At 38.7% G+C, this 71,645-nt stretch overlaps 6 protein-coding genes and 2 long non-coding RNA genes across 9 annotated transcripts; 6 read left to right on the forward strand and 2 right to left on the reverse strand.

Moving 5' to 3' along the window:
• Positions 1 to 32,556: 32,556 nt before the first annotated feature.
• On the reverse strand, positions 32,557 to 35,112 carry LOC149663482 (uncharacterized). The gene is made up of 2 exons (XM_089841857.1): positions 35,079 to 35,112; positions 32,557 to 34,991 (listed from the first exon to the last, which is right to left on the reverse strand). Exons 1-2 carry the CDS (start codon positions 35,110 to 35,112, stop codon positions 32,557 to 32,559), a joined length of 2,469 nt encoding a protein of 822 aa, XP_089697983.1.
• Positions 35,113 to 35,780: 668 nt separating this feature from the next.
• On the reverse strand, positions 35,781 to 37,553 carry LOC149663483 (uncharacterized). Its single transcript, XM_089841858.1, has one exon. It carries the CDS (start codon positions 37,551 to 37,553, stop codon positions 35,781 to 35,783), a length of 1,773 nt encoding a protein of 590 aa, XP_089697984.1.
• Positions 37,554 to 44,652: 7,099 nt separating this feature from the next.
• On the forward strand, positions 44,653 to 46,670 carry LOC149663484 (uncharacterized). The gene is made up of 4 exons (XM_089841859.1): positions 44,653 to 45,293; positions 45,338 to 45,539; positions 45,790 to 46,067; positions 46,178 to 46,670. Exons 1-4 carry the CDS (start codon positions 44,653 to 44,655, stop codon positions 46,668 to 46,670), a joined length of 1,614 nt encoding a protein of 537 aa, XP_089697985.1.
• A 320-nt stretch (positions 46,671 to 46,990) lies between these two features.
• Positions 46,991 to 48,118, forward strand: LOC149663485 (uncharacterized). Its single transcript, XM_089841860.1, has one exon. The coding sequence runs from the start codon at positions 46,991 to 46,993 to the stop codon at positions 48,116 to 48,118; it is 1,128 nt and encodes a 375-aa protein (XP_089697986.1).
• A 1,167-nt stretch (positions 48,119 to 49,285) lies between these two features.
• On the forward strand, positions 49,286 to 51,614 carry LOC149663486 (uncharacterized). The gene is made up of 4 exons (XM_089841861.1): positions 49,286 to 49,901; positions 49,952 to 50,716; positions 50,792 to 51,000; positions 51,048 to 51,614. Exons 1-4 carry the CDS (start codon positions 49,286 to 49,288, stop codon positions 51,612 to 51,614), a joined length of 2,157 nt encoding a protein of 718 aa, XP_089697987.1.
• Positions 51,615 to 51,692: 78 nt separating this feature from the next.
• Positions 51,693 to 54,023, forward strand: LOC149663487 (uncharacterized). The gene has a single exon (XM_089841863.1). The coding sequence runs from the start codon at positions 51,693 to 51,695 to the stop codon at positions 54,021 to 54,023; it is 2,331 nt and encodes a 776-aa protein (XP_089697989.1).
• Positions 54,024 to 55,522: 1,499 nt separating this feature from the next.
• Positions 55,523 to 56,899, forward strand: LOC149663488 (uncharacterized). Of its 2 annotated transcripts, none has more exons than XR_016368324.1 (3): positions 55,523 to 56,339; positions 56,405 to 56,643; positions 56,800 to 56,899. It is a non-coding gene; the product is annotated as an uncharacterized LOC149663488 (long non-coding RNA). The 2 variants fall into 2 exon arrangements; XR_016368323.1 differs by lacking the exon at positions 56,800 to 56,899 and adding an exon at positions 56,722 to 56,749.
• Positions 56,900 to 58,678: 1,779 nt separating this feature from the next.
• Positions 58,679 to 59,710, forward strand: LOC149663489 (uncharacterized). Its single transcript, XR_016368325.1, has 2 exons — positions 58,679 to 58,821; positions 58,905 to 59,710. It is a non-coding gene; the product is annotated as an uncharacterized LOC149663489 (long non-coding RNA).
• The last annotated feature ends 11,935 nt before the right edge of the window (positions 59,711 to 71,645 follow it).

A 71,645-nucleotide genomic window follows, 5' to 3' on the forward strand; every position in this document is an offset into this window, starting at 1 on the left:
CAGTTTTCCTCGCATTATATTTCCGTCCTTTTATCAGAAATGAAGGTTTCCGTAAGCTTAAAAAATTCCATAGCTATAACTCCGGCGCGAGTACGTCAATTTTTTACAGTCGCTCCCGGCTTATTTTGCGAGATTGAGTGCAGAATGCGTTAAGCGGATAGCGACTTCAATGGCGGTAAGTGCATGGATTTTAAAATTTTCCAAAATTTTTTTCACCAACTTGCGGCTGCCAAATAATTTTTTAACTATTTTTTTCGGACTCCTCAGGGTCCAATTAATTAGAAACCATTGTTAGTTGGGTGGGTCACGTAAAGTGCAATCCTACCTAGTTTTCCATCCCGGTTAAAACAGCTTTCTTGGATCGTTTATTTTTTAAATTAGATGGCTTAATTCTTTTGCAATTTTTTCTCGGTGGTCCTTCTGAAGCTTCATCTTAATTATTTACATTTTACAAGAAGTTAACAGAACATAGGAAAGGTAAATGAAATACTTTCAGAACTAAGGCTTAGAGCAATATTTGGATCTAAATTATTTAATTTAGAAAACGACTAACCAGGAGACATATCTTCATACATAATTTCGTTAGTACTTAAACACGAAAACAACTTATATCAGAATTAATTCCTTCCGGGATCATAAAAATATTTTCATGTAAACATATCTTAAAACTCCTTCCTTCAGTCAAACGTTGTTTGAGTACAGTCGCGATCAAACGTTTCCGGCCGATTTCATTCGGTCGCCATTTTTCTTCTATAATAGCTAGAGCGACGAGTAAGACGTTTTTGGAAAAGCTGAACCCTTGAAAACCCGATGCCATCGTAATTAATAGAAAATCTTGAAAGAAGCACGAGCAACACATGAATGTGTAAATTATCGCAAAATGACGTCACGAAATATTTCTTCAAATTTGTTGTGGTAGATTTCATTTTATGCATAACGTTACACAGAAACCAAATCTGTTTTCAAAATTAAAATCGGATTTGAACTTCAAAGGTTATTAAGGAAATAGTGACGCAAAAAAACCCTTTTTCATTAATTATAATTAACTTAGAGTCAACCCGACTGTGCTTAAGCTAAAGCTGGGAAAAACAAGTTGGGCCACGCCGTATTAAATCAAGCTTCACCCTAGAACGTAAAGTTATACAATTGTAATGGAAATGTTCACTAGTTGTCTAAATCGCGGATATTTGTTTACACATGTGAAGGTGGAAGGGTAGACTAATGGGAGACGTCTGGAAACTTGAATTTCGTTTCGGTGGCGCTTATTCACGTTTTCGACATTAAAGTCTCAAAGAGTCATGTTGGTAGGTGATTCGCAAATTTGAGAATCATCCACGCTTTGGATAACTGAAGGAGAATTGAGTGCTTACCGATTCATGATCGACAGTGTTTCATATTGGCTGGATGCTGGTCGGGGTTTCTAGACAGCCGGACAGAATCTGTTGATTCAACAAGAAAAGTCGAAAGCACTCACTCACTGTAATTGAAACGCGTAAGAGAATTTAGAAATAAGAGAGAAGCAACGGTTTTAGGTTTTTACCGGCTCTACGTGTTTTTCTCTTCGCATTGAGTTCCGATTTTAATTTTTTTGCCTTAGACAATATAAGGAAGGAATAGCAGATAGACCAATTTTTTAAAGGTTTACTGTTAATTTCAACCTCTCACGGCTTATACAACTCTGCTGCTGGAAAACGACTCTTATACTACTTACGAAACTCTGTTTCACTTCTATTCGGCCAACCTTATTATCACCGTTTCTTCTACCACGAAAACACCCTACTGATAAACATAGAAAGGCGGGTCAAAACGAGCCGCAACTGACTTGTAAGAAGAGATCCGTTTTGAAAGCGGAATACTACACCAGAGGAAACTCAATCCTACAACTCTGCAACCGCATGCGAACCTTCTTTTGAAATTAATCTATATCCTTAATTCAAGTAGCTTTGACAACAGACTAGTTGTTGCCTAACAATTGAAAATTTAGTAGGCAAATAGTAAAGATTAACGAGAAAAAATCGGGCTTCGAAAAGGAAATCTACCACATCTAGAGGCGATTCAACACTATACTCTTTCAAACAGATTCGCACTGTTTCTGAAAGGTCAAACTATAAAAACATGAAATAGGCCTATAATCTTTCAAGGTAATTTGTTTGAGAGCGACTAAGCCGCCCTGCACGATTCGGACAGCTGCCCACTGGTAAAAACGTGAAACACAGTTTCTTAAGTAGTATAAGAGTCGTTTTCCAACAGCAGAGTTGTATAAGCCGTGAGAGGTTGAAATTAACAGTAAACCTTTAAAAAATTGGTGTTCGTGAACTAATGATTAACTTTCATACGTGATGGATAAAACAAACGAACTGTGATTTATGAACATAAAAAACAATACAGAAAAATAAAGTTGGTACAAGAGAAACTGCGTTCTGGTTGTGTTGAAGTACGACAAGAGAGTGCGGGGCTTTTTTCTCTCGAGAGTTTTTGTTCTTTCGTTAGAGTAGGGATTTTATTACCCTAAAAGTGGTTGATCCGATAGGCCCGGGGGCTTTGAGTTTTATTGCTACATTTTTAGTGGATGCTATGCATCTGTGTGCCCTTGAAAATATATGGAGTTAAGGGGATAAGTTGGTTAAACAAAAAATATGAGTTTAAACATGAAAATAAAAATATTTGACTCTTGGCTAAACAATTGGTCTATCTGCTATTCCTTCCTTATATTTTCTAAGGCAAAAAGAAATTAAAATCGGAACTCAATGCGAAGAAAAAAACACGTAGAGCCGGTAAAAACCTAAAAACCGTTGCTTCTCTCTTATTTCTAAATTCTCTTACGCGTTACTAACACAGTGAGTGAGTGCTTTCGACTTTTCTTGTTGATATGGCAAGTAAACTTGAACGCGCGGGTATACAAATTTTGCCCTATCTTTGCGCAACAACATTCTAGGCGCTCCAAAAACAAATGGCGGTTGTCCAAATGCAACAGACATTGTCTGCTTAAATAATATCACGTGCCACACGTGTCCTACCTTGTAGTTTTTCCCTGGCAAAAAAGTTGGCAATGAGGTTTCAACGTTGCCGTGTGCATATTTTCAATATCAGCCACAACTCCACATTCCCTGCCCAACCCCGACATTAAACGTCCTTCGTCAATTACACCATTCTATAAAAATTCGCCCTGTCCAGTTCTATCACTGTTATTGAACAGTAGTCACCCAAACAAAATCATTCAGATTCTGTCCGGCTGTCTAGAAACCCCGACCAGCAACCAGCCATTATGAAACAATGTCGATCATGAATCGGTAAGAACTCAATTCCCCTTCAGTCATCCAAAGCGTGGATGATTCTCAAATTTGCGTATCACCTACCAACATGACTTCTGAATTTGTATCTTTGGGGTCGGATACTTCTGAACTTGTATCCTTGGGGTCGGATACTTCTGAATTTGTATCTTTGGGGTCGGATATTTCTGAATTTGTATCTTTGGGGTCGGATATTTCTGAATTTGTATCTTTGGGGTCGGATACTTCTGAATTTGTATCTTTGGGGTCGGATACTTCTGAACTTGTATCCTTGGGGTCGGATACTTCTGAATTTGTATCTTTGGGGTCGGATATTTCTGAATTTGTATCTTTGGGGTCGGATATTTCTGAATTTGTATCTTTGGGGTCGGATACTTCTGAATTTGTATCTTTGGGGTCGGATACTTCTGAACTTGTATCCTTGGGGTCGGATACTTCTGAATTTGTATCTTGGGGTCGGATATTTCTGAATCTGTATCTTTGGGGTCGGATATTTCTGAACTTGTATCTTTGGGGTCGGATATTTCTGAATCTGTATCTTTGGGGTCGGATATTTCTGAATCTGTATCTTTGGGGTCGGATACTTCTGAATTTGTATCCTTGGGGTCGGATACTTCTGAATTTGTATCTTTGGGGTCGGATACTTCTGAATTTGTATCTTTGGGGTCGGATAATAATAATAATAATAATAATAAAAAGCTTTTATTAGGATATACCTTTAAGTCTAAACTTATTTACAAAGGTGTCCTATAGTTTAAATTATTTTACACTTTAAAATTTTTAAAATTAATTATCTTTAAATCATATTTTGTTTTATATATTGGTTAAGCCTGTTTTTAAAAACATTTATAGACTTTTCTGTTTTGATGTCCATCGGTAAATCATTCCACAGTTTGATTCCCATATGTTTGGCACTCTTGTTGCGCAGTCTCGTCGGAAATGCTTCTATATAAAAGTTATTTTTAGTGCCCCTTGTATTGTTTATACCTGTGTTCAGCGGGAACCATTGTTGGACAAATCCGGGGTAGTCATTAGTTTTGATTTTGTACATAAATGTTAATGTATCAAGTAGGTAATTTGGTGCACAGTGCCTATATCTGCTACTAATTTGGCGTCAGTAAGAGACGCATATTTTCGAGTCTTTGCAACAAATTTTATGCATAGTTTATATACGCTTTCTAGCTTTGCCAGATTTGTTTTTGAACTGTTTTGATAAAATATACCGCCATATTGCAGCACTGATTTTATGCATGCTTGAAATATTATTCGTATGGTGTCAACTTCTAAGAAGTTTTGAATGGGTTTAATCATCCATATTCGAGTTTGCACTTTCTTAATGACATAGTTCACGTGTTCTGACCACGTCAGTAAGTCGTCAATCCAGAGGCCCAAGTACTTGTAGCTGGAGACCCGTTTTATTGTATTATTGTGCAAGGTTAGGACATTTGTTGCCATCTGTCTCATTTTTCGATCGGGTGAGAATAGCATAAATTTGGTTTTTTCCACGTTTAAGATTAAACCTTTAGATTTCAGTTTATCCTTAATTCTTTGTAAATCTCCCTCTGTGTCTGTAATCAATTGTTGCAAGTTTTTACCCCCAGCAATAATTGCAGTATCATCTGCGTATTCATTTGCGACAGACTTTGAAAGTGCTTCATGCATTCTAGAGGTGTAGATATTAAACATCAACGGCCCCAAGACACTCCCCTGAGGTACTCCATGATACTTCTGAACTTGTATCTTTGGGGTCGGATACTTCTGAATTTTTATCTTTGGGGTCGGATATTTCTGAATCTGTATCTTTGGGGTCGGATACTTCTGAACTTGTATCTTTGGGGTCGGATATTTCTGAATCTGTATCTTTGGGGTCGGATATTTCTGAATCTGTGTCTTTGGGGTCGGATATTTCTGAATCTGTATCTTTGAGGTCGGATATTTTTGAATCTGTATCTTTGGGGTCGGATACTTCTGAATTTGTATCTTTGGGGTCGGATACTTCTGAACTTGTATCCTTGGGGTCGGATACTTCTGAACTTGTATCTCTGGGGTCGGATATTTCTAAATTTGTATCTTTGGGGTCGGATACTTCTGAACTTGTATCCTTGGGGTCGGATACTTCTGAACTTGTATCTTTGGGGTCGGATATTTCTGAATCTGTGTCTTTGGGGTCAGATATTTCTGAATCTGTATCTTTGAGGTCGGATATTTCTGAATCTGTATCTTTGGGGTGGGATACTTCTGAATTTGTATCTTTGGGGTCGGATACTTCTGAATTTGTATCCTTGGGGTCGGATATTTCTGAACTTGTATCTTTGGGGTCGGATACTTCTGAACTTGTATCCTTGGGGTCGGATACTTCTGAACTTGTATCTTTGGGGTCGGATATTTCTGAATCTGTGTCTTTGGGGTCGGATATTTCTGAATCTGTATCTTTGAGGTCGGATATTTCTGAATCTGTATCTTTGGGGTGGGATACTTCTGAATCTGTATCTTTGGGGTGGGATACTTCTGAATTTGTATCTTTGGGGTCGGATACTTCTGAATCTGTATCTTTGTTGTCGGATACTTCTGAATTTGTATCCTTGGGGTCGGATATTTCTGAATTTGTATATTTGGGGTCGTATACTTCTGAACTTGTATCCTTGGGGTCGGATACTTCTGAACTTGTATCTTTGGGGTCGGATACTTCTGAATTTGTATCTTTGGGGTCGGATACTTCTGAACTTGTATCTTTGGGGTCGGATATTTCTGAATCTGTATCTTTGGGGTCGGATATTTCTGAATCTGTGTCTTTGGGGTCGGATATTTCTGAATCTGTATCTTTGGGGTCGGATACTTCTGAACTTGTATCTTTGGGGTCGGATATTTCTGAATTTGTATCTTTTGGGGTCGGATACTTCTGAATCTGTATCTTTGGGGTCGGATACTTCTGAATTTGTATCCTTGGGGTCGGATATTTCTGAATTTGTATCTTTGGGGTCGCATACTTCTGAACTTGTATCCTTGGGGTCGGATACTTCTGAACTTGTATCTTTGGGGTCGGATACTTCTGAATTTTTATCTTTGGGGTCGGATATTTCTGAATCTGTATCTTTGGGGTCGGATACTTCTGAACTTGTATCTTTGGGGTCGGATATTTCTGAATCTGTATCTTTGGGGTCGGATATTTCTGAATCTGTGTCTTTGGGGTCGGATATTTCTGAATCTGTATCTTTGAGGTCGGATATTTTTGAATCTGTATCTTTGGGGTCGGATACTTCTGAATTTGTATCTTTGGGGTCGGATACTTCTGAACTTGTATCCTTGGGGTCGGATACTTCTGAACTTGTATCTCTGGGGTCGGATATTTCTAAATTTGTATCTTTGGGGTCGGATACTTCTGAACTTGTATCCTTGGGGTCGGATACTTCTGAACTTGTATCTTTGGGGTCGGATATTTCTGAATCTGTGTCTTTGGGGTCGGATATTTCTGAATCTGTATCTTTGAGGTCGGATATTTCTGAATCTGTATCTTTGGGGTGGGATACTTCTGAATTTGTATCTTTGGGGTCGGATACTTCTGAATCTGTATCTTTGGGGTCGGATACTTCTGAATTTGTATCCTTGGGGTCGGATATTTCTGAATTTGTATATTTGGGGTCGTATACTTCTGAACTTGTATCCTTGGGGTCGGATACTTCTGAACTTGTATCTTTGGGGTCGGATACTTCTGAATTTGTATCTTTGGGGTCGGATACTTCTGAACTTGTATCTTTGGGGTCGGATATTTCTGAATCTGTATCTTTGGGGTCGGATATTTCTGAATCTGTGTCTTTGGGGTCGGATATTTCTGAATCTGTATCTTTGAGGTCGGATATTTTTGAATCTGTACCTTTGGGGTCGGATACTTCTGAATTTGTATCTTTGGGGTCGGATACTTCTGAATTTGTATCCTTGGGGTCGGATATTTCTGAACTTGTATCTTTGGGGTCGGATACTTCTGAACTTGTATCCTTGGGGTCGGATACTTCTGAACTTGTATCTTTGGGGTCGGATATTTCTGAATCTGTGTCTTTGGGGTCGGATATTTCTGAATCTGTATCTTTGAGGTCGGATATTTCTGAATCTGTATCTTTGGGGTGGGATACTTCTGAATCTGTATCTTTGGGGTGGGATACTTCTGAATTTGTATCTTTGGGGTCGGATACTTCTGAATCTGTATCTTTGTTGTCGGATACTTCTGAATTTGTATCCTTGGGGTCGGATATTTCTGAATTTGTATATTTGGGGTCGTATACTTCTGAACTTGTATCCTTGGGGTCGGATACTTCTGAACTTGTATCTTTGGGGTCGGATACTTCTGAATTTGTATCTTTGGGGTCGGATACTTCTGAACTTGTATCTTTGGGGTCGGATATTTCTGAATCTGTATCTTTGGGGTCGGATATTTCTGAATCTGTGTCTTTGGGGTCGGATATTTCTGAATCTGTATCTTTGGGGTCGGATACTTCTAAACTTGTATCTTTGGGGTCGGATATTTCTGAATTTGTATCTTTTGGGGTCGGATACTTCTGAATCTGTATCTTTGAGGTCGGATACTTCTGAATTTGTATCCTTGGGGTCGGATATTTCTGAATTTGTATCTTTGGGGTCGCATACTTCTGAACTTGTATCCTTGGGGTCGGATACTTCTGAACTTGTATCTTTGGGGTCGGATACTTCTGAATTTTTATCTTTGGGGTCGGATATTTCTGAATCTGTATCTTTGGGGTCGGATACTTCTGAACTTGTATCTTTGGGGTCGGATATTTCTGAATCTGTATCTTTGGGGTCGGATATTTCTGAATCTGTGTCTTTGGGGTCGGATATTTCTGAATCTGTATCTTTGAGGTCGGATATTTTTGAATCTGTATCTTTGGGGTCGGATACTTCTGAATTTGTATCTTTGGGGTCGGATACTTCTGAACTTGTATCCTTGGGGTCGGATACTTCTGAACTTGTATCTCTGGGGTCGGATATTTCTAAATTTGTATCTTTGGGGTCGGATACTTCTGAACTTGTATCCTTGGGGTCGGATACTTCTGAACTTGTATCTTTGGGGTCGGATATTTCTGAATCTGTGTCTTTGGGGTCGGATATTTCTGAATCTGTATCTTTGAGGTCGGATATTTCTGAATCTGTATCTTTGGGGTGGGATACTTCTGAATTTGTATCTTTGGGGTCGGATACTTCTGAATCTGTATCTTTGGGGTCGGATACTTCTGAATTTGTATCCTTGGGGTCGGATATTTCTGAATTTGTATATTTGGGGTCGTATACTTCTGAACTTGTATCCTTGGGGTCGGATACTTCTGAACTTGTATCTTTGGGGTCGGATACTTCTGAATTTGTATCTTTGGGGTCGGATACTTCTGAACTTGTATCTTTGGGGTCGGATATTTCTGAATCTGTATCTTTGGGGTCGGATATTTCTGAATCTGTGTCTTTGGGGTCGGATATTTCTGAATCTGTATCTTTGAGGTCGGATATTTTTGAATCTGTACCTTTGGGGTCGGATACTTCTGAATTTGTATCTTTGGGGTCGGATACTTCTGAATTTGTATCCTTGGGGTCGGATATTTCTGAACTTGTATCTTTGGGGTCGGATACTTCTGAACTTGTATCCTTGGGGTCGGATACTTCTGAACTTGTATCTTTGGGGTCGGATATTTCTGAATCTGTGTCTTTGGGGTCGGATATTTCTGAATCTGTATCTTTGAGGTCGGATATTTCTGAATCTGTATCTTTGGGGTGGGATACTTCTGAATCTGTATCTTTGGGGTGGGATACTTCTGAATTTGTATCTTTGGGGTCGGATACTTCTGAATCTGTATCTTTGTTGTCGGATACTTCTGAATTTGTATCCTTGGGGTCGGATATTTCTGAATTTGTATATTTGGGGTCGTATACTTCTGAACTTGTATCCTTGGGGTCGGATACTTCTGAACTTGTATCTTTGGGGTCGGATACTTCTGAATTTGTATCTTTGGGGTCGGATACTTCTGAACTTGTATCTTTGGGGTCGGATATTTCTGAATCTGTATCTTTGGGGTCGGATATTTCTGAATTTGTATCTTTTGGGGTCGGATACTTCTGAATCTGTATCTTTGGGGTCGGATACTTCTGAATTTGTATCCTTGGGGTCGGATATTTCTGAATTTGTATCTTTGGGGTCGCATACTTCTGAACTTGTATCCTTGGGGTCGGATACTTCTGAACTTGTATCTTTGGGGTCGGATACTTCTGAATTTTTATCTTTGGGGTCGGATATTTCTGAATCTGTATCTTTGGGGTCGGATACTTCTGAACTTGTATCTTTGGGGTCGGATATTTCTGAATCTGTATCTTTGGGGTCGGATATTTCTGAATCTGTGTCTTTGGGGTCGGATATTTCTGAATCTGTATCTTTGAGGTCGGATATTTTTGAATCTGTATCTTTGGGGTCGGATACTTCTGAATTTGTATCTTTGGGGTCGGATACTTCTGAACTTGTATCCTTGGGGTCGGATACTTCTGAACTTGTATCTCTGGGGTCGGATATTTCTAAATTTGTATCTTTGGGGTCGGATACTTCTGAACTTGTATCCTTGGGGTCGGATACTTCTGAACTTGTATCTTTGGGGTCGGATATTTCTGAATCTGTGCCTTTGGGGTCGGATATTTCTGAATCTGTATCTTTGAGGTCGGATATTTCTGAATCTGTATCTTTGGGGTGGGATACTTCTGAATTTGTATCTTTGGGGTCGGATACTTCTGAATCTGTATCTTTGGGGTCGGATACTTCTGAATTTGTATCCTTGGGGTCGGATATTTCTGAATTTGTATATTTGGGGTCGTATACTTCTGAACTTGTATCCTTGGGGTCGGATACTTCTGAACTTGTATCTTTGGGGTCGGATACTTCTGAATTTGTATCTTTGGGGTCGGATACTTCTGAACTTGTATCTTTGGGGTCGGATATTTCTGAATCTGTATCTTTGGGGTCGGATATTTCTGAATCTGTGTCTTTGAGGTCGGATATTTTTGAATCTGTACCTTTGGGGTCGGATACTTCTGAATTTGTATCTTTGGGGTCGGATACTTCTGAACTTGTATCCTTGGGGTCGGATACTTCTGAACTTGTATCTTTGGGGTCGGATATTTCTGAATCTGTGTCTTTGGGGTCGGATATTTCTGAATCTGTATCTTTGAGGTCGGATATTTTTGAATCTGTACCTTTGGGGTCGGATACTTCTGAATTTGTATCTTTGGGGTCGGATACTTCTGAATTTGTATCCTTGGGGTCGGATATTTCTGAACTTGTATCTTTGGGGTCGGATACTTCTGAACTTGTATCCTTGGGGTCGGATACTTCTGAACTTGTATCTTTGGGGTCGGATATTTCTGAATCTGTGTCTTTGGGGTCGGATATTTCTGAATCTGTATCTTTGAGGTCGGATATTTCTGAATCTGTATCTTTGGGGTGGGATACTTCTGAATCTGTATCTTTGGGGTGGGATACTTCTGAATTTGTATCTTTGGGGTCGGATACTTCTGAATCTGTATCTTTGTTGTCGGATACTTCTGAATTTGTATCCTTGGGGTCGGATATTTCTGAATTTGTATATTTGGGGTCGTATACTTCTGAACTTGTATCCTTGGGGTCGGATACTTCTGAACTTGTATCTTTGGGGTCGGATACTTCTGAATTTGTATCTTTGGGGTCGGATACTTCTGAACTTGTATCTTTGGGGTCGGATATTTCTGAATCTGTATCTTTGGGGTCGGATATTTCTGAATCTGTGTCTTTGGGGTCGGATATTTCTGAATCTGTATCTTTGGGGTCGGATACTTCTGAACTTGTATCTTTGGGGTCGGATATTTCTGAATTTGTATCTTTTGGGGTCGGATACTTCTGAATCTGTATCTTTGGGGTCGGATACTTCTGAATTTGTATCCTTGGGGTCGGATATTTCTGAATTTGTATCTTTGGGGTCGCATACTTCTGAACTTGTATCCTTGGGGTCGGATACTTCTGAACTTGTATCTTTGGGGTCGGATACTTCTGAATTTTTATCTTTGGGGTCGGATATTTCTGAATCTGTATCTTTGGGGTCGGATACTTCTGAACTTGTATCTTTGGGGTCGGATATTTCTGAATCTGTATCTTTGGGGTCGGATATTTCTGAATCTGTGTCTTTGGGGTCGGATATTTCTGAATCTGTATCTTTGAGGTCGGATATTTTTGAATCTGTATCTTTGGGGTCGGATACTTCTGAATTTGTATCTTTGGGGTCGGATACTTCTGAACTTGTATCCTTGGGGTCGGATACTTCTGAACTTGTATCTCTGGGGTCGGATATTTCTAAATTTGTATCTTTGGGGTCGGATACTTCTGAACTTGTATCCTTGGGGTCGGATACTTCTGAACTTGTATCTTTGGGGTCGGATATTTCTGAATCTGTGCCTTTGGGGTCGGATATTTCTGAATCTGTATCTTTGAGGTCGGATATTTCTGAATCTGTATCTTTGGGGTGGGATACTTCTGAATTTGTATCTTTGGGGTCGGATACTTCTGAATCTGTATCTTTGGGGTCGGATACTTCTGAATTTGTATCCTTGGGGTCGGATATTTCTGAATTTGTATATTTGGGGTCGTATACTTCTGAACTTGTATCCTTGGGGTCGGATACTTCTGAACTTGTATCTTTGGGGTCGGATACTTCTGAATTTGTATCTTTGGGGTCGGATACTTCTGAACTTGTATCTTTGGGGTCGGATATTTCTGAATCTGTATCTTTGGGGTCGGATATTTCTGAATCTGTGTCTTTGAGGTCGGATATTTTTGAATCTGTACCTTTGGGGTCGGATACTTCTGAATTTGTATCTTTGGGGTCGGATATTTCTGAACTTGTATCTTTGGGGTCGGATACTTCTGAACTTGTATCCTTGGGGTCGGATACTTCTGAACTTGTATCTTTGGGGTCGGATATTTCTGAATCTGTGTCTTTGGGGTCGGATATTTCTGAATCTGTATCTTTGAGGTCGGATATTTTTGAATCTGTACCTTTGGGGTCGGATACTTCTGAATTTGTATCTTTGGGGTCGGATACTTCTGAATTTGTATCCTTGGGGTCGGATATTTCTGAACTTGTATCTTTGGGGTCGGATACTTCTGAACTTGTATCCTTGGGGTCGGATACTTCTGAACTTGTATCTTTGGGGTCGGATATTTCTGAATCTGTGTCTTTGGGGTCGGATATTTCTGAATCTGTATCTTTGAGGTCGGATATTTCTGAATCTGTATCTTTGGGGTGGGATACTTCTGAATCTGTATCTTTGGGGTGGGATACTTCTGAATTTGTATCTTTGGGGTCGGATACTTCTGAATCTGTATCTTTGTTGTCGGATACTTCTGAATTTGTATCCTTGGGGTCGGATATTTCTGAATTTGTATATTTGGGGTCGTATACTTCTGAACTTGTATCCTTGGGGTCGGATACTTCTGAACTTGTATCTTTGGGGTCGGATACTTCTGAATTTGTATCTTTGGGGTCGGATACTTCTGAACTTGTATCTTTGGGGTCGGATATTTCTGAATCTGTATCTTTGGGGTCGGATATTTCTGAATCTGTGTCTTTGGGGTCGGATATTTCTGAATCTGTATCTTTGGGGTCGGATACTTCTGAACTTGTATCTTTGGGGTCGGATATTTCTGAATTTGTATCTTTTGGGGTCGGATACTTCTGAATCTGTATCTTTGGGGTCGGATACTTCTGAATTTGTATCCTTGGGGTCGGATATTTCTGAATTTGTATCTTTGGGGTCGCATACTTCTGAACTTGTATCCTTGGGGTCGGATACTTCTGAACTTGTATCTTTGGGGTCGGATACTTCTGAATTTTTATCTTTGGGGTCGGATATTTCTGAATCTGTATCTTTGGGGTCGGATACTTCTGAACTTGTATCTTTGGGGTCGGATATTTCTGAATCTGTATCTTTGGGGTCGGATATTTCTGAATCTGTGTCTTTGGGGTCGGATATTTCTGAATCTGTATCTTTGAGGTCGGATATTTTTGAATCTGTATCTTTGGGGTCGGATACTTCTGAATTTGTATCTTTGGGGTCGGATACTTCTGAACTTGTATCCTTGGGGTCGGATACTTCTGAACTTGTATCTCTGGGGTCGGATATTTCTAAATTTGTATCTTTGGGGTCGGATACTTCTGAACTTGTATCCTTGGGGTCGGATACTTCTGAACTTGTATCTTTGGGGTCGGATATTTCTGAATCTGTGTCTTTGGGGTCGGATATTTCTGAATCTGTATCTTTGAGGTCGGATATTTCTGAATCTGTATCTTTGGGGTGGGATACTTCTGAATTTGTATCTTTGGGGTCGGATACTTCTGAATCTGTATCTTTGGGGTCGGATACTTCTGAATTTGTATCCTTGGGGTCGGATATTTCTGAATTTGTATATTTGGTGTCGTATACTTCTGAACTTGTATCCTTGGGGTCGGATACTTCTGAACTTGTATCTTTGGGGTCGGATACTTCTGAATTTGTATCTTTGGGGTCGGATACTTCTGAACTTGTATCTTTGGGGTCGGATATTTCTGAATCTGTATCTTTGGGGTCGGATATTTCTGAATCTGTGTCTTTGGGGTCGGATATTTCTGAATCTGTATCTTTGAGGTCGGATATTTTTGAATCTGTACCTTTGGGGTCGGATACTTCTGAATTTGTATCTTTGGGGTCGGATACTTCTGAATTTGTATCCTTGGGGTCGGATATTTCTGAACTTGTATCTTTGGGGTCGGATACTTCTGAACTTGTATCCTTGGGGTCGGATACTTCTGAACTTGTATCTTTGGGGTCGGATATTTCTGAATCTGTGTCTTTGGGGTCGGATATTTCTGAATCTGTATCTTTGAGGTCGGATATTTCTGAATCTGTATCTTTGGGGTGGGATACTTCTGAATCTGTATCTTTGGGGTGGGATACTTCTGAATTTGTATCTTTGGGGTCGGATACTTCTGAATCTGTATCTTTGTTGTCGGATACTTCTGAATTTGTATCCTTGGGGTCGGATATTTCTGAATTTGTATATTTGGGGTCGTATACTTCTGAACTTGTATCCTTGGGGTCGGATACTTCTGAACTTGTATCTTTGGGGTCGGATACTTCTGAATTTGTATCTTTGGGGTCGGATACTTCTGAACTTGTATCTTTGGGGTCGGATATTTCTGAATCTGTATCTTTGGGGTCGGATATTTCTGAATCTGTGTCTTTGGGGTCGGATATTTCTGAATCTGTATCTTTGGGGTCGGATACTTCTGAACTTGTATCTTTGGGGTCGGATATTTCTGAATTTGTATCTTTTGGGGTCGGATACTTCTGAATCTGTATCTTTGGGGTCGGATACTTCTGAATTTGTATCCTTGGGGTCGGATATTTCTGAATTTGTATCTTTGGGGTCGCATACTTCTGAACTTGTATCCTTGGGGTCGGATACTTCTGAACTTGTATCTTTGGGGTCGGATACTTCTGAATTTTTATCTTTGGGGTCGGATATTTCTGAATCTGTATCTTTGGGGTCGGATACTTCTGAACTTGTATCTTTGGGGTCGGATATTTCTGAATCTGTATCTTTGGGGTCGGATATTTCTGAATCTGTGTCTTTGGGGTCGGATATTTCTGAATCTGTATCTTTGAGGTCGGATATTTTTGAATCTGTATCTTTGGGGTCGGATACTTCTGAATTTGTATCTTTGGGGTCGGATACTTCTGAACTTGTATCCTTGGGGTCGGATACTTCTGAACTTGTATCTCTGGGGTCGGATATTTCTAAATTTGTATCTTTGGGGTCGGATACTTCTGAACTTGTATCCTTGGGGTCGGATACTTCTGAACTTGTATCTTTGGGGTCGGATATTTCTGAATCTGTGCCTTTGGGGTCGGATATTTCTGAATCTGTATCTTTGAGGTCGGATATTTCTGAATCTGTATCTTTGGGGTGGGATACTTCTGAATTTGTATCTTTGGGGTCGGATACTTCTGAATCTGTATCTTTGGGGTCGGATACTTCTGAATTTGTATCCTTGGGGTCGGATATTTCTGAATTTGTATATTTGGGGTCGTATACTTCTGAACTTGTATCCTTGGGGTCGGATACTTCTGAACTTGTATCTTTGGGGTCGGATACTTCTGAATTTGTATCTTTGGGGTCGGATACTTCTGAACTTGCATCTTTGGGGTCGGATATTTCTGAATCTGTATCTTTGGGGTCGGATATTTCTGAATCTGTGTCTTTGAGGTCGGATATTTTTGAATCTGTACCTTTGGGGTCGGATACTTCTGAATTTGTATCTTTGGGGTCGGATACTTCTGAATTTGTATCCTTGGGGTCGGATATTTCTGAACTTGTATCTTTGGGGTCGGATACTTCTGAACTTGTATCCTTGGGGTCGGATACTTCTGAACTTGTATCTTTGGGGTCGGATATTTCTGAATCTGTGTCTTTGGGGTCGGATATTTCTGAATCTGTATCTTTGAGGTCGGATATTTCTGAATCTGTATCTTTGGGGTGGGATACTTCTGAATCTGTATCTTTGGGGTCGGATACTTCTGAATTTGTATCCTTGGGGTCGGATATTTCTGAATTTGTATATTTGGGGTCGTATACTTCTGAACTTGTATCCTTGGGGTCGGATACTTCTGAATTTGTATCTTTGGGGTCGGATACTTCTGAATTTGTATCTTTGGGGTCGGATACTTCTGAATCTGTATGTTTGGGGTCGGATATTTCTGAATCTGTATCTTTGGGGTCGGATATTTCTGAATCTGTGTCTTTGGGGTCGGATATTTCTGAATCTGTATCTTTGAGGTCGGATATTTTTGAATCTGTACCTTTGGGGTCGGATACTTCTGAATTTGTATCTTTGGGGTCGGATACTTCTGAACTTGTATCCTTGGGGTCGGATACTTCTGAACTTGTATCCTTGGGGTCGGATACTTCTGAACTTGTATCTCTGGGGTCGGATATTTCTAAATTTGTATCTTTGGGGTCGGATACTTCTGAATTTGTATCTTTGGGGTCGGATACTTCTGAATCTGTATCTTTGGGGTCGGATACTTCTGAATTTGTATCCTTGGGGTCGGATATTTCTGAATTTGTATATTTGGGGTCGGATACTTCTAAACTTGTATCCTTGGGGTCGGATACTTCTGAACTTGTATCTTTGGGGTCGGATACTTCTGAATCTGTATCTTTGGGGTCGGATACTTCTGAATTTGTATCTTTGGGGTCGGATATTTCTGAATCTGTATCTTTGGGGTCGGATACTTCTGAATTTGTATCTTTGGGGTCGGATACTTCTGAATTTGTATCTTTGGGGTCGGATACTTCTGAACTTGTATCCTTGGGGTCGGATACTTCTGAACTTGTATCTCTGGGGTCGGATATTTCTAAATTTGTATCTTTGGGGTCGGATACTTCTGAACTTGTATCCTTGGGGTCGGATACTTCTGAACTTGTATCTTTGGGGTCGGATATTTCTGAATCTGTGTCTTTGGGGTCGGATATTTCTGAATCTGTATCTTTGAGGTCGGATATTTCTGAATCTGTATCTTTGGGGTGGGATACTTCTGAATTTGTATCTTTGGGGTCGGATACTTCTGAATCTGTATCTTTGGGGTCGGATACTTCTGAATTTGTATCCTTGGGGTCGGATATTTCTGAATTTGTATATTTGGGGTCGTATACTTCTGAACTTGTATCCTTGGGGTCGGATACTTCTGAACTTGTATCTTTGGGGTCGGATACTTCTGAATTTGTATCTTTGGGGTCGGATACTTCTGAACTTGTATCTTTGGGGTCGGATATTTCTGAATCTGTATCTTTGGGGTCGGATATTTCTGAATCTGTGTCTTTGGGGTCGGATATTTCTGAATCTGTATCTTTGAGGTCGGATATTTTTGAATCTGTACCTTTGGGGTCGGATACTTCTGAATTTGTATCTTTGGGGTCGGATACTTCTGAACTTGTATCCTTGGGGTCGGATACTTCTGAACTTGTATCCTTGGGGTCGGATACTTCTGAACTTGTATCTCTGGGGTCGGATATTTCTAAATTTGTATCTTTGGGGTCGGATACTTCTGAATTTGTATCTTTGGGGTCGGATACTTCTGAATTTGTATCCTTGGGGTCGGATATTTCTGAATTTGTATCTTTGGGGTCGGATACTTCTGAACTTGTATCTTTGGGGTCGGATACTTCTGAATCTGTATCTTTGGGGTCGGATACTTCTGAATTTGTATCTTTGGGGTAGGATACTTCTGAACTTGTATCTTTGGGGTCGGATATTTCTGAATCTGTATCTTTGGGGTCGGATATTTCTGAATCTGTATCTTTGGGGTCGGATATTTCTGAATCTGTGTCTTTGGGGTCGGATATTTCTGAATCCGTATCTTTGAGGTCGGATATTTCTGAATCTGTATCTTTGAGGTCGGATATTTTTGAATTTGTATCTTTGGGGTCGGATACTTCTGAATTTGTATCTTTGGGGTCGGATACTTCTGAACTTGTATCCTTGGGGTCGGATACTTCTGAACTTGTATCTTTGGGGTCGGATATTTCTGAACTTGTATCTTTGGGGTCGGATATTTCTGAATCTGTGTCTTTGGGGTCGGATATTTCTGAATCTGTATCTTTGAGGTCGGATATTTTTGAATCTGTACCTTTGGGGTCGGATACTTCTGAATTTGTATCTTTGGGGTCGGATACTTCTGAATTTGTATCCTTGGGGTCGGATATTTCTGAACTTGTATCTTTGGGGTCGGATACTTCTGAACTTGTATCCTTGGGGTCGGATACTTCTGAACTTGTATCTTTGGGGTCGGATATTTCTGAATCTGTGTCTTTGGGGTCGGATATTTCTGAATCTGTATCTTTGAGGTCGGATATTTCTGAATCTGTATCTTTGGGGTGGGATACTTCTGAATCTGTATCTTTGGGGTGGGATACTTCTGAATTTGTATCTTTGGGGTCGGATACTTCTGAATCTGTATCTTTGTTGTCGGATACTTCTGAATTTGTATCCTTGGGGTCGGATATTTCTGAATTTGTATATTTGGGGTCGTATACTTCTGAACTTGTATCCTTGGGGTCGGATACTTCTGAACTTGTATCTTTGGGGTCGGATACTTCTGAATTTGTATCTTTGGGGTCGGATACTTCTGAACTTGTATCTTTGGGGTCGGATATTTCTGAATCTGTATCTTTGGGGTCGGATATTTCTGAATCTGTGTCTTTGGGGTCGGATATTTCTGAATCTGTATCTTTGGGGTCGGATACTTCTGAACTTGTATCTTTGGGGTCGGATATTTCTGAATTTGTATCTTTTGGGGTCGGATACTTCTGAATCTGTATCTTTGGGGTCGGATACTTCTGAATTTGTATCCTTGGGGTCGGATATTTCTGAATTTGTATCTTTGGGGTCGCATACTTCTGAACTTGTATCCTTGGGGTCGGATACTTCTGAACTTGTATCTTTGGGGTCGGATACTTCTGAATTTTTATCTTTGGGGTCGGATATTTCTGAATCTGTATCTTTGGGGTCGGATACTTCTGAACTTGTATCTTTGGGGTCGGATATTTCTGAATCTGTATCTTTGGGGTCGGATATTTCTGAATCTGTGTCTTTGGGGTCGGATATTTCTGAATCTGTATCTTTGAGGTCGGATATTTTTGAATCTGTATCTTTGGGGTCGGATACTTCTGAATTTGTATCTTTGGGGTCGGATACTTCTGAACTTGTATCCTTGGGGTCGGATACTTCTGAACTTGTATCTCTGGGGTCGGATATTTCTAAATTTGTATCTTTGGGGTCGGATACTTCTGAACTTGTATCCTTGGGGTCGGATACTTCTGAACTTGTATCTTTGGGGTCGGATATTTCTGAATCTGTGTCTTTGGGGTCGGATATTTCTGAATCTGTATCTTTGAGGTCGGATATTTCTGAATCTGTATCTTTGGGGTGGGATACTTCTGAATTTGTATCTTTGGGGTCGGATACTTCTGAATCTGTATCTTTGGGGTCGGATACTTCTGAATTTGTATCCTTGGGGTCGGATATTTCTGAATTTGTATATTTGGTGTCGTATACTTCTGAACTTGTATCCTTGGGGTCGGATACTTCTGAACTTGTATCTTTGGGGTCGGATACTTCTGAATTTGTATCTTTGGGGTCGGATACTTCTGAACTTGTATCTTTGGGGTCGGATATTTCTGAATCTGTATCTTTGGGGTCGGATATTTCTGAATCTGTGTCTTTGGGGTCGGATATTTCTGAATCTGTATCTTTGAGGTCGGATATTTTTGAATCTGTACCTTTGGGGTCGGATACTTCTGAATTTGTATCTTTGGGGTCGGATACTTCTGAATTTGTATCCTTGGGGTCGGATATTTCTGAACTTGTATCTTTGGGGTCGGATACTTCTGAACTTGTATCCTTGGGGTCGGATACTTCTGAACTTGTATCTTTGGGGTCGGATATTTCTGAATCTGTGTCTTTGGGGTCGGATATTTCTGAATCTGTATCTTTGAGGTCGGATATTTCTGAATCTGTATCTTTGGGGTGGGATACTTCTGAATCTGTATCTTTGGGGTGGGATACTTCTGAATTTGTATCTTTGGGGTCGGATACTTCTGAATCTGTATCTTTGTTGTCGGATACTTCTGAATTTGTATCCTTGGGGTCGGATATTTCTGAATTTGTATATTTGGGGTCGTATACTTCTGAACTTGTATCCTTGGGGTCGGATACTTCTGAACTTGTATCTTTGGGGTCGGATACTTCTGAATTTGTATCTTTGGGGTCGGATACTTCTGAACTTGTATCTTTGGGGTCGGATATTTCTGAATCTGTATCTTTGGGGTCGGATATTTCTGAATCTGTGTCTTTGGGGTCGGATATTTCTGAATCTGTATCTTTGGGGTCGGATACTTCTGAACTTGTATCTTTGGGGTCGGATATTTCTGAATTTGTATCTTTTGGGGTCGGATACTTCTGAATCTGTATCTTTGGGGTCGGATACTTCTGAATTTGTATCCTTGGGGTCGGATATTTCTGAATTTGTATCTTTGGGGTCGCATACTTCTGAACTTGTATCCTTGGGGTCGGATACTTCTGAACTTGTATCTTTGGGGTCGGATACTTCTGAATTTTTATCTTTGGGGTCGGATATTTCTGAATCTGTATCTTTGGGGTCGGATACTTCTGAACTTGTATCTTTGGGGTCGGATATTTCTGAATCTGTATCTTTGGGGTCGGATATTTCTGAATCTGTGTCTTTGGGGTCGGATATTTCTGAATCTGTATCTTTGAGGTCGGATATTTTTGAATCTGTATCTTTGGGGTCGGATACTTCTGAATTTGTATCTTTGGGGTCGGATACTTCTGAACTTGTATCCTTGGGGTCGGATACTTCTGAACTTGTATCTCTGGGGTCGGATATTTCTAAATTTGTATCTTTGGGGTCGGATACTTCTGAACTTGTATCCTTGGGGTCGGATACTTCTGAACTTGTATCTTTGGGGTCGGATATTTCTGAATCTGTGCCTTTGGGGTCGGATATTTCTGAATCTGTATCTTTGAGGTCGGATATTTCTGAATCTGTATCTTTGGGGTGGGATACTTCTGAATTTGTATCTTTGGGGTCGGATACTTCTGAATCTGTATCTTTGGGGTCGGATACTTCTGAATTTGTATCCTTGGGGTCGGATATTTCTGAATTTGTATATTTGGGGTCGTATACTTCTGAACTTGTATCCTTGGGGTCGGATACTTCTGAACTTGTATCTTTGGGGTCGGATACTTCTGAATTTGTATCTTTGGGGTCGGATACTTCTGAACTTGCATCTTTGGGGTCGGATATTTCTGAATCTGTATCTTTGGGGTCGGATATTTCTGAATCTGTGTCTTTGAGGTCGGATATTTTTGAATCTGTACCTTTGGGGTCGGATACTTCTGAATTTGTATCTTTGGGGTCGGATACTTCTGAATTTGTATCCTTGGGGTCGGATATTTCTGAACTTGTATCTTTGGGGTCGGATACTTCTGAACTTGTATCCTTGGGGTCGGATACTTCTGAACTTGTATCTTTGGGGTCGGATATTTCTGAATCTGTGTCTTTGGGGTCGGATATTTCTGAATCTGTATCTTTGAGGTCGGATATTTCTGAATCTGTATCTTTGGGGTGGGATACTTCTGAATCTGTATCTTTGGGGTCGGATACTTCTGAATTTGTATCCTTGGGGTCGGATATTTCTGAATTTGTATATTTGGGGTCGTATACTTCTGAACTTGTATCCTTGGGGTCGGATACTTCTGAATTTGTATCTTTGGGGTCGGATACTTCTGAATTTGTATCTTTGGGGTCGGATACTTCTGAATCTGTATGTTTGGGGTCGGATATTTCTGAATCTGTATCTTTGGGGTCGGATATTTCTGAATCTGTGTCTTTGGGGTCGGATATTTCTGAATCTGTATCTTTGAGGTCGGATATTTTTGAATCTGTACCTTTGGGGTCGGATACTTCTGAATTTGTATCTTTGGGGTCGGATACTTCTGAACTTGTATCCTTGGGGTCGGATACTTCTGAACTTGTATCCTTGGGGTCGGATACTTCTGAACTTGTATCTCTGGGGTCGGATATTTCTAAATTTGTATCTTTGGGGTCGGATACTTCTGAATTTGTATCTTTGGGGTCGGATACTTCTGAATCTGTATCTTTGGGGTCGGATACTTCTGAATTTGTATCCTTGGGGTCGGATATTTCTGAATTTGTATATTTGGGGTCGGATACTTCTAAACTTGTATCCTTGGGGTCGGATACTTCTGAACTTGTATCTTTGGGGTCGGATACTTCTGAATCTGTATCTTTGGGGTCGGATACTTCTGAATTTGTATCTTTGGGGTCGGATATTTCTGAATCTGTATCTTTGGGGTCGGATACTTCTGAATTTGTATCTTTGGGGTCGGATACTTCTGAATTTGTATCTTTGGGGTCGGATACTTCTGAACTTGTATCCTTGGGGTCGGATACTTCTGAACTTGTATCTCTGGGGTCGGATATTTCTAAATTTGTATCTTTGGGGTCGGATACTTCTGAACTTGTATCCTTGGGGTCGGATACTTCTGAACTTGTATCTTTGGGGTCGGATATTTCTGAATCTGTGTCTTTGGGGTCGGATATTTCTGAATCTGTATCTTTGAGGTCGGATATTTCTGAATCTGTATCTTTGGGGTGGGATACTTCTGAATTTGTATCTTTGGGGTCGGATACTTCTGAATCTGTATCTTTGGGGTCGGATACTTCTGAATTTGTATCCTTGGGGTCGGATATTTCTGAATTTGTATATTTGGGGTCGTATACTTCTGAACTTGTATCCTTGGGGTCGGATACTTCTGAACTTGTATCTTTGGGGTCGGATACTTCTGAATTTGTATCTTTGGGGTCGGATACTTCTGAACTTGTATCTTTGGGGTCGGATATTTCTGAATCTGTATCTTTGGGGTCGGATATTTCTGAATCTGTGTCTTTGGGGTCGGATATTTCTGAATCTGTATCTTTGAGGTCGGATATTTTTGAATCTGTACCTTTGGGGTCGGATACTTCTGGATTTGTATCTTTGGGGTCGGATACTTCTGAACTTGTATCCTTGGGGTCGGATACTTCTGAACTTGTATCCTTGGGGTCGGATACTTCTGAACTTGTATCTCTGGGGTCGGATATTTCTAAATTTGTATCTTTGGGGTCGGATACTTCTGAATTTGTATCTTTGGGGTCGGATACTTCTGAATTTGTATCCTTGGGGTCGGATATTTCTGAATTTGTATCTTTGGGGTCGGATACTTCTGAACTTGTATCTTTGGGGTCGGATACTTCTGAATCTGTATCTTTGGGGTCGGATACTTCTGAATTTGTATCTTTGGGGTAGGATACTTCTGAACTTGTATCTTTGGGGTCGGATATTTCTGAATCTGTATCTTTGGGGTCGGATATTTCTGAATCTGTATCTTTGGGGTCGGATATTTCTGAATCTGTGTCTTTGGGGTCGGATATTTCTGAATCCGTATCTTTGAGGTCGGATATTTCTGAATCTGTATCTTTGAGGTCGGATATTTTTGAATTTGTATCTTTGGGGTCGGATACTTCTGAATTTGTATCTTTGGGGTCGGATACTTCTGAACTTGTATCCTTGGGGTCGGATACTTCTGAACTTGTATCTTTGGGGTCGGATATTTCTGAATCTGTATCTTTGGGGTCGGATATTTCTGAATCTGTGTCTTTGGGGTCGGATATTTCTGAATCTGTATCTTTGAGGTCGGATATTTTTGAATCTGTACCTTTGGGGTCGGATACTTCTGAATTTGTATCTTTGGGGTCGGATACTTCTGAACTTGTATCCTTGGGGTCGGATACTTCTGAACTTGTATCTTTGGGGTCGGATATTTCTGAATCTGTGTCTTTGGGGTCGGATATTTCTGAATCTGTATCTTTGAGGTCGGATATTTCTGAATCTGTATCTTTGGGGTCGGATACTTCTGAATTTGTATCCTTGGGGTCGGATATTTCTGAATTTGTATATTTGGGGTCGTATACTTCTGAACTTGTATCCTTGGGGTCGGATACTTCTGAACTTGTATCTTTGGGGTCGGATACTTCTGAATTTGTATCTTTGGGGTCGGATACTTCTGAACTTGTATCTTTGGGGTCGGATATTTCTGAATCTGTATCTTTGGGGTCGGATATTTCTGAATCTGTGTCTTTGGGGTCGGATATTTCTGAATCTGTATCTTTGAGGTCGGATATTTTTGAATCTGTACCTTTGGGGTCGGATACTTCTGAATTTGTATCTTTGGGGTCGGATACTTCTGAACTTGTATCCTTGGGGTCGAATACTTCTGATCTTGTATCTCTGGGGTCGGATATTTCTAAATTTGTATCTTTGGGGTCGGATACTTCTGAATTTGTATCTTTGGGGTCGGATACTTCTGAATCTGTATCTTTGGGGTCGGATACTTCTGAATTTGTATCCTTGGGGTCGGATATTTCTGAATTTGTATCTTTGGGGTCGGATACTTCTGAACTTGTATCCTTGGGGTCGGATACTTCTGAACTTGTATCTTTGGGGTCGGATACTTCTGAATCTGTATCTTTGGGGTCGGATATTTCTGAATCTGTATCTTTGGGGTCGGATATTTCTGAATCTGTGTCTTTGGGGTCGGATATTTCTGAATCTGTGTCTTTGAGGTCGGATATTTCTGAATCTGTATCTTTGGGGTCGGATACTTCTGAATTTGTATCTTTGGGGTCGGATACTTCTGAACTTGTATCCTTGGGGTCGGATACTTCTGAACTTGTATCCTTGGGGTCGGATATTTCTAAATTTGTATCTTTGGGGTCGGATACTTCTGCACTTGTATCTATGGGATCGGATACTTCTGAACTTGTATCTACAACGTGCACTTATAAGTGACCACGATCGAGGAAGTCTTAAATAACCCACCAAACTTCATTAAATTGAAAGTTGTGAATTTCATTCTTAAAATAACCATTAATAACCTCTAAATTTTTTTAAAACTACATGGTAAAAAGGCTTAGCTTGTTTTGGATTTTTCCCGCCTTCTTAATTTTCCTAACGAGCTGCATTTATTTTTATTTATATTTATTTATATTTTTACCCATCCAGCGAATGTCTCCTAGCTCAGGACATGGGCTGAGAGAAAAGATAACTCTGAATTTCGGGGTCGGACACTTCTGATTTTTTTTTCTTTTAGGTTTTTATATTTATTTTCTTTTTATTTATGTGCTAATTAAATAGATAACGATTTTCCCCGTTTCCTACTGCGCTCCTCGTGTGTTTCGTACTCGTTCGGTAGCTTTGGCGGTTAATTCAAATGTGTCTCAATAGTTGAGGATGGGGGCGAAGCCCTCTTATTTGTGGGGTCGGATACTTCTGAACTTGTATCTTTTGGGGTCGGATACTTCTGAACTTGTATCTTTTGGGGTCGGATACTTCTGAACTTGTATCTTTTGGGGTCAAATAAAACGTTCTTGATTGCTGGAGCCTTACAAACGATGGGGCTCTAATCTGGCCGGGGCCGTCTTGTTTTCTGCTGTAAGCTGCAAAACACCAAAGAGGATATAAAGAGGAGTCGAAACTAAGAGCCCTCGCCTTGAATATTTTAATCTCAGCTTTTCGGCAGTGGCGTATCTAGGGGTGGGGTGGAAGAAGTATTTTCCTCGCCAGATCACTGAAAATTTAATTTTTTAGTTAGGCATATTTCCAAACCAAAGTATTCAACATGCGTAAATCTCCTAGCTTTTAAAGCTTTTTAAAGGGTGAAAAATGGAAAGAATTAGTTAACAAGGCGGTGGTAAAGTTCATTATAGAAATGTATGAGCATTTAGGCATAGCTATCTATGGCAGGAGAGAAGTCACATGAATTAACCATTGTGCCAGATAATCTAATATTTATTTAAATATTATTTTTGGAATTTTGTTCAAACGCTCACTTAGCCCCCGTTTTGATCTAATAATGACTTTGTTACCTTCGAAACAGCATTAACTTTATTTCGAGTCATTATTACCTAAATCTTTTAAGAAGAGATATAGAGGCCGTACTTATACAAGTCGTGATGTTCTTAAATCATTAAAAATAATTAATGATTAATGCGATTTCCTTTTTCTTTTTGTGTGAGAGAGGAAAATAATCGAGAAAGAAGCTGTTTCTTTATGTTTTATAAAAATAATTCGGGGGCGAGCTCTGGCCACCGCCATGAAATTAACAATTCCGATCGTGCGAGAAAATTAATGTCTTATCTGAAAATTGAAAAGAAAATATATAGCCAGAATACATAAACTACTTTGCACGATTCACGCGATTACGATACGCGAGTGAGTTCCCAGTTTAAATGCGGTAGCTAATTTTCAATTATTTCCCTACAGTCTAGTTTAGCCTTTATGGATCGAAACTATCCGACAAAATGTAATTTAAAACTTATCTATATCCAAATTTGTTATATTGAGAGCTGAGAGAGGTATGGCTAGGATTAAGTTTTCCAGGTATAAGTTTGTATGTGCGAATAATGTAATATGCCGTTTATATATATTTATGTAAAAAAAACTGAAAAGCAGTTTGAGGGGATAATCTATACTCTGGGCCCCCAGGCCAAAAACTACACATACCTTTTACTAGAGTAATATTACAGTACTGTTACACAGATGTGTAGCTCTAAGCCTTTTTGTTTTCTTTAAAATAAAAATTTCTTAGAAATGTATCCGGGTTTAGGTTCATATTGGGGTTGTAAATCATTATCTAACAATCAGTTGTTCCATTACTACTAGATCATAGTTATAAGGCACCTGTTTTAGGTGGTCTACAAAACCTGTTGAACCGCAAAGGTAAAAAAAATTATACACCTTTACACGAGGGGTCGGACGTTTTGGAAAAGTGTACGGTATTTCGAAATCCAATTTGATTTTTTCGGATTTCGTTTGATTTCGTCGAATTTTGTTTGATTTCAGAATTCGATAAAATCCAATGAATTTCATCGAATTTTGAGATTTTTCCCGTGATTCCGTCGGATTTTACTATTTTTTTTGCGATATGTCCAGTGAACCCCTGTGTGCCAAAAAATTGTGTCGCTTCTCCATAGTCAAGCTATAAAAACTTCGGAAAATTTATTGGTTAAAATGTCCAGTGACCCCCTTAGTTTTTAAAAGAATTATGGGACATTTTAGAATTTAATTGGACAATGTACCAGTGTCCTGTGCGGCTTTCCGGCCCTGCTTCGAAGGAGGTGGAGTCTATTTACCCTTTTTAGGGCTTCAACTAAGAGTTTGTTCAACTAAATTAGCTAAAAGAGAGTTTAACATCGTGTCTCATGGCGCAGTTGGTAGCGCCACTGAATGACGGTGTCTGAAAGATCAATATTCGAGGATGGTCAGTATCCAATGCGGGATCATTACCCCATGAAGTCGTGTGCAATGAACTTCGTGCTCAGATACCGAAGTTACTTTTTAACAGTTAGTTTTTAATTCAAATTACATTTAGTCAAACGATGCCCACTTATATATGGAGTGGTTATCTAGTCCGCTTCACAGCAGCAAGGCCCGGGTTCGAGACCACGTGGGTGCGGAGTAGTTACTTTATGCTCGTTATTTGCAACTGTATAGTGGTTACCTGGTCCGCTTCACACCAGAAACTTCAGGAAGGCCCGGGTTCGAGACCACGTTGGCGCGGGGTAATTTTTTATACTGTTTAGTTTAAATTCACAACTAAATTAGCTCAAAGAGAGTTCAGCTTCGTGTATCATGGCGCAGTTGGTAGCGCCATTGAATGCCGGTGCATGAAAGATCATGTCATAACTTCTCCTTCGCGTTATATTATTTGTTAATTATATGGGAATAAAAAACATCGCAACTAGTTCAACTTGAGATTTGAATAACAAGTGAAGTTTTAATGTTAAAAAATACAATTAAATTACATGTTGAAAATTAGACTGAATAAAAAGGGTTTATTTTGGGTAGCGAACTACTCCGATTAACAGCTAAAGCGAGAGTGATACAAAAATACCCTCCACACGAAGAGATTCCTATACCCGTTATTTCAACAATAACTCCTAAAGACTCACTTTCATTGGACAAGCCCAAAGGTCAGGTGAGCAAAACACTTTCACTTAAGGGGAAAACCTCGAGCTAGACAAACTCTCTCTCTCTTGACAAACATGCTTACAAAATCTAGCATGGCCGGCCGGTGACCCGCTGCACCTGCATTACTGGGTTTTCAGAAACTTTCCTAACGCAAGGCCTTGTCCAAAACAAGTGAGGAAAAACAGATATTTAAAGAAAGATAAAAATACCAAATTCTAAGAAAGTTTGCAAAGATCAATCTTCAAACATGTTCAGTAACCGAAGAGGTCAGTACTTGGTGAAGTCGTGTCTAAAGAAGTCCGTGCTCAAATACCGTAGTTGTTTTTTATAGTCAACTTTAATTCAAATAAAAATTAGTCAAACGATGCCCACTTGGAAATGTAGCTGCTTTGTAGTGGTTTTCTCAACCGCTTCACACCTGTAAGGCCCGGATTCGAGCCCACGTGGGTGCGGAGTAGTTCTTTTATGCTCGATCGTTAGTTTCATTTCACAACTAATCTAGCTCAGAGTTTAACATCGTGTGTCATGGCGCAGTTGGTAGCGCAGTGTCTGAAAGTTCAATCTTCGATGATGATTAGTATGATCCCATGTTGGATCAGTACCCAATGAAGTCGTGTCTAAGGAGGTCCGTGCTCAGATACCCTGGCTATTTTTACAGTTAGTTTTTAGCTCCAACAAGATTTAGTCCAACGATGAATCGTGGCGCAGTTGGTAGCGCCACTGAATGCCGGTGCATGAAAGATAAATATTCGACGATGGTCAGTTCCCGAAGAGGTCAGTATCCCATGTAATCCACAAAACTAAAATGTTAGGTTAATATTGTTAGATTTAAACATGTGTTAGTGAAATAAAAATAATTAAAGAAGGGAAAATTCAGTCTTTTTGCCTCTATATCCTTGTATGTTTTGTTTTGTTAAATAATTATAGGCGGCTGTAGCATTTTCTCCGCGTTGAAAGAAAATTTTACAAGCTGAAACGTCTTTTTTCTCTTAATTAGAAGTGTCTGTTTAAAGAAAAGAAAAATATATATGAGAATCGGAGTGTGGAAAATTTGACCATGCCGAGAGATTCTGGAGAGGTTTATTAACAAACAAGTATTCACTTACCGGCCCAAAGGGCTTGAACCATTCCTTCAGGTCCCTGTTTGAGATAGTGAAGTCTAAGTTTTTGACTCCATCTGAACGTTTATATGTTGAAGAACGTCCGCCGCGTGAAGCCGCCGTCGAACGTCCGCCGCGTGAAGCCGCCGTCGAACGTCCGCCCCTAGAAGCCGCCGTCGAACGTCCGCCCCTAGAAGCCGCCTTCGAACTTCCGCCGCGTGAAGCCGCCGTCGAACGTCCGCCCCTAGAAGCCGCCGTCGAACTTCCGCCGCGTGAAGCCGCCGTCGAACTTCCGCCGCGTGAAGCCGCCGTCGAGCTTCCGCCGCGTGAAGCCGCCGTCGAGCTTCCGCCGCGTGAAGCCGCCGTCGAGCTTCCGCCGCGTGAAGCCGTCGTCGAACTTCCGCCGTGTGAAGCCGCCGTCGAACTTCCGCCGCGAGAAGCCGCCCTCGAACGTCCGCCGCGTGAAGTGGCCGTCGAACGCCCGCCGGGCGAAGCGGCCGCAGCCTTTCGACGTCTCAAAAAATACCTCTGCACCTTCGAAAATATTAGAACGATTAGTTTTATACAGTATGTAGTTCTTCAGAGGAGACTGTAAGCGTAAAATGGAACATAGTTTCAAACTTGTAACGAGAATACGTTGCATTAATTGTATACCTTGAATACCCATTTTGTGTCATGCTTAATGTCCCCACTTGCAATCTGTCATTAAACCTTTTAACTTACCGGGTTTGTTGGCGCATCGTCTTCTTCCGAAGTACAGAGGCGCAGATTCATATCTTCTGAACTTGATGAGTCAAAATTAATTTTTTATGTAGAAAACGAGAGAACTGAATAAACTAGGGATTGTAGCTTAGTTATACCTCCGTCGAAATAGTTATTAACCCCCGAATTAGTTTTTTTAATCCACCGAAGTCGGAATTTTTACTCGTGCGGGGGAGAATCACCCCCCTCAAAAAACACTAATCATCAAAAAGAATTGATGTTTTAATCATGTCTTCAAAAATGAAAGTTAATTTTCTACACTTATCTTTTACACTTTTTCGTCTTTGTCTACAATAACAATTTTTATAAATGCAACTTTGGTTTTGTTCTATCAGAGGTGGTCCCGACTCGGACACATTCTCAACTATTTCAGTTTTCAATGTACCTTGAACTTTTGGAAAATATTTAAATGTTACATAAAATTAAGAGTATATACATTTACAGTTGCATATATTGCACGTCGCGCTCAAAAATTGTCTAAGAAGCGTTCGAAAATCTATGCTACTTTGGTTTTATTCTATGAGGTGGTCCCGACTCGGACACATTCTCAACTATTTCAGTTTTCAATAAACATTGAACTTTTGGAAAATATTTGAATGTTATATAAAATTAAGAGGGTGTGCAATATTGCACGTCGCACTCAAGAATGGTACAAGAGGCCTTCGAAAATCTATGCAACTCTAGTTTTGTTCTATCAGAGTTGGTCCCGACTCGGACACATTCTCAACTATTTCAGTTTTCAATAAATATTGAACTTTTGGAAAATATTTGAATGATTTATAAAATTAAGAGGGTATGCAATATTGCACGTCGCACTTAAGAATGGTACAAGAAGCCTTCGAAAATCTATGCAACTCTAGTTTTGTTCTATCAGACTTGGTCCCGACTCGAACACATTCTCAACTAATTCAGTTTTCAATGTACATTAGACTTTTGCAAAATATTAAAATGTTACATAAAATTAAGAGGATATACAGTTACAGATACATATATTGCTCGTCGCGCTCAAGAATGGTCCAAGAAGCCTTCGAAAATCTATGCAACTATAGTTTTGTTCTATCAGAGTTGGTCTAGACTCGGACACATTCTCAACTATTTCAGTTTTCAATGTACATTGAACTTTTGGAAAGTATTTAAATGTTACATAAAATTAAGAGGATATACAGTTACAGATACATATATTTTACGTCGCGCTCAAGAATGGTCCAAGAAGCATTCGAAAATCTATGCAACTATAGTTTTGTTCTATCAGAGTTGGTCCCGACTCGGACACACTCTCAACTATTTCAGTTTCCAATAAACATTGAACTTTTGCAAAACATTTAAATGTTATATAAAATTAAGAGTACATACATTTACAGATGCATATATTGCACGTCGTGCTCAAAAATGGTATAAGAAGCATTCGAAAATCTATGCAACTTTGGTTTTATTATATCAGAGGTCGTCCCGACTCGGACACATTCTCAACTATTTCAGTTTTCAATAAACATTGAACTTTTGGAAAATATTTAAATGTTATATAAAATTAGGATTGTATGCAATATTGCACGTCGCACTCAAGAATGGTACAAGAAGCCTTCAAAAATCTATGCAACTCTAGTTTTGTTCTATCAGAGGTGGTCGCAACTCGGACACATTCCCAACTATTTCAGTTTTCAATAAACATTGAACTTTTGGAAAATATTTAAATGTTACATAAAATTAAGAGGATATACAGTTATAGATACATATATTGCACGTCGCGCTCAAGAATGGTCCAAGAAGCCTTCGAAAATATATGCAACTATAGTTTTGCTCTATCAGAGGTGGTCCCGACTCGGACACATTCTCAACTATTTCAGTTTTCAATAAACATTGAACTTTTGGAAAATATTTGAATGTTATATAAAATTAAGAGGGTATGCAATATTGCACGTCGCACTCAAGAATGGTACAAGAAGCCTTCGAAAATCTATAATAATAATAATAATAATAATAATCTAAGCTTTGTCTATGAAGGGATTTCCACACTAAGCCTGTGGCTTGTTTACAGGTGGGTCCCTTTGCAATGCATAGAGGGGTGGTGGCTAGCCCCTATGCCACAGCTAACCTACAGCGCCCTATACTAACTATTACCGTTAACCTCTGCAAGTTTTGATGGAAAGGAGAAACCGGGTTAGACCACGGAGGAAAACTCCTTTTAACAAGTGGGGAGAGAACTTGCAAACTCTACGCAGAAGGATTTGTTCCCAGATTTTCACCCGGGGCCACAGTCCGGGATCGAACCCGGGATCCTCTTGCTGCGAGGCGTAAGCGCTAGCCGCTACGCCACCCCATCCTATGCAACTCTTGTTCGTGCAGACGTGAGTTCAAGAAAGCTGAGCGAATTAAAACTTAATTAATAGTTTATTAATGTAATAACGCAACCGTCATGATTCAAGAATATATACAAGAACAAGATTCTAAGGCATGTGAATTAACTTATATACCAAATTTGAGATTAATAAACAGCACTTCGCTAAATATAAAAAATAAGTCCAATAATATTTTAAGTAAGAGTTTGATCTACGTTAAATTGATAACATTGAGCTTATTAAAAAACATCTAATAAAACGTTACAGTAAGAGAGATAAATTACGTCTGAACATTCCGGCCACCTTAAACTACTAAGTTTTAAATTTAACAGAAATTAATATATTGGTTATTCATCTAATGGTAATTGGCATAATTTTGTGACCGGACGTTTAAGTTCCTTATCAGCTGTTTTAACGGTGACTACTCGGACCAGGTTGTCTGTACCAGGATACACTTGAACAATTCGAGCCATTTTCCACTTGGTTGGAGGTAGTTCTTCCTTGATGAGAACAAGTTGTCCTATCTGCAGATTTTTTGATGGTTTGGTCCATTTTGGTCTTTGCTGTAACCGTGGTAGATATTCCGATTGCCAACGTCTCCAAAAGTGTTGTAGTATCTGTTGTCCCAATTGCCATCTGGATAAACGGTTGACCTTAATTGCAGTGAAATCCGGTTCAGGAATAGCAGTCAATGACGTTCCGATGAGAAAGTGGCCTGGGGTTAGGACTGCTAGATCAGTAGGGTCCGCTGACATTGGTGATAGGGGTCTGGAGTTGAGGCAAACTTCTACTTGGCATAGGAGTGTTTGCATTTCTTCGAAGTTTAATCTGGTTTCTCCAACGACTCGTTTCAAATGGTATTTAACCGACTTGACTCCCGCTTCCCAAAGCCCGCCGAAATGGGGCGCAGCAGGAGGATTAAAGTGCCAGTTTATGCCCTCATCACTCATCCATCCTAATAACGTCTGGCTTCTCGTGGTACTGGATACGGACTGCATGAATTCTTTGAGTTCTCTATTGGCTCCGATGAAGTTCGACCCACAGTCGCTATATATATAAGAGCATTTTCCACGGCGAGAGATGAACCGTTTGAACGCCGCTAGAAATGCTGCCGTCGAGATATCACTGAACAGTTCTAGATGTAGGGCTCGGGTGGTAAAACATGCAAAGACGGCAATGTATCCCTTGAAGGATTTGAGTCCTCGGCCTTTCATGACTTTCAGATTAAAAGGACCCGCGTAATCGACGCCACATTTGTTGAATGCACGTCCAGGGTTTACTCGAGAGGCGGGTAGATCGCCCATGAGTTGATTAATTGTTTGGGCCTTTTGACGGACGCATCGGAGACATCTTCGGACATGATATCGTACTGCATCTCGAATTCCCAGTTTCCAATATTTTCCCTGGAGTGATGCCATTATTAACTGAGTGCCTCCATGTAGAGTTTTGATGTGTTCATGGGTGATAATAAGATCCGTAAGTCTGCTTTTGCGGGGAATTATAACTGGAGGATTTGGTCGGCCGAGAGATTTGTGTGGCGTAGTCGTCCTCCAACTCGCAATACACCTTCCTTGTCGAGAAATGGAGTTAGTGATAAGTGTGCTTTTGGACGAAAGAGTTTTATGCGTCTTTAACTGGTGGATCTCTTCACCAAAGCTATCTTGCTGAACTGCCTTTATCCAATAGTTGAGTGCCTTGTCGTTCTCAGTCTTGGTCAAGGGTCCGATTTGTCGCAATGTCTTCAGAGTTCGCGTGTTATAGATGAAGCGATGAATATACGCTGTTACTTGGGTCAGAGTGGTCAACGACGAGTAGTTGAATAGAAGCTTCTGATCAATTTTACATTGTGCAACGACTATTGGAACCATTTTTTCTTCGAGACTGCATTCCTTTGGTTCTTCAATATAGAGACTTGGCGGTGGGGTGGTTTCATTCATCAGGAAGCTTGGTCCACTCCACCATAATGGATGATTTATCAGTTCTTCCGTCTTGATTCCCCGTGATGCGCTGTCGGCCGGGTTGCTATGACCAGACACGTGATGCCATTGAATTGTTGGTTGGTTATTCTGAATTTCTGCGACTCTGTTGGCAACAAACGTTTTCCAGCGCTGAGGAGGTGATCCGAGCCAAGATAGAACAATTTTACTATCGCTCCATCCATGAACTTCAGGTACGGTACATCTCAAGGACTCCTGTACTAGAGATATTTGTCTTGTGAGCAAAACGGCAGCGCAAAGTTCTAGTCTTGGTAGTGTAGTTTGTTTGAGCGGAGCAACCTTCGTCTTGGCTGTGATTAATTTAACTTCAGTTCGACCATCTTGGTTCATCGTTCTTAGATATACAGCAGCAGCAAAGGCTTTTTCCGAGGCATCACAAAATCCATGTAAACTTGCTCCATTACAGTTAGGTTGACTTATGTAACGTTCTATACGTAGTCCTTCAATTCCAGTCAAATCCTCTCGAAACGATTGCCATTTATGAATAAGATCCACTGATAATTCCTTATCCCAGTCTATTTTGACCTGCCACATTTCTTGTAAGAGGATTTTTGCTCGGATTGTTACTGGTGACAACAATCCTAATGGATCGAATACCCTAGCTGTGTCGGATAATACGGTGCGCTTTGTAATAATGGTTCTGGATCGTGGTGATTTAACCGCAAATGATAGGCTATCCGCTGCTGGGGTCCATTGAAGTCCTAACGTTTGTATTGCCTCGGCATTATCGATATTCAATGGAACTGGAATCTCTCTCAACTCTGATGGAACTGCTTGCACTAGTGCTGGATCATTTGATGCCCATTTGCGTAATGGAAACCCCGCTTCGCTTGTGGCTTGAAGTAATTGTTTTTATAGTTCCAAAGCCGAACTGGTGTCATCAGCTCCAGATAATAGGTTGTCCATATAAAAGTCCTTGCATAATGCTTGTGACGCCAGTGGATATTTGGAGTTAACATCCTTGGACAGTTGTTGCAGGACTTTAGTGGCTAAATATGGTGCAGACGCTGTTCCATACGTCACTGTCAGAAGTCGATAATCTTGTATTGGATCTTCCTTTTGTTGTCTCCAAAGGATTCGTTCATAACGAGTATATTGTGGCTTGATTTAGATTTGTCGATACATTTTCTCTATATCTGCAGTTACTGCTACGGCATGGCTACTGAATCGAATCAGGAGATTTACGAGATCATCTTGCAATTTCGGTCCCACCAGCAGGATATCATCAAGGAAACTCCATTTGAAGTCTTCGCTGATCCATCGAAGACAACTCTTAATTTTGTTGTGGAGCTTGTCTCCTTGAATACTGAATGATGAGGTAAATAGTATGAATCTTCAGTGGATACGAGGTTTGTAGGAACGAGCTCCATATGATTTAAGGAGATGAATTCATTGATGAAACTCCGGTACTTGTTATAGAGTTCTGGCTTGTTTCTTAGCCGACGTTCGATGTATTCGAACCGACGGAGTGCAATAGCTCGAGATTCTCCCAACTTTTCTGAATTGGTCTTGATTGACAACTTCACCACGTATCTCCCCTTCTTCTGTGCCCTATTTCCTCTAACTCCCAGAATCTAGCAAGTTCGTTGTCGAGTTGGCAGGAATGTACCTTGATTGGTTAGACGTCTAGCTCCTAATGCTCCTGCGACCACCCAGCCAAAAACAGTGTTAAATGCGCCAGGGATTCCAGGTCGGACAGTGCGTTTCCCGTCTTGAACCACATCCAGGTAAACGTCAGCTCCAAGTAAAACGTCTATATCTCCAGGTATATTAAATGTCGGATCTTCCAGTTGAAGGCCATTAAGGTGAGTCCATGGTTGCGGATTAAATGAAATGTTGGGCAGTCTTTCGGTGACGTGTTGAAGTATGAGAACTTGAACCATCATGTTGAATGTTGAGTCTATGCTAGAGCGTATGTTCAGTATGGTTGTTCCGCGGGAGTGACTGAGACCCGTAGCCCCAATTCCTCCGATGACTGTGTTCTGATGGATTCTTTTGAGATGCAGCTTCTGTATGAAGCGCTCCGAGATGAAACTTGCTTGGGAGCCTGAGTCTATCAGCGCTCGAACAGGCCAGCATTCTCCGGTAATTCCAATGACTTGGATAATTGCTGTAGGTAGAATAAGTTGTGGTACGTTATTAGCTTGGCGTGATACATGCGAGACAACCTTATCCCTTGCAGAATTCTGTGATGATGATCTCGATTCTTGAAGCTCTCTATGTAAGAGGGTGTTGTGCTTAGCATTACATTTCCGGCATTTTCCTGACTTGCATTCGGAACTAGAGTGATCAGGTCTTAGGCAGTTGAAGCAAAGCGTTTGCTGTTTTACCATGCGCCATCGATCTTCTGGAGACGCCTTCAGCAATAAGGAACATTTGAATGTGGCGTGTGTTTCCGTACAAAAGGGACAGGAGCTGTCTCGTACTGATCCGTAATGGGAGACGGCAGTTCTCTTGGGATACGAGGCGATTTTTGTTGCTGAGGTTGACGTTGGTTGCGACGCAGCCAATGCTCTTGCCTTCTGTTCCAAAAACGATGTTAAGTCTTCATATTTAGGTCTCGATGTAGCCTTTAATGATAATTCCCACTGGCGTCTGGATTCCGGGTCGAGCTTTTCACCAATGAGGTAGAGTAATAGTGCATCCCAGTATTGTACTGGTTCTTGTAAAACCTTCAGAGCTCGTATGCACTCTGCTGTGGTAACTATGAGACGTCTCAGTGATGTTGCTGATTCATCCTTAACTCCTGATTGATTCAACAAACGTCTGATGTGAGCGTTAATGATCTCTCTTGTATTGTTGAGTCGGTGAAGCAGAATATCCCAGGCTTCGGCGTAGTTACCATCAGTGACTGGGATTGATTGAACTAATACAGCTGCTTCGTCACGTAAGGAAGCTTTTAAATACTGGAACTTTTGTGCTCCGGATAATGATGCATTGTTACGAACGGTTGCAGTGAAAAGGTCGTGGAAAGGGAACCAGTCAATGTAATTACCTCCGAACAACGGCAACTCCAACTTTGGTAACTTGATGTCTGCAGTTGGTTGAATTGACGATGAAACGGCAGGTGCTTGAATATTGAGGGTGTTAAAAAATATAACCAGAGCTTCCATACGAGTGACGAGCTGATTGTACTCGATCTCAAGTGTGTTGAACTCTTCTGCGGTACATGTGCTTGCGATATCGTTATGTACGTCTTCCAAATCTTGGGCTAACGAATCGGCCTTGTTCTTGTACATCAAACTTGCAACGGGTGTAATTGGGTTATTACTGTGACTGACTACTACCGTCTCAAGTCTAGACAATCTGCCCTTGACTAAACGTCTCCTGCTGAGGTACTCGTCCATGGTACCTGATGATCAACTCTAATTGCCGTTTCTCAAAACTCGCGAAACTGTTTCTCATGATTACGGATACTGGTCTTAACAATTAAGTTGTAAGGTTAACCGATACGCGACTCATATCCGGCTCGACGGACCAAGAAATATGTTCATGCAGACGCGAGTTCAAGAAAGCTGAGCGAATTAAAACTTAATTAATAGTTTATTAACGTAATAACGCAACCGTCATGATTCAAGAATATATACAAGAACAAGATTCTAAGGCATGTGAATTAAATTATATACCAAATTTGAGATTAAAAAACAGCACTTCGCTAAATATAAAAAATAAGTCCAATGATATTTTAAGTAAGAGTTTGATCTACGTTAAATTGATAACATTCAACTTATTAAAAAACATCTAATAAAACGTTACAGTAAGAGAGATAAATTACGTCTGAATAACTCTAGTTTTGTTCTATCAGAAGTGGTCCCGACTCGGACATATTCTCAACTATTTCAGTTTTCAATAAACATTGAACTTTTGGAAAATATTTGAATGATTTATAAAATTAAGAGGGTATGCATTATTGCACGTCGCACTCAAGAATTGTAAAAGAAGCCTGCAAAAATCTATGCAACTCTAGTGTTGTTCTATCTGAGGTGGTCCCAACTCGGACACATTCTCAACTATTTCAGTTTTCAATAAACATTGAACTGTTGGAAAATATTTAAATGTTATATAAAATTAGGACTGTATGCAATATTGCAAGTCGTACTCAAGAAAGGTACAATAAGCCTTCGAAAATCTATGCAACTCTAGTTTTGTTCTGTCAGACTTGGTCCCGACTCGGACACATTCTCAACTATTTCAGTTTTCAATAAACATTGAACTTTTGGAAAATATTTCAATGTTATATATTATTAAGAGGGTATGCAATATTGCACGTCGCACTCAAGAATGGTACAAGAAGCCTTCGAAAATCTATGCAACTCTAGTGTTGTTCTATCAGAGGTGGTCCCAACTCGGACACATTCTCAACTATTTCAGTTTTCAATAAACATTGAACTTTTGGAAAATATTTAAATGTTATATAAAACTAAGAGGTTATGCAATATTGCACGTCGCACTCAAGAATGGTACAAGAAGCCTTCGAAAATCTATGCAACTCTAGTTTTGTTCTGTCAGACTTGGTCCCGACTCGGACACATTCTCAACTATTTCAATTTCCAATAAACATTGAACTTTTGCAAAACATTTAAATGTTATATAAAATAAAGAGTACATACATTTACAGATGCATATATTGCACGTCGCGCTCAAAAATGGTCTAAGAAGCGTTCGAAAATCTATGCAACTTTAGTTTTATTCTATCAGAGGTGGTCCCGACTCGGACGCATTCTCAACTATTTCAGTTTTCAATAAACATTGAACTTTTGGAAAATATTTGAATGTTATATAAAATTAAGAGGGTATGCAATATTGCACGTCGCACTCAAGAATGGTACAAGAAGCCTGCGAAAATCTATGCAACTCTAGTTTTGTTCTGTCAGAGGTGGTCCCAACTCGGACACATTCTCAACTATTGCAGTTTTCAATGTACATTAACCTTTTGCAAAAAATTTGAATGTTATATAAAATTAAGAGGGTATGCAATATTGCACGTCGCACTCAAGAATGGTACAAGAAGCGTTCGAAAATCTATGCAACTCTAGTTTTGTTCTATCAGACTTGGTCCCGACTCGGACACATTCTCAAGTCCTTAGATCAAAGATTCAGGGTATTATATGACATGCACGTGCATTAGTAAAAAGTGAAAGTTAAGATAAATAAAAGAGAAAATGAGGGGATAGAAAAATAAGGGTAAAGGCCGATGCTCTGGCCAAAATTACAAATTGGTAAAAACATGAACTTTGAATATGGGGGTGAAAAATAGAAATGGAACTTTGAAACCAAGCTAGGAGTCCTGACTTGGACGTAAAAGAATAATCACTTTGGAATGGGCTAGCGAAGAAGCTAGAAGTCCTTAGTCGGGCATAAGAAATAAAAAGAAATGAGGCTCAGACCTAGGCAAGGAGCTATAGCCTTCGGACATAATAATTAAAAAATGGAACTTAGGAAAAGGAAAAGGTATCACGGAAATAATGGAATAAAGGAAAAGGTTTAGATACCACGGAAAAAATAATACAAAAGAAAAGTTAAAGTAAAGGAACAGTTTGAAAAATAAAAGAATTTGAGTTGATTGGAATTGAATAAAACCTTGAATTCGTCTACAGCAAAAAACTGAGTGACTTTGTTATTGATTGGAGTGATTCTTATAAGTTACGCGACGAACGGGGACTTAAGGTTTCGATTTTTCAGTCGGTCGGAACACTTATAAAAATTTGAGCTCTCCCAAAAATTAAAAGTAACGGATTAAGAGAATAAACCTATGAAAGCGAAACATGGTGCCGAAACCCGGGATTGAGTGTACGTAAGAACCTTTAGATTAATAACAAAAATTAGCAAAAAAAAAAACAAAAATGGCAACGGACTTAGAAAGAAATAAAATAAAACGGGACGCCGTAAGACGGTCTATGAAAAAAGCCATAGACGCTATAAAAACTGAACTGGGAAACGAAGAAGTGGATGAAGAAGTAATTGCGAACAACTTGGCTCAAGTGACGGCAAGAGAAGGTAAAATTACAAAACTGAACGAAACAATCTCGAAATTAATTACGGACGGTGATAAACTTGCTGCGGAAGTGAAAGACGAGGAAGGCTGGATAGAATTTTCAACGTACTGGACAGAGCGTGCAAAAAGATGTCTCGCGAGTAACAAAGAAGACGAGACGGCGACGGAAAACAACAGCGCGAGCGTCCAACCAACAGTATCCGGAAATCAAACTCCAGCAACTGTGAAATTGCCTCAAATCAGTATCAGGAGATTCAGCGGTGGACTAGAAAATTGGCAACGATTCTGGCCTCAGTTCAACGTAGCAGTCAATCAACAACAACTGGATGCAGCGGCTAAGTTGATATATTTACGTTCTTATTTAGAAGGTCAAGCCGAAAAGGCTATTGACGGTATAGAACATTTTAAAATAGCGGCAGATATTTTAGAAGAAAGATATGGTAGAAAAGAAATGATAACTAGTGCACGAATTAATAAATTGTTAAAATTAAAACCAGTTGATGATTCAACTAATGTCGAAGCATTGAGGCACTTGCACGATTCTTGCCAAATAGAAGTTAGAAGTTTAGAGGCGTTAGGACAACTCACAGTTCAAAATATGGAATTATACGCGCATATTTTAGGGGGATTAATTCCATTGGATTTGATAGAAGAGTTTGGGAAAGAGGATAAAGAAAGGGGATCTTGGACAGTAGATAATGTGTTGAATTTTTAAGGAAAACGGTAGAAAGAAAAGAACAGGCTATGGCTATACATAGAATAGGGAGAATGCAAATAAAGCAGAGTCAATCCCAAAAAGATAAACCCAATCCCTCACAAAATACCCACCTAAAATCACTGGCGTCAGCCACGGCTCTAAGTATTCCCAGTACAAATACCAGATTATATAAAAAGACTTGGTTTGCCCAAGCCTTAAAAACAAAACGATAAGAGTTTTTCCAGTTGTCTGAAGCGCGGATATTATTTTTTTTCTATTGAATTTTAAAGACAATCCGTATTTTACTACTCTTTAGAATTTAATTCAATCACCTGATTTCACTGCTAATGGATTAGTTTCCTATAAATTAATTGAAATAAAAAATTACTTATCTCAGATTTTTCAACAACAATTCCATTTTCCTGAAACATTTTATCATGAATTTTTTTCTTTTCTATGGAGAACGTACTTTAATTTTCAAATAATACTCTCATTAATAATGTATTATATGCGGTCTATTCGAATACAAAAAGGGGCTGTTATCACCTTTCTTATATTTGATAAAGGTGTTCGTTTCTTCTTTAAGCACAGTCACAATTATTGAACTGTGTATATCAGTACTTGTTGGGAAGATTTTAGAAGTGTTGGTTGAGTTGCTATTTAGTTGACAACATTATGAAAACTTGATGTGTTTAAAACCTTTTGAAAGGAAAATTCTCGGAAATTAAAAAAGGAAGAGTGAATTTGATTAAATTTACACGATATCCCTCAAAATAATAAATGCATGATTCAGGAAAATGGAATTGTTGTTGAAAAATCTGAGATAAGTAATTTTTTATTTCAATTAATTTATAGGAAACTAATCCATTAGCAGTGAAATCAGGTGATTGAATTAAATTCTAAAGAGTAGTAAAATACGGATTGTCTTTAAAATTCAATAGAAAAAAAATAATATCCGCGCTTCAGACAACTGGAAAAACTCTTATCGTTTTGTTTTTAAGGCTTGGGCAAACCAAGTCTTTTTATATAATATCTGTTCCTTCAGCCTTAATTTGTATTAATCTATTATAAAAATAATAATAGACTTGTCAAACTTCTAATGAAGTAGTTTTGTTCGATGTTCCAGTAAGATGTTCCTGAGCATATTGGCTCCCTCCAAGTGCCTCTCATTATTTTCGGAACAGGAAAATTTGGTCTCGCCGAATTGGTCTCGCCATTTTGGTCTTGCCGATTTGGTCGCGGGACTAATTGGTCTCACCGATTTGGTCTCGGTACTATATGGTCTCGGGACTCTTTGGTCTCGGGACTATTTGGTATCGTGATTATTTGGTCTCGGGACTATTTGGTATCGTGATTATTTGGTCTCGGGACTATTTGGTATCGTGATTATTTGGTCTCGTGATTATTTGGTCTCGGGACTATTTGGTATCGTGATTATTTGGTCTCGTGATTATTTGGTTACCTACTTAGTTACCTCCTTTTCCAAAGCAATGGTCCAAATAATTCGTTGCTACCTTTTCCAAAGCAATGGTCCAAATAATTCGTTGCTACCTTTTCCAAAACAATGGTTCCAATAATTCGTTGCCACCTTTTCCAAAACATTCTCCTACCAATTAGCTGCCACCTTTTCCAAAATATTCTCCTATTAATTAGCTGCCACCTTTTCCAAAATATTCTCCTATTAATTAGCTGCCACCTTTTCCAAAATATTCTCCAATTAATTAGCTGCCACCTTTTCCAAAACATTCTCCTACTAATTAGCTACCACCTTTTCCAAAATATTCTCCAATTAATTAGCTGCCACCTTTTCCAAAACATTCTCCTACTAATTAGCTACCACCTTTTCCAAAATATTTTCCTATTAATTAGCTGCCACCTTTTCCAAAATATTCTCCAATTAATTAGCTGCCACCTTTTCCAAAATATTATCCTATTAATTATCTGACACCTTTTCCAAAACATTCTCCTACTAATTAGTTGCCACCTTTTCCAAAATATTCTCCTAATAGTTAGCTGCCACCTTTTCCAAAATATTCTATAATTAATTGGCTGCCACCATTTCCAAAATATTCTCCTATTAATTATCTGATACCTTTTCCAAAACATTCTCCTATTATCTGACACCTTTTCCAAAACATTCTCCTACTAATTAGCTGCCACCTTTTCCAAAATGTTCTCCTAATATTTAGCTGCCACCTTTTCCAAAACATTCTCCAATTAATTAGCTGCCACCTTTTCCAAAATATTCTCCAATTAATTAGCTGCCACCTTTTCCAAAATATTCTCCTATTAATTGTCTGACACCTTCCAAAATATTTCTATTATTGCTAATAAATTGTTCGTTGTAAGAGGCGGGCTTTTAATACTCATATAAATAATCTTCTTACCTTCAAACAAGGTCGGGTTGGGTTAGGTCCCGAGACCCATTTGTCCCGAGACCCAATTGTCCCGAGACCCAATTGTCCCGAGACCCAATTGTCCCGAGACCCAATTGTCCCGAGACCCAATTGTCCCGAGACCCATTTGTCCCGAGACCCATTTGTCCCGAGACCCATTTGTCCCGAGACCCAATAGTCCCGAGACCCAATTGTCCCGAGACCCAATTGTCCCGAGACCCATTTGTCCCGAAACCAAAACGGCGAGACCAAAACAGCGAGACCAAATCGGCAAGACCATAACGGCGAGACCAAATTGTCGCGTACCGCATTATTTTATGGGAAAGATTAAAATTTTAAATTATTTGGCAGGGGAGTGGTAAATTAATTCACAATTGGTAGGCAGGTTGTAAATTAATTTACCATAGATAGGCGGGCGGTAACCTATTTTATATAAAAAGGCGGTTGGTGACTCAATTAAGTTTAGTTGACCTTTTTGCATAGATTTAAAAAAGTTATTTCTAAACCACGCGCCACACGCGCAAATTTCATTGAAAGTTTGTTATTTAAGAATTTTCCCTTATATATACTAAGATTCTTCAGCAAAAATAGACAACGAGCTTTCCACGACTCGAATCTGCAATGTTTTGCCTCGAATGCAAACGCGTTATCCATTACGCCACAAGATCGTACTTCGTAACAAAAAAATTATCCAAACATTGTATTTGTAGGATTATTTCATTTATGTTGAATAGAAGATCTGTAAAAATAAACACCGACCTTGCCAGGACTCGAACCTGCAATCATCTGCTCCGTAGGCAGACGCGTTATCCTATGCGTCACAAAGCCGATGGAGGCTGAACAAAATGCTATGAAAACAGTGTAATTTATGTAACGGTTTTACCATGATTTATAAATTAATTAAAATAAAATACTTAGAATTAATTGTTCTTAATCAAACTTCAGAAGTTCAACATTCAATAGTTCCTTGATAATTGAAAAGTGTTCCGAACCTTAACTTCGCAGTAGTTTCTGAGTTATTCGATGGAGTGGACCACCAAAAATCCCATGCTTTTTCTATGGGACGCTAAGCCTAAAATCTGTGAATTATTTCTTTATCATTACGGGAGGGTGTGGGTTCTTATCTAGAAGGGCCTACCGGCCCTCTAGAATATCCTTACAATTGTGTGTTTTGCAATGAATCGCATCCCTATTATACCTGCATGAAAGTTCCCGTAAAAGAAAAAAAGGGAAATAGCAATACGTCGAAGGCTGTGTTTTTGTGTTTGAGAAGTGGTCATACATCGAGTCATTGCAAAACAAAGTTTAGACAATGTCAAAATTGTGGGAGATCACATAAAAAAATTCTTTGCATGGATATGGATAGATATCATTACAATCAAAACAGGCAGGGGTTTAATAGGCCTAATGGAAGACAGGACAGACAAATTCCTGAAAGTAGCGATGCAAGTCAGGATAATCAAAAACAAAATAGTGCAGGTGAATCAAACCCATCTACAAGTCAAAGTAATAATGAAAATGTTAGAACGTACAGTGCATTAGCACATGATGAAGAAACAGAGGGTGGTGAAATTTACTTGCAAACCTTGAGAGCGGTTATGATAGGCCCAAATGGGGAGGAAGATAATGTGCAGTGTTTACTCGACGGGGGAAGCCACAGATGCTTTGTTAGAGAAGAAATCGTAAATCAGTTAAAGTTAGAAGAAATAGGAGACGAGACCCTGAATGTATTTCCTTTCGAACGAGAAACACCCATAGTTTCCAACAGACGTAGATTTAAGCTTATCATGAAAAATTGTGAAACTGAAGAAATTGTTGAGATAACTGCGCTTGAAACCCCGTCCATATCAGGTACAAATTTGGCGGTGCCATCAGGTCATATAGTGGAAGAATTAAAAGAAAGAGGTTATCAATTGTCTGACACTCGAGAAAAGAAGAGAAGAGAAAAGGATGATAAAATAGATGTTTTAATTGGAGCTGATTATTTTAGGAAAATAGCGCAGGGGAAGGTGGAGAGAATTAATGAGTCGTTGGTTGCGATAGATACGAAACTGGGATGGACCCTGCATGGGGGGAAGACACAAAAAATAGAGTGGGAGCTCATGCTATAGCTGTTATGAAAGTATCGGTGGATTCGGTTAGTGAAGAAGACTTGTTGTCGAAACAAATGAAAGCCTTTTGGGATAATGAGTCGATTGGCATTTTGGATAATGCTCATTCGGCAAAAGGAATTGAAGAAAATGAAGTATAGAAAGAGTTTAATGAAAAAATTTAATATAAAAAAGGACAATATGAAGTAGCTTTACCCTGGAAAAAGGAAATACAATTTCTAGGTGATAATTATGAGGTAGCAAAAAGACGAACTTGGAATTTGATCAAAAAATTAGAAACGAATCCAATTAAGTTGAAAGCGTATGATGAGGTTATTCATGAGCAACTAGAATCAGGAATAATTGAAAGAGTCCCAAATAAGTTTGAGTACCCCCCACCCAAAGGGACCATTATACTATTTACCACATCAGGGAGTGTTTAGGGAGGAAAGAGATACAACAAAGTTAAGAATTGTTCAGGACGCGTCTTCTCACGCAAAAGGCATGCCCTCGCTGAATGATTGTTTGGAGGCAGGACCAAATTTACTGCCGGACCTTTTTCGTATATTGGTGCGATTTAGGGAGAAAAAAGTAGGAATAACGGGGGACATAGCCAAAGCCTTTCACACTATAGGGATAGCGGAGAAAGACAGGAACGCCTTGCGTTTTCTTTGGATTGAGGGGTTAGATCACCCACTAAAACAAAATTTAGTAGAGTATCGAATGACTAAAGTCCCCTTTGGGGTAACCACTTCGCCCTTCCTATTGAATGCGACCATTTTACACCACTTAGAGAAAAATACCCCGCGGCAAGTGAAAGTTTCGAAAAAGATAGATATGTTGATGATTTGGTTACGACAAAGGATAACCCCGATGAGGCAGACCAATTGATCAATGATGCAACCAAGATATTGTCAGAAGCGGGAATGAATTTGAGAAAAATAAGAAGTAATTCGAAAGAAATAAGAACTAAGTGGGGGTCACATGATAAAAGTCAGGAACAGAAAGATCTACCTAAACCTACAAATACCAAGGTTTTGGGGATGTTATGGGATGAAATGACAGACAATTTGTCTTATGAAGTTACGTCACTTTTGGAATTTATGATAAATAAAGAAAATACAAAAAGAGGAGTACTGAGAGCTGTCGCACGTATCTTTGACCCTATGGGTTTATTGGCCCCGTTCACAATCCGGGCAAAATTCATATTTCAAGAACTGTGGGTTAGAAAAATAGACTGGGATGAGGATTTACCTAAAGACTTAGAAACGAAATTTAATGATTAGTGTAATGAACTATCAAAATTGATGGAATTGAAATACCCAAGTTTTTTCATAAAGATCAATTAGATTTGAAACCAGAAGCAATAGAATTGCATGGTTTTGTAGACGCAAGCGAAAGTGCATATGCGACAAGGTTCTATTTAAAATGTATGTATCCTAATGGTGAAATTAATTCAATACTGATCGCGTCTAAAGTAAGAGTAACCCCGTTGGGGAATCAAAAATTAACAATACCACGGCTAGACCTGATCGGTGCATTAATAGGCGCTCGATTGAACAATACATTAATGGACACGTTGACAATTAAGCCACAAAAAGTAATAATGTGGTCAGATTCGGAAATAGTATTAGCATGGATCCGCGGATCTCCTAGCCGATGGAAACAGTTTGTCCAAAACAGAGTGCGCGAAATACAAACGCGAACGGAAACAGAAATATGGCATCATTGTCCGGGCAAAGAAAACCCCGCTGACCTTCCAACTCGAGGGAAGTCTTTAGAAGAAATCGCCTCAAGCGATCTTTGGTTACATGGACCAACTTGGCTTAGAGAACATATAGATCTAGTAAATGAAGAGAATAATTTTGGAGAAAAGCAAGAATTGCCTATTGAAATACAGGATGAGTTAAAAAAGAAAGAAGTGGTTGCTTATATGAGTCCGGTACAGAAATATGAAGGGTTATTGAATTTAAAAAGGTATAGCAGATTGAACCAAGTCCTAAACATAACGGCGTGGATTATGCGTTTCATCCATAACACAAGGAATAAGGTACAAGAAAGAAAAAAGGGTCCGATGACAGGGGAAGAAATAATGAATGCTGAAGTGTTTTGGGTGAAGAAAGCGCAAAAAGAAGATTTCTTTGATGAAGTAAAATGTTTGGAAAATGGACAAGAAATATCGAGAAAATCAAGTATCACATCACTGAACCCGTTTTTGGATAAACAAGGGGTCATATGTGTGGGAGGGCGCTTAGACGCGGCAAAAATGACTTACCGAGAGCGACACCCGTGGATATTGTCAGGAACTCATCAACTATCATATTTAATTGGATGGCAAACACACGTAAGATTGAAACATGCAGGTAAAAGCGAAGTATTGACGGAAATTAGAGAACACTATTGGATACCAAAGATCAGGCAATTATTGAATAAAGTCATTTATTTATGCCCAAGATGCAAGCTATATAAAGCCAAGCCTATGAAAGCAGAAATGGCGCCACTTCCGGACGCAAGGATCAACCCAGCTCCACCCTTCGAAATTTGCGGCATAGACCACGGTGGTCCAATATATGCAAAACCAGATAAAAAATGTTACTTCGTAGTTTTCACCTGCGCAGTAACGCGTGCTGTCCACCTAGAATTAGTTACGGACCTCACAACAGAAGCCTTTCCTCATGGCATTTCGACGGTTTATTGCGCGAAGAGGAGTGGTCAAAATAATTTACAGCGATAACGCGGCAAATTTTAAACGCACAAACGCGGATCTAAAAATCTTGCAAGAAAAAATGAGAAGTCCAGAAGCAATGGAATATTATGAAAGTTTAAAAATAAAGTGGAGATACATAGCTGACAGGGCCCCCTGGTGGGGGGATTTTGGGAAAGGATGGTGCGGTCCGTTAAAGAACCCCTCCGCAAGATACTAGAAAGAGCCCACCTAACATACGAAGAAATAGAGACTCTTCTCATTGAAATTGAAGCGACAATAAACTCCCGCCCTATAACATACATCTATGAAGACCCAGGAGAGCCAAGGCCATTAACACCAGCTCATTTTTTAGTGGGAAAAAGACTGACAACTCTACCATCACAAACGTTTACAAATGAAGATGTGCCAACGGTACCAAAACGCGAAATTATTAAACGCTTGAAATACAGGCAAACTGTTTTGGATTGGTTTTGGATCCGTTGGAAAACCAATTATTTGTTAGAGTTGAGATCGGCTCATCACCGAACACAATTGAAAGGTGAACCGAGTAAAGAATTAAAATTAAATGATGTTGTTTTGGTAGAAGACGCTATGAAACCACGAGCAATGTGGAAATTAGCTGTAATTGTAACGAAATATTAGACCAAAAATTTAGACATAGCAAAATATATTTTTTAATTGTCGTGTTAAAGATTATATTGTGTAAAAAACGAGAATAAGGAATTTTCAAAAAAAGTAGACTTGATAAGCATTTTCTTTTTTTATTATAGTTAACATTTTAGATCTAAGCGGGGAATGCTTATCAGTTGTACCGAATTAGTTAAACGAGACAGTCACTGTATTTACAGTAGCATTACAAATAAATGGTTGATTTTAACTGTTAATAATGGTTTTCCGCTTGTGTTGATTTCAATCCGCCAGACATAATTAGATTTCAGTTGTTAAGCTTTCTAAGTGTTCGATTAGAAAAAATAACATGGTGCCGAAAACGCGGGATAGGATTAGAAATTAATTTAGAAATTAAACGGAAAATCGGAGCGAAAAAGTAGAAACGGTTAATAGAAGTTATTAAGCGTGTGTTTGAAAAACTTTGTGAACCCTCTACGAAATCTGTGACTGTACGAAGGCATTTCGGGAAATTCGCGTTCGGGAGCTCGAAAATTAAACTGTATATCCCAAACAATCCGAACTGAAATGGATCCGCATAAACGAAACGTCGGTAAAAGAGGCCACGCGAGAGGTTCGTTAACGCGTCTAGAAAATGAAATAAATCAAGCCTTAGGAGCCACGTCTATAGCTGTAAACAACGCTATATTGACTAAATACGTCCTTCAGTTAGACAATATAGAATCGAACATTAGTGCTTTAAACGAGAAAGTGCAAGACGGACTGACTACGGACGCGGAATTGGACAAGGACTTGATGGATTGTGAAACAATTCAAAATAAAATCATCGATTTAAAGTCAAGGTGCATCGACGCTCAACAGAACTTGCAAATGACAAACCAGAGGTCATCAGCATCAAGTACAACGCAGCTAGTAAGCCAACCACAATCTCCTATACCTCTTAATAACGCGCAGACTGTAAATACGAAATTGCCGCGTATAACTATCGAGAAATTTTATGGAGATATTAGTAAATCGCAGGAATTTTGGACATCTTTTGAAAATACCTTCCACAATACCGAGTTACCCGATTCCGCTAAGCTTATCTATCTCAGAAGTTACCTAGAGGGTATTGCTTTATCTAGTGTTAGGGGTTTATCAATGACCTATCAGAACGCGGTGAACACTCTCGAAGAACGATTCGGTAGAATGAAGATATAACACAAGCTCATATCGAAAATATACGAAATTTAGAACCTGTTAGAAAATCGTCAGACATAAGAAGTTTACGGAATTTCTTTGATGTTCTTTATGTTAGTGTTATGGGATTAGAGACTCTTAATGTTAAAAATCAATATGGGGCTGTATTGATTCCAATAATAACGGATTTATTTCCAGAAGATATAGTTCTTAGTTATTCCCAGAAAAACCGGAAGGCGTTTTGTATTGATAAATTAATCGAGTTCCTAAAAGAAGAGGTCGAAAGTAGGGAACAAGCTAGTAAATTGAAAAAAGGTTTTAGCATTCAAGATAAGAAACCCGAAAACTCATTTACTAGAAACCCCATAATTAAAAAACCAAGAATCCATTCCACATCTGCTTTCAAAACAACTGTATCAGAAAATATTTGTTCGTTTTGTAACGAGCTACACAAAATGGAAAATTGTAACACTCTAAATGCGGATGAACGAAAGGAAGTCTTCAAGAAGCTTTCACTTTGTTTTGTATGTGCCCAGAAAAGACATACAGCAAGGTTTTGCAGGAAGAAAAGAGACGTTTCCTGCAAATTGTGCCAAAAATGTCATTCGCACATGATATGTGATACTCAATACAAAGCTGTTTCCAGTCCAGACAACAAGAAAGAGGAAGACAGAACTATTCAAAATGAAGTTGCAACTCTGTCCACTATTCTCTCTAAGAATTCCTCATCAAAAATCTACCTCCGTACTGCCTGGGCAAAGATATATCATGATGGAAAAGAAGAAATCGTACGATGTTTGTTGGATGACGGAAGCCACCGTACATATGTATCATCTGATATATGCTAAAAGTTAAACCTGCCCATCATTGGAAGGGAATCGTTGAACTTGACAGTGTTTGAAGGAAAGAATAAAAGGATTGAGCGTCCAAAGGTACAATTGTCTCTAAGAAGCCTTTTTGACACTCGAAGCATAACCATAGAAGCCATAGTATCACCAAAACTAAGCGGAAATACAGGAGTTCCGAGACAAGACTTAATGAAATTATCTAGTGAAAGGGGATGGAAACTAGCCGATACGCCACCCTACGATGGACTCTCTCAAGTTCCGAGGAAATTACATTGTTATTGGGAGCAGATTACTATTGGAAGGTATCTAGCGGCGTCACCGAAAGAATTAGTTCATCTCTCATGGCACATGACACCATCCTTGGTTGGACAATTCATGGAAAGGATGAAGAATTGCAAGATGACGAGTCCTCAATAGGCTCTTACAATGTATGCGTTTTTCAAGTGATGAGTTACCATGAACGAAACGAAGAGGAACTAATATCTGAAAGTCTGAAAGCATTTTGGAAATTGGATGCACTGGGAATCGTCGACAAAAATGATGACCAATTGATGAATGAAAAAGCCATACAAAGGGATTTCGACTCTAAGATTTGCTACGATGGAAAGCGTTACACAGTTTGTCTCCTTTGGAAGGATGAAAGAAAACTTTCAAACAATAACTATCAACAAGCAAAAATTATATTTCAAGGCCAATTAAGAAAATTCAGGAAGAATCCAGAGTTATTCAACAAATATGCTGAAGTCCTCGAAACATACTTGAAAAATGGAATAATCGAAGAGGTGGACATGGGAAGCGAATCTAAGACGACATTTTATCTGCCGCACAGAGAAGTAATTAATGAAGAAAGAAGCTCCACGAAGCTTTGAATCGTCTTCGACGGATCCTCCCATGCTTTAAATTCGCCGTCATTAAACGATTGCCTTAATTCAGGACCAGCACTCAACATGGACTTACTAGGTCTACGGATCAAATTTCGGAAGAATAAATATGGATTTACGGCCGATATTGAGAAGGCATTTTTGCAAGTGGGGTTATCAGAGAGCGATCGAAATGTAACTAGATTTCTTTGGATAAAGCATAGAACACTAGATCCAGATAAATTGCAATATCAAGTTTACAGAATGACACGAGTTTTGTTTGGCCTAACATCAAGCCCTTACTTACTGGCAGCTACAATTCGCTACCATATCGAAAAATTCAAGCATGAACAACCAGAAATTTACAAATTGTTGCGAGATTTCCTGTACTTCGATGATCTTGTGGGTGGAGCAGAAGACGAAAATAAAGCTTTTGAATTGTTCAACGGAGCGAAGACGATGTTGGCAAAAGCTGGAATGCCATTACGAAAGTTCCAATCGAACTCAACTTGGTTGAATAAAAGGTTGTCTGAAGATCCAAGTGAATACAAATCTGTCAAAGACACCGGTAAGATATCAAATACGCTGCTAAAGGTTTTGGGAATCGCTTGGTGCCCGGAATTAGACATGTTATGTTTCGAAGTCTCCAAACTCCTGGACTTTCTCAGCAACAAGACAAATACAAAGCGTTTCATCTTGAAAGCCTCAGCTCGCGTATTCGATCCCATCGGGTTCATTTCACCTTTCACCGTCAGAATTAAATGTCTGTATCAAGAGCTATGGAAGAGGGGAACTGACTGTGATCAAGAAATCGATTCCGATTTGGAAACAATTTGGAACAAGTGGTGTCTGGAGTTACCACTCGTGTCCCAACTAGAAATTCCAAGGTACTATGGTGAAAATAACGAACATTTACAATTGCACTGCTTCACGGATGCAAGCGAAAAGGCTTATGGAGCAGCGGTTTACATTTGGTCTATGGGAGAAAACAATATTCCAACTGTCCTACTACTGGCATCAAAAAGTCGTGTCTCACCTCTGAAAAAGCTTACGATTCCGAAATTGGAATTAATGGGAGCAGTCATTGGGGCCAGATTAATGAAAACCATCAAAACCAATTTCAAAGAAGAAAAGCCGTCTATACATTTCTGGAGTGACAACCAATCTTTTATTTCATGGATTCGAAGCAATGCCAGAGAGTGGAAACCCTTCATAGAAAACAGAGTGAGTGAAATTCAGGAGCTCACGGAACCCGAGCAATGGAGATATGTACCAACTAAACAAAATCCAGCTGATTTCCTCACACGGGGTCAAACCGTATCTGAACTACAATCAAATGAAATGTGGTGGACAGGACCAGATTTTTTGAAAGGACATAAATCAGGATGGCCAATTCAACCCGAAAGGTACACCAGAACGAGCGAAGCGGACACGGAGAAAAGACCAAAATATATGAATTCCATTGTTCTATACACAAGCGAAGTTTCAAACGAAGAATTGGAACCCATTTTGAAACTAGAAGATTACAGCAACTTCTCAAGAGTAATAAGGACGACCGCTTGGATTTTGCGAGTACATTTCAATGGTAAAAATCCAATCAACAAGAAAAGAGGTGAATTGACCACAGATGAAATTAATCTAAGCGAAAATTATTGGATCAAGTTCACACAACAAGAAGCATTCCCGCGAGAAATTAAAGCCCTCAAGGAGAAGCGAGAAATCCCACCTGGTTCAAAACTTTTAGAGTTGAAGCCATATTTAGATGAAGACGGATTATGCCGAATGGGAGGACGACTTGGTTTCGCAGACCTAAAGTTGGATCATCCATCCATAATACTACCAGAAGAACACAGATTTACTCAATTCATCATCAAGAACTACCATGAAAAGGATATGCACATGGGTGTAACTTCTACACTCGCGAGTCTAAGAGGACGATTTTGGATTCCGCGTGGACGACAGATTATCAAAAAACAATTAGCTAGTTGTCTGCTTTGTAAAAGACTGAAGAAACTATCGTATCATCCAGAGACCGCACCATTACCTCCAGAACGCGTTAACGCGAGTTCACCTTTTGAGACAACGGGAGTAGATTTTGCAGGCCCAGTATATATAAGGTGTTATGATGAGAAAGAAAGGAAGTACGTACCATCAAAAACAAAAAGTTATATCGCGCTATTCACCTGCGCTACAACTAGAGCCGTTCATCTCGAACTTGTGTCAAATTTAAGCGCCGAAAATTTTATACTCGCGTTAAAACGGTTCGTGGGTCGTCGCGGTGTCAGCAGACTTTTTCTGTCGGACAATGCAAAAACTTTCCAAAGAACTCAGAAGGAATTATCGAAATTATGGAACACTGTTCTGACTCCGGAAACAAACAGTATTTTGGAAAGAATAAGATTGTTTGGAAATTTATAGTGGATTATGCTCCCTGTTGGGGAGGTATGTGGGAAAGAATGGTGCGAACGGTGAAAGATTGTTTAAAAAGGGTACTAGGCAGAGCGTTATTATCTTATGAAGAACTAGAAACTATTCTCATAGAAGTCGAATCCGTAGTGAATTCGCGGCCTATCACTTTCACTAGCAACGACAGTAATGAATCTTCGCCTCTTACACCTTCGCACTTTCTTATTGGATAAAGACTTGATACCCTTCCTCCGAGAAAATTTAAGATGAGTGAAATAGAATTACATAGGCCCGACTTGAGTAAAAGATGGAAACACCGCCAAGAACTTTTAAATAGGTTCTGGGTGCGATGGCGAAAGGAATACCTATTGGAATTAAGGACTGCCCAAAAAGTAAAGAGCATAAAATCAGGTTCCCCCTTAATCAACGAAAACGATGTAGTTTTAGTACGGGATGATAAATTACCACGACACCTTTGGAAGGTGGGGCGTATCTTGGAACTCCACTCAGGACGAGATGGAATTAGTCGGTCAGCTACCATAAAAACGAATCAAAAAATAATTAAGCGTCCATTGCAATTGCTATATCCTCTTGAGGTTTGAAAAAAATACTAAATTAATTGATTAAATTTTGTTAAAAAAAATGTGATTTCTTTGAACTCTCATTTTTGAGGGGAATGTAACGAAATATTAGACCAAAAATTTAGACATAGCAAAATATATTTTTTAATTGTCGCGTTAAAGATTATATTGTGTAAAAAATGAGAATAAGGAATTTTTAAAAAAAAGTAGCTTGATAAGCATTTTCTTTTTTTATTATAGTTAACATTTTAGATCTAAGCGGGAAATGCTTATCAGTTGTACCGAATTAGTTAAACGAGACAGTCACTGTATTTACAATAGCATTACAAATAAATTGTTGATTTTAACTGTTAATAATGGTTTTCCGCTTGTGTTGATTTCAATCCGCCAGACATAATTAGATTTCAGTTGTTAAGCTTTCTAAGTGTTCGATTAGAAAAAATAACAGTAATAGAACAATTAATGAGAGGTAGGGACGAAATCATACGTTCATGTATGATAAGACTGCCGAACGGTAATCGACTACGTCGACCCGTTCAACTTTTATATCATTTAGAAATTTAAATTTGACGAAAGACAACTCTCTTCCTTGAACTACTAAAATCGTAGTTCAAGGAGGGGGAGGATGTTTGAAAATAAGTGTATGAATTTTAATTGATGTGCATTTTTTTATGAATGTTTTAATAAGAATTAGGCCTAATTCACGCTGGCGCAAAAATATTCATGTTTTTTGTGTTTGTATTCATTTGTGTTTATTCTACAGGGCCGGTAGGCCCTTGTAGATATGACATGACACCCTTCCGTAATGTTAAAGGAAAATTCACAGTTTTTAGGGTTAGCGTCCCATAGAAAAAGCATTAAAAAAATTTCAGTTTTTTAAGGCAATTGTGTCAGGCCATACGGAAAAACTATAGCGAAGATAGTTTTCGGAATACTTCTAAATTAACAAGCATTTATTAAATGGGAAACTTACGTGTTTCGATTTTTAATTAATGAATTCTAATTTTTGTAATTTAACTAATTAAGATAGTACGTCAAAAAATTACTTTTGGGCCAGAAGTCAGCTTAACCTTATAGCACGCTTAAACCTAATTCTACATTTCGTTCTCGTTGACAACTAGAAGGGCCTAGGTTTGTGGGTGCTAACAAGTTACGTTGACATATTTCAAATGTTGGCTTTCTTGCTGATTTTCCTAATTTCTTAGCAGTGGACGCTAACAAATTACTTTGGTATTTCAACCGAGCTTGAGCACCTTTATATGTATTTTCTAATTAACTGTAGCACCCTTAATAAGAAATACGTCGTTATCAGGTCGAATTTTCGTCTAGAAAAGTAATTCAGGTAAATAATTACAGTTAACAGAAGTTTTTATATCATTTAAAGTAAGTTTTTGAACGTTCTTTACGGCCAAGGCTTAAGTTGTATAGACTAATAGCACCCCATCTTATTTCCCCATAGAGCTTAATACAGTCGAAGGCAGAGGGCGGCCATTACCCTATTTTAGTTACTCTTTAAAGATTATTAAAAAGGCTGATTTCCAGCTCTCATTTGATTTGGAATCCTGTGTATAGTCTGCTCAATTTTATGCTAGAAACATAGCCTAACCGGGTTAACACTAGGCTTTTTATGCTGTATTTACCGTGTGCGCTTCCAATAAATGGCATACCTATTCAAATTATTAACGTGTTGAAATAAAGATAATGCTTTTTACCCTGTGAAAAGATCGAAAACTTCAAAATACTACTGGTAAGATGACAAAAAGTTTATTATGTTTTCCCTACTGCAGAGTCGTGATGTTTACGTTAGCGCAGCTTAACTATTTGTTACATCAGTGGATTTTGTTAATTCATAAATATAAGTAACAGTGGTGCTGATTAATCCAGGAGGTCAGTGTCGTTATGTAATTTAATTAGTCAAATAATTTCCATGTTTACATCAGCGCAGATTTTTCCAACGTAACCACGTCAGCAACGGAGGGTTACGTTGTTCGCTATCTCCACAGTTCACATTGCCGTTTGTTTATTTGTCTAAATTGCTATGAATTGTTTAGGTATTTAATTTAATTACTGTTATTGAAGCCAAAGTTGCTAAACTATAGAATCACATCATTAATTAACATATGTTATAGATGATCTTTATGTTACCGCAAATTTAGCATATGTTATAGATGATCTTTATGTTACCGCAAATTTAGCATATGTTATAGATGATCTTTATGTTACCGCAAATTTAGCATGTGGTATGATAAAAATTTAACACATTGTGTTGGCAAGAATGAAAAACTCTTCTAAAATTTACAATTAAGGTGATTTGAAACTCATTTTATAAGCTAAATCAACACTGCCAAACTTCAATCCTTCATTAATTTCAACTTAATTATGTATAATTAACGTGAATTTAAACATGAAATATACATATTTGGATGAGAACTCGAGTAACTTTGAAATAAAATACTTAATTAAGATTAAAACTGCACAAGCTGTTAGTATAGCCCCATGTTTTCTATCTCATACTTAGTTAATTTAAATTATCTTTTAAGTACATTAATAGGCGCGAAATTCGAAAGTTTAAGGTAAAATAAGAGTCAAAACCCACTAAAAATTGCAATTAAGGTTAAGTATATATTGAAAGTCATTTATAACCAAAATGTACACTGCCGAAACACAATCCTACGTTAATTTTAAATCAATTAAATATAATTATCGTGAAATTAAACCAAAATATTAATTTTTTGGATTAAAAGCTCAAATAACTTTTAAATAAACTGTTTATTTAAGATTAAAACTACCCAAGCCGTTGGTAAATCCCAATGTTTTCTATTTCACACTTCAGTTAATTTCAACTATGTTTAAAGTACATTAATTGGCGCGAAATTCAAAAGTTTAGGGTAAAATAATGACTGTGGCAAAAATGTTAAACTGCACTAAACGTTCCAATTAGGGTAAAAAATTCCAATAAATTATACTTTAAAGCTTAATCGACTCTCCCGAACTGCGCTCAAATTAAGATTAAAACATCACAAGTTTTTCGCACAGCCACAGATGTTTCCTATTTCACTTTCGAATTAAATTAATTCATCATTAAAATACATCAAAAGCGCTTACATATTTTAGAGTAATTGCAATTAAAGTTAATATTTCATTGAAACTTGTATTATAAACTAAATCCACACTAGATAAAGCGTTAAATTAAACTTAATCAAGTATAATTAATGTGAAATTAACCCAAAACACGAATGTTTTTGGTAAATTCATGGATACCTTATAATTAAACTAACAAATTATAATTAAAACTACACTTATCTTTCACTCAGCCTCCATTTTCCTGTTTAATTCTTACACTTAAAAAATTTAAAATCATTTTTCCCATTTTGAAAAGAGAGCCATTGAAAAGGCGCGAAATTAAAATGTTTTTTTGGGGGGAGGGGGCGGGGGTACAGTTTGTGTGCCTTTTTAACAGGAGTATTGTTACAATTTTAACACTACCAGACTTAGAAATAGCACACGTCCACTGGTCCAAAACCAGTTTATTAATTGCTTGGACCAGTTTTTTAATTGAAAAGATTAATAATTAAGTTTTTTGATGGGAATTGAGGCGGGACCAGTTTAAAAATTCAAGCTATCTTCCAATTTCTACTCTTAACTTTTCTCTTTCAACACAATAAACCGTATCACTCTAGAGTTTAGACCCAAATGAAGGGCTTGCCAAGTGGTACCAGGTTTTGGTAGTGGTATTAAATTAGATTTAAAACTACGCGGCAGTCGGCAGTCTCGGCACGATTGGAATTTTGAAGTCTCGCAGAGTCAATTTAGTCAAACCTGTCATTTATGGTCAAACTACCTTGAACCTTCTCGCAAGTGGGCTAGCGCCTATATATATCAACAAAAAAACTTTACAATGGGACCAGTAGAAAGAATATTATGGTAAGAGTCACTGGTCCTAAAGACCAGTTTATTTTTTATAGACGTTAGGGGTCACTAATCCTGAGGACCAGTTTATAAGACCACGTATTTCTAAGCCTTAACAATACAGACCTTGTATTTCTAATGGCACCGGCAATACCGCAACACTGAGCCGTAAAACCAGGATGGTAATTGGTTGGGCCTATCGGGAGAGGACATTGAAGCACCAAAAACATACCGCGGTGTCACGTGTCGAAAGTCAAAGCAACCTTCACCACTATAAACCCCATGACCCGCTCAATCTGGCAATCTTTGAAAACTTTGAGGTACTTCCGGTCCCTTTTGATATACAGGGTCTCCAGTGTAGCAGCTAAGTAGTAGAATTATAGTAGTTAGTTTCGTTTCCTAGCAAAATGCCAACCTATTCAAACCAGGACAAATTGGACATGATGTTTATTTTGGGTGAAGGTCGCAGTAACGTTCAACTAAAGGCAGTGCTTTATGCCGAACGGTTACCACACCTACAACATCCGGTGCGAAGCACCTTTGCCGACATTGGCGAGCACCTTCGTGATTTCGGTAGTGCAAGATCGTGAGTGTAGAAGAGACTGTATAGTCTGTAATGAGGATAGAGATTTTGACATCGTAGCACGTTTTGAAGCCAATTCATGCTAATAAGTAATAATAGAGCGGTGGAACAAGAAGTTGCACTAAGCCTTTCTACTGTTTGTGCCAGTTTACAATGGCATCACTACCGGCATTATCATACCCCTTACATCATGTCTTAACGGACGAGGATTACCTAAGACGGCAATACCATTAGTCTTACCAGGCGTCATGAGTTTACTGCTTGCAAATGTATTGCAAGACATGGACAGTCGTCTGGTAGAAACGTCGAATATTTTCGTTGATGTGTTTACCAAACAGTTAAGAAGTTTTAATTTGAGGCCCACGTTCTAAAACCAATCGTAGGACTGTGCTTTAAAATATTTTGTTGTGTTCAGGCATATTCTCCAGTATTCTTTTTGTAACTTGTCACTAGCATATAATAATCATGAATTCCAGACATTTATTTACACGCTGCATAATTAAGTATGACATCAGCCGTTGGCAGTATTGGGGGTTGTTCATAAAGGAAGGTGTTGGTCTGATCTCGACCACACTGTATATGTATAGTGTACGAAACAAATAAACATTTTTATTCTATATTTTAAATATTGTAATTTTTAAACTTTATCTTAAATAGAGTACAAATTATATGCTTATCGAAATCTATGTTTTTTATATAAGTTAAATGTAATTAACGATACATAAGTTCTTCTTTCAACCCAAAATGTATGACGGTAGAGCTAACATAATTATTCAAAATTTAATTACATTAAGACTGAAGTGACAGATATTATAAAAAAACGGCTTGGTTTGGACCAAGGCCGAAAAAACAAACGATATGTGTGAGGTTTATCAATTGGCTGAAGTTTCAGATATTGCAATTTTTTTTAGTTATTTTTATCCATTCAATCCTTAAAAAATATTAAATTCAATCAACTGATTTTACTGTTAATCGATCTATTCCCTCTAAATTAATTGAAAAAATTACATATCTACGCTTTTTCAAGAACAAGTACATTTTCCGAAAACATTTTATCATGAAATTAATTATTTTGAAGGGATTTCGTGTAAGCACCTTGACGGACATAGATTTAATTGTTGCTGGCTTGACAAATTTTCAAATTTGCACCCAAAAAAGTTTAAATCTGTAAGTTGCTAAGAAGACTGATGTTCAAAAAAACATGATAATTTAAATTTATTTTGTTCAGACTAGTTAATAAACTAAATAACTAATGTCGTCTATTTAAGACAAAGCAACATCGTTTATCCTGTGTGGTTTCATTTAGTATGTAGCTATCTGTAACACTGGACAAATATGATATCGGTATATAACCAAAGGTAAGGGTAAAGATTGCATAAAAAGAAATACGTTTCAGTTCCAATGGCTTGTTATATTCATCTCCATTCATTACCAGTTAAACGAAGAAGGTCACACTTACCTTAATCCCCCCCTTCCTCCATTTCCCCAATATATAAAATTTTACAATCACCAGTGGTTCCAGTGTTTTGGGTTATCTGAGCCGACGCAATACACCCAGCAAATATTACCATATAGGTCGAAACCTTTTCACGTGACATTAGTGAACGGTACATGACTCTCCGGACTTGCCCGCCAACCTTAATAACCTAAAACTATAAAACGTTCGTGTACAAGAATGATTATTGTTGTGGCTAGCCTCGGTGTACATTTGTAAGAGAGTAGACCATTTAGAAATTACATACAGACAATTAAAACACAGGTGTGATGCCGCCATTAAGGTCCTCTCTCTCGCCTAGAAGCACCGCTATAGGCAGTGAAAGTTGACTAGACTCCTGCCTGTAGTCAACTTTGTTACCGTCTGGCGGTGACCCTTGGTGCGAGGGAGAATACCCAATGGTGGCCTCGCCACTGTGTGTTTTCCGAAATGGTATTTACGCGTGCTAAAATTATTATGCGTAATACGTTACCGGTGTACAAGTAACGCCAACAATGTAGAAAGGGGTGGTGACGTTTCAAATTCTAAAGTACGAAGAGGGAAATTGCAGTGCAACCTTTACTTCATAGTCGCGACATTGGAAATGTAGCATTTCGTACAACGAAATTAAATGTATGAATTCGTGCAACACCCTGCTTTGGAATCCACTTTTAAAAATTTACATTTTCCTTTCGAATTATGTCAAAGTTCGCTTGGTCTTTTTAGACAGAGTATTTCAAATATTCATTATTGATCCCTCAGCACGTACTCCCTTCAAAATAATTAATTTCATGATAAAATGTTTTCGGAAAATGTAATTGTTCTTGAAAAAGCGTAGATATGTAATTTTTTCAATTAATTTAGAGGGAATAGATCGATTAACAGTAAAATCAGTTGATTGAATTTAATATTTTTTAAGGATTGAATGGATAAAAATAACTAAAAAAAATTGCAATATCTGAAACTTCAGCCAATTGATAAACCTCACACATATCGTTTGTTTTTTCGGCCTTGGTCCAAACCAAGCCGTTTTTTTATAATATATTCATTTGTGTTTTATATTTTTTGTAAACCTTGGATTATTATCGTTCCTTGCAAAAACAGTATTGAAAGCTTTAGCCGGATTATTGTGTAAGAAAAATAAGTATAACTGCTTTAAACAGAATCTTTGACCAAAGGGATCGGTTCGCTTGAAAAGTAATAAAATTTGTTAGCTTGGATAGGACAGATCAAAGATTCAGGGTATTATATGACATGCACGTGCATTAGTAAAAAGTGAAAGTAAAGATAAATAAAAGAGAAAATGAGGGGATAGAATAATAAGGGTAAAGGCCGATGCTCTGGCCAAAATTGCAAATTGGTAAAAACATAAACTGAACTTTGAATATGGGGGTTGAAAATTGAAACGGAACTTTGAAACCTAGCTAGGAGTCCTGACTTGGACGTAAAAGAATAACCACTTTTGGAATGGGCTAGCGAAGAAGCTAGACGTCCTTAGTCGGACATAAGAAATAAAAAGAAATGAAGCTCAGACCTAGGCAAGGAGCTATAGTCTTTGGACATAATAATTAAAAAATGGAACTTAGGAAAAGGAAAAGGTATCACGGAAATAATGGAATAAAGGAAATGGTTTAGATACCACGGAAAAAATAATACAAAAGAAAAGTTAAAGTAAAGGAACAGTTTGAAAAATAAAAGAATTTGAGTTGATTGGAATTGAATAAAACGTTGAATTCGTCTAAAGCCGCATTTTCATAGAAGCTAGAAGTGTGAAAAAAAACGCGCGAGAGCGAGAAAATGTCGCTAGAAATCAATCTCGCTTCTAGCTTTGGCATTTTCATGTACGCTGGAAGCTTTTACTAGAAGCCGGAAAATGGCAAACTAGAGCGAGAAAATGAAGCTAGCTCCGATCTGTCTGAGACAGATATTTCTAGCGTCCCGCTTAGCGAGAAGCGAGATGCTGCTGCCACGTGATGCCGTTTTAGCGAATCATAAACGAAGGGGGTTTTCCGCACGTGGTTTCGTCTGCATTTGGAAGCACGTTATTTGAGTTTTTGTCGGCATGATGGCCAGTAAGAAAGATTTAAAAGAGAAGGCTTAACAAGAAAGAGAAATTAATAAAAGAATCGAATTTGAGAAGAAAGAGAAAATTATTAGATCCATAAGAATTAGAGAAGGCTTATGGAACCGAAAGTTGAAAGAATATAGGAATAGAGAAATCAATGAAACGTTGTGGGAGGAAGTAGCATCTCAAAATAATCAGACAAGTAAATTTCGTGTTGGCCTACTGTTGCCATTGTTTTTGCTTAATTAAACGTTATTTCAGAGGAGAGTGTTAAAAGAATATGGAAAGGTCTTTTCGACCATTTCGAGAAATATTTAACACCACAACAATAAAATGCAGTGGCGACTCCTACAAAGCGGAGTGCGATTACAAAGAAGTGAAATGGGCTTACTTTCAGCAATTACTGTTTTTGAAAGATGTCATCGAAAGAAGAGAGTAAGAAACTTTATAATTATCTTATAATAATGTTAATAATGATAGTGGATGTGTTTTAGAACAACTTCCAACTATAAGAGTCAGTTAATTGACGAAGGAAGTGGATCTTCTAATTCCAATTCCATAACTCAGTGCACCGAAACTGTGAGTGAATACAAGTTGGGTTTGAATAATTTATATTCTATGTCATATTAAGTAGTGCAATTTTGCTTTAACTGTTACAATGAAGTTTTAGTTTTGTTTGTTATTATTCATATTCCAGCTGGTTTTAAAAAAAAATGGGCAAGAATACACCATTGAAGTGCCCGAATTTGAGGAAGAAATTGCGGCAGCAGATGACATTGATGCCGATGACTCGGCCCACGAAGCAAATACTAGTGAACCTAGTACAAGTTCCAAATTGACAAAGTGTGAAGAGATAATTCAAAAGAAAGAGTCATCTAAAGGCACGCCACCCGTTAGTTCGTACAAGAAAATTAAAAAAAGAACCAGTAACCGATCTCTAAATCAAGATGATTTGTTAAAAGAGATGTGTTTGATCAACAAGTAAACTTTTGCTCATTTCATCATTTACTTTCTTAAAAGAAGCTCCTCATTATCTATGGATAATTATCTAGACAGTCAGTGGTTGCAATACCATTTATCCTACAAAACAGGCTGGTTTTCCAATCTGGATAAAGATAAAAAGTCATGGCTAATGGATACAAAATGCGGAGCTCTAAATGTCATGATATCGATACCAATTTAATTAGTCAATTATGTTTTTCAGAGATTTAAATAAAATAGATTCCGAAAAATTCTCAGACTACGTGTCTAGTTTGATGGATCAATTGCCTCCCAAAAAGAAAAGGAAATGTGAATTGCACATAATACAATATATAAATGAACGAATTGATTCTGATTAATTGTTTAATCCATTTTGTGTATACATGATCATAAAACATACTAAAAACCACAAGGGAAACTGCAATTATTTTTAACTATTTCCGTTTTTGTGATTTTTTTAAAGTTATTGGTCTTGGAAGCCTTAATAAATCCCACTGCCAATCAACTTCACCTTGAGGTGAATAAAAATAGTTGGCAAACGTGTCCCTCATATCTCTAGCTATCTCGCAAGAGTTTCGAGCGGCAGTGGCCCGTCGTTTAAGTAATACCCGTGCAGGGGCATCACGCAATTGGTCTTCCCACTCACCGATGATAATGTTCCCAAGCGAATCTTTGTGATCGGCAAAGGTTTTTGGGCAGTAGGTTTTTGTTGGGCTCATTTCTTCTTCCTTCATCAGGTAATTGTGGAGGACAACTGCTGCCTTTACAATTCTGTCCACATTTTCTGGTTTCATTTGCAATGGCAATCTGAAAATTCGCCACCTTGAAGCGAGGATGCCAAAGGCATTTTCACTACATCTTCTAAACCATAAATATATAAATGCATTACTGTTTCCCTGATTATGTGACTCAGAAAAAATTGTTACTAACCTTGCTCGGCTAAGTCGGTAATTGAACTTTCTTCGCTTAGCATTCAGTTGCTTCACCGAGTAGGGTCTTAAAAAATTAGGAAGCAGCTGAAAAGCTTCATCACCGAGTAACACATACCCAACCTGTAACTGACTTTCTGGTAGGAAACAATCCTTAGGAAATTCCACAAGTCCATTCTCAACAGCTTTACCGAAGGCGCAGGATTTAAACAGTGCTCCGTCAGAGTTAGAGCCATAGCCCCCAACATCAACAGTTAAAAAGCGGTATTTTGCATCAACTACAGCCACTAACACTATTGAATTAAAACCCTAAAACAACATAAAGTATAGATATTACGATTCGCCTACACATTTTTATAATTTAAATACCTTATAATTGTAGAATTTCGTCACACTTTTGGCAGGCTGCTGGACTACAACTTGCTTACCATCCACGGCTCCGCAGCACATGGGGAAAGTCGAAATGTTTTCAAATTCCATAGCTGCGACTATCCATGATGACACAGTTGATTGCTATTCATAATATGCTTGATATCAATGTATTGTAACCCTCAATAGAATAACTTCACGAAGGGAATAAGTTCCCGAGGGCCATAAAATAAATTAAAGACAACTTACAGTTTAAATCCAATTTTAGAAGTATAAACTTCGTAACTTTTATTGTCGTAATAGAAAAAGGGATAAACCCGAATATACCCGTACACTTTACGGTTCTTTAATACCAAAATACCAAACAGTTCTCATTGAGAGACGACTGACAATTGCTTTTTAGATCGCAGTGAAATCACAGAATTTGAGAAGGGAGGAGGAGCATGTAACATGGAGGGATATATACCCTGCCAGATCCAAGGAGTAGAAACTCCAAGGAATCTGGCAGCCATGTTACATCCCCCCTCTTTAGGAACAATTTTTATCATAACAAAAAGGAAAAAGGGTTACCCCGAGGAACCCGGAATCTTTTGGCAGGGGTAATGTGTAAATATCACAAAGTGTTTTTTTCATTGTGTGGTATCTTTCTTCCTGCGTTCTTCCTCCTTACGTTTCTGTTCTAAACGGGATAGCCGGCGGGCTTCCCTTCTTTCCAAAGAGGCATTGCTCCTTTTTAATGGGCAGTAGGAGACGACACCTCTCTTCGAAAAGGTTCTAAATAAACATCAGGTAAAGTAGCCCTGTTTAATCGAGGAGTTCTCATGGACTCCGATAACGTGGTCGATGAACTTTCAGACGCACGCAGCGATTGTGATTGCGATTGAGAAAGCTGTTCAGGTGTTAAAATCTCCTCCAAAAAGCCAGAAGAAGGTGATTGGAGTTGTTCTGGTTACGCGACTGAGTTGTCAGAAATGTGCTCAGGCGTGAGGATCTCTTCCTTAAAACTCGAAGTTGATTTGTGTAGCTTAGTTTCCGCGACTGATTTTTCATGATCAGACGGGGAAGTCTCCCCTGCCACAGAAGGCGGACTGTCATTAGATGGATAAGTGAGCTGCAAACCTCGCATATCGTGGTAGGTACGGAGCAGGAGAGGAGGGTCTTCAAAAAGGGCCATGCCCGGTTCACTATCAGAGTCCGTTGGTTGATGAGAATCATCTGGAATAGCAGGAAGGATCTGTTGATCTGCAACTTGATCATCCCGAGTAGTTAATGTTGGGGTATGAGGTACATCTGGAATAGCAAGAATGATCGGTTGATTGACATCCTGACCGTCCTGAGGAGGTGACGGTGAAGTAGAAGATAATGATGATTCAGATGAAGTTGTTGAGGAAGTCGCCGCAGGAGGGTGGTCCATGGTACCACCGTACGTTGCGGGACTAGGCCCAGGGTCATCTGAAACTTCCGATTGTGAAGTGGGGGCATTTCCGGCATTGTCAAAGACAGCTACATCTTCCCAGTAGAGTTTTAGATGTTCAAGGTTAACTTTTCCTACCTTCTGCCCTGAGTTAGCATCCTCTAGCTCATAGACAACGGGAGAAATGTTTAGCAACTATTCTAAAGGGACCTGCCCATTTAAGACTGAGTTTTCTCATAATCTGACCTGTCGTACTTGACAAAGGATGTGTTTCCATCCATACCAATGTTCCGACCTCAAATTCTAGAGGGTCATGACGGAGGTCATAGTATTTCTTTTGGTGAGCCTTATCTAATTTTGATAATTCATAACTGAATTCTAATTGTTCCTTAAGAACTTTTAAAGCCTTAGTACGAGGTAAATTGTACTCCTCTATCACTAAGAATAGCTTTAGGAGCCTCCCCACCTGGAAATAATAGACTTAAAAGCTTGGACGCAAGTCTTAGCTGTAATAGTCTTAAGTGGTATCAAGTTTCGAGGTAAATTGTACCCCTCTATCACTAAGAATAGCTTTAGGAGCCTCCCCACCTAGAAATAATAGACTTAAAAGCTTGGACAAGTCTTAGCTGTAATAGTCTTAAGTGGTATCATCTCCACGAATTTTGTCATGCAATCGACAAAGACTATAAGGTATTTATAATGGTGTCTACTTTGGGGAAAAAGTCCCGTAATATCGACACTAATTTGGTCCCAAGTACTTCTTATCTCAGAGGGTTGCATTAGCCCTGGCTTTTTCCTGTTCCTAGCCTTAAATTGTTGGCATAAGGTACATCCTCTAACATAGTCCTGGACATCACTAACTATTGTTGGCCACCAATATCTGAATGTTACTTTACTTAGGGTCTTATCTTTGCCCCTGTGAGCTGATAAAGGGTTGTCATGTAATAACCGCATGGCTTCTGGCCTTAAGCGGGGTGGTTAATAAATTTTATCAGGATAATTCCTGTAAGGTCTTCTATATAGAAAGTTTTTTTTGAGTTCGAACAATTTATGACTAACTGGGTTAGATCTTGCAAGGAATTTATTATAGGGGAAGCAAAAGGTTCTTCCCTTTGTGATTTTCTCACGTCTTCCAACGTGAATACTGAATATAAGGCTCTAGGACCTGAAGGACGTATTTGACCTTCAAAAGAATCACTAGAGAAAGTCGATGAACTGCTACCGGTAGAATTTGAACTTGTACTATTACTAGTTGGATCCTGGATACTAATAGAATTTGAAGTAGAGGAGCTAAAGTTTATGCTTAAGACGTTCATCGGAGCTCTCGATAAAGCGTCAGCTACGACATTTTCTGCTCCTTTCTTATGTTTAATTGTAAAATCAAAAGTTTGAAGGTACATTGCCCATTTAACTAGACGAGAATTTGGTTCCCTGATATTAAATAACCAATTTAAAGCCTGATGGTCAGTAAGGACAGTGAATTTCCGACCTTCTAGAAAGGGCCTAAACTTCTTAACTGCCCAACAAATGGCTAAACACTACTTCTCGCTAGTGGAGTACCTTGTTTCCGCGTCTTTTAGTCCTGTACTAGCGTAAGCTATAAGAACTTGTACATTGTCTTGGATTTTGGAAAGAAGGGCACCTAACCCTGTATCACTAGCATCGGTAGTTAAAATGCACGGGGAATCCCTTCTAAAGGAAGCTAAAGGATGAGCCTTACAAATTTCTTCCTTAATCTTTTCGAACGCCTGTTGCTGTTCTATACCCCAAAAGAATTTCTGATTCTTCCTTTTAAGTTTGTTAATGGGAGCTACTATTTGGGAGTAGTGATTAATTAATCTATTTTGCCATCCTGCCATCCCTAAAAATCTCTGGACTTCCTTAATATTTTTAGGTGGAGGGAATTTCTCAATGGCTTCGATTTTTGAAGGATCAATATGCACACCTTTTTCAGTTACTATGTGACCGAAAATAACTGCTTCTTTTTGAGCAAACCGACATTTTTTCAACTGAAGGGTGAGACCCGCTTCCTTTAATCTATTTAGGACGTATTCTAAACACGTTAAGTGCTGATCCCAATCCTCACTAAGAGAGATTAAATCGTCTAATAGTAAATTAACTGAAAGTGACCGGCGTCTCTAAAAATCTCGTCGATTAAACGTTGGAAAGAGCTAGGGGCGTTACAAAGCCCAAAATGGGAGTACATTAAACTCGTACTTTCCCATGTGAATCACAAAAGCAGTTTTTTTCTCTACTCTTAGGGTGCACTTCTACTTGCCAATACCCGGATTTTAAGTCAAATGTAGTGATAAAGTTAGGTCTTCCCACTCTAGCTCAGCGCTTCTCAAACTTTTTAACATTGCGGACCGGTTTTTTTTCAACTATGTATGACGGACCAGATATATTTTTTGTTTGCTATAAATTGAAATTTTCCAAGTTTAATGAATGAAAAAATGGTAAAGAAATTAGTAGTTTATTTATATACGTGTGAAAACCAATGTTATGAGATTACAACTTAATGGGAAGGATGAGCCAGGAGGCCTCTTTTCGCCATACCTTACCAAAAACTGTGAACTATTTTCCAACAACAAAATTGATGTTCAATTTTATTTGAAACTATATATTTTTTAACAGAATGGGTACTTACGGTATAAAAATTAGTACAGATATAACGGAAAACGCTTAAATTTCAAATATTGAATAAGCTAAATATGCTAAAATAATGCACGTTGGGTCGCAGAGATCTTATGAAAAAGATATTTCTCGGGCACGCCTCTCATTAGTCTGCACTTGGTGACACCTAGCGGGGTTCTTCCAAAAAAATTTGTTAAGTAGTCCTCCTCTTGACGGTTTTGTACCGTCGCACGAGAACGAAAAGCAGAGAATCTCCTAGCATCGGTTCTGAACCGGAAATGAGAGTAGTCCACTCGTTCATGCTTGTTACTTGAGCAGCCAACGTGATCGATTAGACTAAGCTTTAAGGAAATCGTAGTCTTTCATTCGCTCTAGCGAGATGACTTAGTGAATGACGCCGAGGGCAACATTTTCTCTATAAGCTCCTCCTATTTTATAAAGCCATCTATTTTTTATCAAAATAGAGAGAAATAATTCAATATCTTGGTAAATAAGTTTCTAATATTTTGGTTCTCTTAACTGGTTTATTTATGTGCTAAAACAGAGCCTTTTTACATCATCAAGTAACGTACGACATGGAAAGGCTTTGTTCTTGACTTGACTGTCTGTGTATCTGTCTGTTGATACACCCCAGGGGATCGCGTTCGCATTTTGTAAATCTGAGCAAACATGTTCTCAATGTCCGGACCGTAAACATAGTTCACAGAAATCTGGAAAATTGCATTCCATTTAAGTTTAATAACGCAGTTACACTGGCCACTATTCCATTATCTGTCATCACCAATCTGTTTAACAAAAACCCCTTACGGTCCTTGTCTATCGGACAAAGACACCAGTCTTTCCTTACTGGCTTCTAAACACCACCATATTCTAGTAATTTCCATCCCACCAGGTCACCAATCTGTACTTGCTGGCTTCAAAACACCCCCATCTTTTGGTTTCGTCTACCCCAGATACCAGTCTGTATTTACTAGCTTCGAGATGCTGTTCGACGACTGTTGTTCGACCCTGGCAGTTGATAGTAGCGTTCTTAGTGACTACGACGAGTCTGATCACTATCCTCTCCTCGTATTCCAATTACCCTTACATAAGAAAGATAAAGTCAAAGCAATACATTAAACTTTCTAACTGAGCTAGCCCAATTAAATTGGGATTTGATAAAGTTTGCAAACACTATTGATACTAATTTCATGCATTTCATGGAAACATAACCCATATATAAAACAAATGCTTTTCCAGAGGACTTTACACAATTGGATTAATAGTACCATGAAGCAAGCCATTAAAATTAACGAAAAACCAGGCCTGTGCGAGTACTCGAATGAAGGCGAGTACTCGATCGAGTCCCGAGTCGAGTACTCGACTCGAGACTCGAAAATCAAAATTTTAGGATTTGAAAATTATTTCGAGTCCTTAAAAATTTTCACTATTGGGCTCGAGGAGGACTCGAACCGAGACTTGACGCCTTATCAAGTCCAGAAATATTTACTCTGACCCGGAATTTAAAGTAGAGCGCCGCATCTAGTGGAGTTTAATCGATTTAAAGTTTAGAATAGATAGGTGATTGGACAAAAATTTGACTTCACATAAAGGAGTTAAGCAAACCAGAACCAAAAGTTAAAATCATTGTTACTGCTCGTCATTTTCGTCGAGAAATTTATACTTTGTGAGTAAAATCATGAATATTCCTGGTAAAATTTATCCTTATTAGAAATTAATTTATTTGAATTCTTGTAAAATTATGTAAAATTGAACTAAGTAAATTAAATTAAAGTTAGTATTAATAGAATTAATTTAATTGGACTCGAGTGGGACTTGATATAATTTATCAGGACTCGACACTGGACTTGAAACCTAGTTCTTAAGCTGACTTAAGGACTCGATAACAATTAAAAGACTCGACTCGAGATCTATAAGAGGTTTTTTAAGGACTCGAGACTCGACTCGAACCCCAAAAAATTGGACTCGCACAGGCCTACGAAAAACATAGTATGCTGGACCTAAAAACAGCTTCCGCGGCTGGCAAAGAACACTACCAACAAGCAAGCAACCCCTGCAATAATCTTTTCAAGGTGGTCGCCCGTTTCCGCACAGTTTTATTTTTCACACCTTAAAAACCTATAGCCCGTTTCCGCACAATTTTTCATAACCCATTTCCGCACAGTTTGCCAAAGAATTATTTTCTTGTTGATTATATTTTAAAAATCTTAAACTTATGCTGCTGGCCCATTGGACCGAAAATAGCCAATATGTGAGGTTTTATGATTATGAAATCGATGCTATTTAATGATAGATTTATTTTTAATGCAGATTTAAAAACGGAATTAAAATATGCTCCTTTCACTTCAATTTTCTAAAAAACACACACTTGGTTTAATGCTTACGTCTATCAATACACTTTTCTATATCGATTGTGATATTGCAATAGTCAAATCAAACGTTTAATAGCATGACTATATTGAAGCATGAAAGAACCGAACCAAACCAAACTTAATGCAAACCGAAACTAACCCCAATCGAACCGAACCAAACCTAACCCTAAACTATATCGATAGTGATATTGCAATGGTCAAGTCACAAGTTTAATAGCATGCCTCTATTGTTGCATAACCTAACCTAACCTAACCAAAACCCAACCGAACCGAACCTTAACCTAATCAACAAGAAAATAAAAATGTTTATTTGCAAACTTTGC

Source organism: Phalangium opilio, unplaced genomic scaffold (genome assembly GCF_054372755.1).
Source record: "Phalangium opilio isolate 3A_F unplaced genomic scaffold, DU_Popi_V2 ptg000061l_1, whole genome shotgun sequence".
Lineage (NCBI taxonomy): Eukaryota > Metazoa > Arthropoda > Arachnida > Opiliones > Phalangiidae > Phalangium > Phalangium opilio.

Bases quoted from the DNA above. Each gene is read 5' to 3' on its own strand.
- LOC149663484 (XM_089841859.1), top strand. From the start codon at position 44,653: ATGGATAGATATCATTACAATCAAAACAGGCAGGGGTTTAATAGGCCT. The intron at 45,294-45,337 runs GCAGGGGAAGGT...TGGTTGCGATAG, and splicing joins GATTATTTTAGGAAAATAGC to ATACGAAACTGGGATGGACC. The intron at 45,540-45,789 runs GTATAGAAAGAG...CCCCACCCAAAG, and splicing joins AAGGAATTGAAGAAAATGAA to GGACCATTATACTATTTACC.
- LOC149663487 (XM_089841863.1), top strand. From the start codon at position 51,693: ATGGACTTACTAGGTCTACGGATCAAATTTCGGAAGAATAAATATGGA.
- LOC149663485 (XM_089841860.1), top strand. From the start codon at position 46,991: ATGTGGTCAGATTCGGAAATAGTATTAGCATGGATCCGCGGATCTCCT.
- LOC149663483 (XM_089841858.1), bottom strand. From the start codon at position 37,553: ATGGACGAGTACCTCAGCAGGAGACGTTTAGTCAAGGGCAGATTGTCT.
- LOC149663482 (XM_089841857.1), bottom strand. From the start codon at position 35,112: ATGGACAACCTATTATCTGGAGCTGATGACACCA. The intron at 34,992-35,078 runs GTTCGGCTTTGG...CAAATGATCCAG, and splicing joins ATCTGGAGCTGATGACACCA to CACTAGTGCAAGCAGTTCCA.
- LOC149663486 (XM_089841861.1), top strand. From the start codon at position 49,286: ATGGATCCGCATAAACGAAACGTCGGTAAAAGAGGCCACGCGAGAGGT. The intron at 50,717-50,791 runs GTACATATGTAT...TGAACTTGACAG, and splicing joins GTTGGATGACGGAAGCCACC to TGTTTGAAGGAAAGAATAAA. The intron at 51,001-51,047 runs GTTCCGAGGAAA...TACTATTGGAAG, and splicing joins CCTACGATGGACTCTCTCAA to GTATCTAGCGGCGTCACCGA.